The 70,579-nt window shown below is 48.2% G+C and overlaps 2 protein-coding genes across 4 annotated transcripts; one reads left to right on the top strand and one right to left on the bottom strand.

Annotated features, from left to right (window-relative positions):
- Positions 1 to 52,506: 52,506 nt before the first annotated feature.
- UNC5CL (unc-5 family C-terminal like) lies at positions 52,507 to 63,404 on the bottom strand. Its single transcript, XM_082664237.1, has 9 exons — positions 63,291 to 63,404; positions 58,789 to 59,234; positions 57,965 to 58,265; positions 56,969 to 57,231; positions 56,159 to 56,260; positions 55,831 to 55,898; positions 54,863 to 54,963; positions 54,598 to 54,711; positions 52,507 to 52,778 (listed from the first exon to the last, which is right to left on the bottom strand). The coding sequence occupies exons 2-9, from the start codon at positions 59,171 to 59,173 to the stop codon at positions 52,556 to 52,558; spliced, it is 1,557 nt and encodes a 518-aa protein (XP_082520363.1). The 5' UTR covers positions 59,174 to 59,234; positions 63,291 to 63,404; the 3' UTR covers positions 52,507 to 52,555.
- A 1,423-nt stretch (positions 63,405 to 64,827) lies between these two features.
- Positions 64,828 to 68,573, top strand: TSPO2 (translocator protein 2). Of its 3 annotated transcripts, none has more exons than XM_082664592.1 (4): positions 64,828 to 65,322; positions 66,737 to 66,929; positions 67,279 to 67,420; positions 67,659 to 68,573. In XM_082664592.1, exons 2-4 carry the CDS (start codon positions 66,757 to 66,759, stop codon positions 67,857 to 67,859), a joined length of 516 nt encoding a protein of 171 aa, XP_082520718.1. In that variant the 5' UTR covers positions 64,828 to 65,322; positions 66,737 to 66,756; the 3' UTR covers positions 67,860 to 68,573. The 3 variants fall into 3 exon arrangements, with proteins under 3 accessions (XP_082520718.1, XP_082520716.1, XP_082520717.1); XM_082664590.1 differs by having other exon boundaries at positions 64,830 to 65,336; XM_082664591.1 differs by lacking the exon at positions 64,828 to 65,322 and having other exon boundaries at positions 66,640 to 66,929.
- Positions 68,574 to 70,579: the final 2,006 nt, after the last annotated feature.

Raw genomic sequence — 70,579 nt, 5'->3', positions numbered from 1 at the left:
GGCATTACACTCTTATTCACGGTGGGAAATTGTTCCAACTGCAACTTTGCCATCAAATGAGCCACCTCCATGGGTTGACGCAGCTGGGGAATCTGAGCTATGTGGCCAGGTCCCTGCTGACCAAACCCTGCAATGACGGACCACAGGACCTGTCCCAAAGCTGTGGGGAAAGAGTCCCCACCATCCTGCCTGTGTAGACCCGGCCCCATCAGCACAATGTTTGCAGAAATAAGTAGTTACAGTTTCCCTGGGATTCATGCAGAGGACACCCGAGCTGGGAGAGAATTTCTTTTGCTGTTCAAGCTCCGTAAAAACTTGAAGAGTCATTTTATTTTTCAATCTGTGGGCAGGATGCCACCAAACCAGGAAGCATCATTGAAGGATTTTTTTTTCAGCGTTTTTGGGGGAATGGGGTGGGGTTTGGTGATGGTTTTTTTTCTCGCTGATGCTTTTTGGATAAACACATAAATCAGCATCATCTATATTTATTAGATAACGTGGCTTGTTCAATACGAAATTACCCCTGTTTTGCATGATTCCCCCCCACCTTGTGATTAATATAAATGACTTAAGTTAATTATGTTTCTCTTCACGGAAAAATGTATTTGTCAAAGTGCTGAAACATCAATAAAAAATAAGCAGTGTCATTTGAAGAAGGGCAGGATTGCAAACGAGCAGTCAGGGTGTGGGGAAGGGAACGAACTCGCTGTCTGGGGAGTGTCATTCTGATTGAGTGGGCACACTTTATATTTACTAATAGTGACATAAGCATTTTTCTTAGTTAAGCACTTGGGGGTCTGATGAGGTAGATTGATGTCATCATTATTAACAATAATGACACTTCAGATGTAGAGAAAATGGCTTTCTCCAGGTTCCCAATGAATCCTGCATGGATTAAGCCTCACCTCTCATTACCAGGGACAGCTAAAGCTGGGTATCTTACCAGCCAGCCCCCCAAAACTGGCCCAGCATGCGGACTTAGAGAGAGAGAGACAGGGAGGCAAATGCAGATGATTAAAATGAATGAGGGGGAGAGAAATGAAGAAAAGCAAACCATCAGGCTGGAGTCCCAGAGCAAGAAGGAAGCTTCAGCCCAACCATTTCATTGGGCCAGTGACCAGACTAAGGTCCAGAGAGGGAAAGGGACTTTGCCAAGGGCACACAGCATGTTAGTAGCAGATCTGAGACAGAGCCCAGGACCCTTGACACCCGGACTTTTGCCTTTTCCCTGCATTCTGCTGCTCCCTGCCCCACCTCCACCTCTACCTCCCCACCAGGGATCAAGGGCAATGGTGCCAGCAGATTGCTGGAGAGTCAGGACCGCAGGAAAATCTCTGGGTTACTGACTTTTTCTATAGTATTGGAAATGCCTCTATCCCACCCTGCCTACCTTGGTTTTGGTTTCCTGAAAGCAGATCCAGAGACCAGATCGTGGGTGCTAGAGGTCTATTTGAGAGGTGATCCCAAGACACCAGGTGAGGCAGAGGGGAAATGAGATGAGGAGGGGAAGAAAACCCACCGTGGCTGGGAGCAGGGGCTGCTAACGAGGGGGTTACTGCCGCAGGTACCTGCGCTCATAGCTCATACCCACCAGGAGACACTGTAGAGAATTATGCCGCCCAGTGCTGAAGAGGAAGGCAGAAAAATACGCATTCACTCACTCCCGGGGGCTTTCACCTCCAGCCCCGCCGGGTCACTCTGTACCCAGGCTGAGCGAGCTCCCATGGTACCTGAAAAACCCAGAGAAGTGGACAGGGCGTGTGAGAAGGGAGAGCCAGTGTGCACGGTCATGGTCTACCCCAAATGCAGGTGAAATGTGTCTAACCAAAACAGCACCGGCAGGAGATAGTAACATTTTCAAATTAAGGACACTTTGAACTTTCATGGGCCAGATAGTAACATTTTCAAATTAAGGACACTTTGAAGTTGCACGGCATTAACACATAGCACAGGCCGTTTGGACATCAGAAGTTTCAAAGTGGGGCTTCCCTGGTGGCTCAGTGGTTAAAAATCCACCTTCCAATGCAGGGGATACAGGTTTGAGCCCTGGTCCGGGAAGATCCCACATGCCGTGGAGCAACTAAGCCGGTGTACCACAACTACTGAGCCTGTGGTCTAGAGCCCGTGAGCCACAACTACTGAGCCTGTGTGCCACAACTACTGAAGTCCATGCGCCTAGAGCCTGTGCTCCGCAACAAGAGAAGCCACCGCAATGAGAAGCCCATGCACTGCAACGAAGAGTAGCCCCCGCTAGCCACAACTAGAGAAAGCCCGTGTGCAGCAACGAAGACCCAATGCAGCCAAAAGTAAATAAATAAATTGTTTAAAAAAGAAGGTTCAAAGAGAGCTCTTAAAAACTTGTTTGTTTTAAATAAATGAGTTGTGCATGTACACACGCACAGACACACACACACACATACAGACACACACACACACACACCTGAGAGCACTCGGCTCTCACACAGTCCTCTGCCTCTGGTGCTGACTCCTTTATCACCATCTGTCCTTTTCGGTGCCAGAAAGCCTTCGGATGCTGTTGCTGGGGCAACAGGAAATCTTGGGTACCTGCTGCATCGTTAGCCTGGCCCCAGCCTCCCCTCCTCCTGATTAACCCCAGCTGACAGAACATGCCCTTCTCCATCTTCCTCACCTTACTGGATTCCAACTCCCTTTTCACTTTCTAGTTCAGGTTACTTGCTGCCTGCCTCTGGCCATTTTCCAAGTGTGGGAACTCACTCTCCATCCAAATGCACTCCAAGCTCCCCACAGTGGGAGGGACCAGGTCTCTCATTTCTTGTGTCTGAGCCGCTTTCTTGTAGCTCTTCATTCCGTGGGTGAGCTCATCCAATCCCATGGGTTAAGTCCCACCTGTGTGAGGACAGTTCCCACATTTCCATCTGTAGCCAGAGCCTCTCTGCTGAGCTCTGTTATCACAGAGCCAGAGGCCTGGTTGGCTGACCACGTCTCTCTCAAGCTTCACATGGCCAGAATGCAGCTCTGGTCCTCCGTGTCCTGCTGTATCCCTCAGGTCTTAACTTAGGCATCACTTCCCCAGAATTTTATATATATTTTTATATATATTTTAAGTATCATATTTTATTTGTATAAAGGAGGGGTCCTTTTATATCTACATCAAGGAGTAGTATATATATACTCTCTTTTATAAACACCCCAGATTTTCCTTCACAAACCTTGTCACCCATCATCAGGGTATCTTTTCCATATGGATATTTCATTAACAGTTACATGTCTTGTTGGAATTTAAGTCCCACGGGGCCTAGATCAGCCCCATTTGCTCACCACTGTCTCCTGAATGCTCAGCACTGGGCCCTGTATACAGTAGACCCTCAGTAAATATTTGCTAAGGGCAGGAATGGCTTCCCCCCAACCCCATCCTGGTGCGGGATCTGTCTGTGCGTACACTCGGCGTACAATGTACGGCAAGGGGGCTGCATGGTGACGAAAGCTTGAACACTTTCTTCGTGTCAGGTTCTGAGTTAAGCCCTTTTCTCACATTACATCGTCTAATTCTTGCTACCACCTGGGAAGGTAGGTTTTATTGCTGCTCCTATTGAAAATTTGACCGGAGGGAAGCCACTTGTCCGAGATCACACACACATCCTGGGCCGGGGGGTGGGGGGCGGCGGGGAGGGAGGGCAGAATGCTAACCAGCCCCTCACTTCACAAAGGACACCCAGGGTGCTAATACTGAGGGACTCTCAACAAAAGGCCCCTGGCCTGCTGTCAGAAAACCTGAGGTGAGTCTCAGCCCTGTGTTGCATACGTAGCTTTGGACCTTAAGCCACCTCCAGATTCCTCCAAGCCTCAGCTCCCTCGTTCTTGTCATTCTACTTCCACAACCAGGTGTGAGATGCTACAGGTAAAAGCCCCTGGAACTGCTTAAAGAAGAACAATTCTACAAACAGGGGCCGATGGCTGCTGCCCTGGGCTGCCTCATCTGAACTTGAACTACCTCCCTACCTTCTGGCAGAATCAGATAGTAGAGGCTGCAGACCGAATGGAGACACAGAGGTATTTTGTTTGACTTGCAGAGCGCTTACAACACGTTTTCCATTTGTTGTGTGAACATTACGAGGTTCCATCTAAGAGTCCAGATGTCTACCTTCTCTGGAAAAATCGGAAGCTCCTGCCATGTTGGTCCCACGGTTCTGTGCAGTATCCGCTGGCATCAGTTGGCTGGAGCTGCCATACTCTCCAGGGTGCCAACCCTGCGAGGCTGGGAGCCAGGCGTCAGGTGTTGCCTTTGTTCTTCCAACAGTGAGGACACGTGTTTCTGTGTCGGTGTCTGTATCAGCACCAGGAACACCAAGCCTGGACCACAGGACAGCACAGTATGAGATCATATGAGTGAGTGCAGTTCTTGGTGGAAGAGAAGGATAATTGCAGGGGTTTAATAGGCTATGTGTGTTTCAAAACAATACAGGCCAAATAAGGGTCAGCAAAAATACAACCCCTCCCCCAGCACTACCCTTTATGTTACCTCTCCGGCCCTTAGGAGATTTTGTGTTTCAAATGCCTGCTTTGGTTAAACAAGGAGTTTTCTGACCAAAAGTATGCACTTAGTCTACAATACTCTGCCACGGCCTCTTCTCTCTCAACTGATCTATGTGTTCAAGACCTTGCCGAGTGACTACTAGTGGATGGTCCCAAGACCCTAAACATCTTGACAGAAAGCATCAGATCAATGAACCAGACCCAAGGTGTTCTGTACCCTCCCGTTTCTCAGCTACAGGAGACTCCCCGAAAGAAACTGAGAGATGACAACTAGTAATAGATAATAATTCTGCCAGACTCCTGGGTTGCAGTTATCAGTTTGCAAAGCACTCTCATTCACTCAACATTTACTTGATAAATATATGTTAAAGCTCTGTTACAACCAGGCGCAGAGGTAGGCACCGCAGTCATGATGTTATACCAGGTAGTTGAGATCCTGCCCTGAGAAATCTTCCAGTCTGGCAAAGAAACATTTTTAGAACCAACATTTCCATAGCATTTTACCATGAACCAGTTGCTGTTCTAGGTGCTTTACCTAGAGTAACTCATTTACTCTTCAGAGTAGTTCTATGAGGTAAGTACTGCTTTTGTCCCTATTTCACAGATGTGGAAACTGAGGCTACAGAACTTAAGTACCTTGTTCAAGGTTAGTGATGGAGCCAGCTGTCTGATTCACAGCAGCACGTTGGTAGAGGTAGCCCTTTGTGACCATAGATTGGGAAGCTGAAACCCTCACTAGTGGAGATTCCCAAGGCCAAGACCGCAAGGCTGGATCACCCCACCCCACAGCCCTGGACACTCCTCCCCCTCCACTGCAAAACTCAGAGACACCTATTCATAGGAGAAGAAATCACCACACTGGTTGGTCTGGTCTGAGAATGCCAGGGCTGTGCTAGCAGGATTTGTAGGTCCCGAGGCAATTTGCATCTCCTGTTGGAAGTTTTCCTCATCAAAGCAGCAGAAATCAGTGCAATAAATATAGTTAGAATGAAGTGGCCTTCTCACACTCCCCGCGTTTTCCTAAGGAAGAGAATCGTGAGAGACGCATATTGGCTCCCGCTCTCTCACATCCTTCCCACCTCGCCCAGTCCTCCCACTGGGGATCTTCCTTGCTCCTGTCGACAGCATTTGAGATGTTGGGGGGCTTTTACTGGATGTTCTTTGTCACTGCATCTGTGAGGATTCAGCACAGCTAAGATTTAAGAGCCAGAAAGAGTTTAACTTCTTCCAAGCATCAAAAGGGAAAAAGTTCTGTCTCATAAGCAATTAGAGAAATGTAAAACAAAGCCGTGAGATTTTGGTTCTCATCCATATTAACTATGAGTTTGAAATATAATATTCAATGTTAGCAAGGATGTGGTAAGATAGATACAAATGCATACTTCTTGTTGGAATAAAAGCTGGTGCATCTGTGAAATGCAGTTGAACAATATGCTCTTTAGCCCAGCCGTTCCACCCTCATGCTTAGAACAGAGCCTCAGACAGGTGTTTATGGTATAAGGTTGTCCATTTAACGTTTTTTGTATGCGCCAAAAATGGAAACAACTTCCACATCCTTGAAGAGGGGAATTGTTACATAAATTATGGTATAGCCATAGGCTAGAATACATTTTTTTTTTTTTTTTTTTTTGCGGTACGCAGGCCTCTCACTGCTGTGGCCTCTCCCATTGCGGAGCACAGGCTCCGGACACGCAGGCTCAGCGGCCATGGCTCACGGGCCCAGCCGCTCCGCCGCATGTGGGATCCTCTCAGACCGGGGCACGAACCCGTGTCCCCTGCAACGGCAGGCGGACTCTCAACCACTGCGCCACCAGGGAAGCTCTAGAATACATTTTGAAATAGTTGACTGGTGTGGGAAAATGCTCACAATCTGTTACAATTAAAAATCAGAGTCCAACATCAAGATGTAGTTAGTTTCTAATTATATAGTCTTTACCAATTCATAGAAATATGGCTGGAAAGAAATACCACGAGTGCTGTCAGTAGTAGTTTCTAGACTAGGCTGGCCAGTAATGTATGTTTCCTTCTTTATTCTTTCCTAGAATTTCCAAATTTCCTCAAACGGTCACGGATTGGGTTTTTTTTTTTCTTTTTGCAGTATGATTATAAAAAAAGAAAGCAGTCAAAGACATTAAGTCACCCTGAATCCTGTTTATTACCAGCCAAGTTTTCAGAGCCTTGGTTTGTAAAATGAGGACAACTGTACCTAAACGGCTTCACAGAATTGCTGTGAAGATAAAATAAGAAAACATATGTGACATGCTTTGTAAATTGTAAAGCGCTGTACAAATGTTAGCTGTTGTTAACACAAAATTAACTCCAACAATGTAAGAGAAAAGAAATCCATAATAAGATACCTCGGGCTTTGACAGAGGAACGAGGAAAATACAAGAATGAGCTAAGAATGGAAAGAAGGAAAAGGCCACAGGAATCCTGAATAATGTTCACCAACATCTCTCGGGAAGCCCAGGGAAAAAGTTTAACAAGAAGCCAAAAAAAACCCTTACAAGGCAACCAAATGCTAACAGCACTGCTTGACTAGCAAGCCACATAAGATGTTCTTTCTGTCTTCATTAAAAAAAAAAAAAAAAGAAAACAGAGAAATGTTCCAATCAGGAGAATTGGGGAGCTCACTCATTGTGACAGGCAGGTGAAAATCAGAATTGACTCAGGTCACAATGTATTGGAAAAGTGTCTTGTAGGATCTCACTTAACTTCAAAAGTAAAAATAAGCACCCCAAGGGAGAAAACTGGAGAGAGGGAGAGGAGACTTAATTATCACAGGGCCAGGGCTGGATGCAGAAATGACAAGGACCCAGAGAAAGGACTCAAATTCTTTACCTTGTGAAGGAAGACACTTGGGGTCTGCCACTACCGGCCATTCTCTCCTGTTTGAAACACTCTCCTCTTCTAGTTTCTGAGCCCCTTGACATGTCCTGTAGCTCCTTCTCCGACTTTCCTTCCTCTTCCCGACCTCCACACAGCGCCTGCTCCAAGGGTCCTTTATTTCTCTCTGCTCTTTCCTACCCACACTTTCTCCCCATTCCCAGCTAACACCTACAGAGTTCCACCTCCACAGGGGGTCTTTCCTCAACTCTCACTCCATCTCTCCCACTGCCTCGTGGACACACCTCTGAGTAGAAGCCCTTCCTACTAAGATGGCCTAAAGCCAAATGCAACTTCTTAAAAACCAAACAAAAATTGTTTCAGTGGATCCTCATCTGCTGTTCCTGATAATATATCTGAATATATCTGCTAGAAACACTGGCTTCCTCTTGTGCTTCTTCCTCTCTTCCCAAACTAACTCATCATGTCTCAAATCCTACTGACACACCCTTTCATATTTTTCTTTTATCCAACCGTTCCCCTGCCCCCACCCAGTCCAGATCTTTATAGGCTACTCCAGCAGCCTCCTGACTGGTCTGGTCATCCTTGTATCTCCTCTCCCCAATCCCTTCTAAATGCCACTGTCAAAGAGAGCTTCCCAAGACCACACCCCCTCCTGACTTGGATTCTTCCAACTGAGGTTCTCAATGACTACCTTGTGTCTATTACATAAAGAACAAATGCTTTGCCTGACATTCAAAGCTCTTGAGCCCTCGCGAAGGGCTGGATGAACGGCTGGGCCAAGTCCAGTTGAACGGTTGGGCCAAGATGGTGGCCAAGATAGATTTCAAGCGTGAAGTTAGGTTACCAGTTGCCAACAGGTAACTGAGTGTGGGCAGGGTTTTCAATGGTCAAAAAAGGTCGAGACTGAGGAAGGAATGTAATTGCCAACATCTGAGCACAAGGGGCAACATCCCAAAGTGGGTCAAGACAACAGAATCATTCTAGAGATAGAAAGTAGTACCAAGAGGAGAAGCAAGAGACTGGGTCCCAGAAACAAGGACCACATGGGCAGAAGTGCTGGAGTTGGAGCCCAAAAGGCCCTTCGGCATGAGCTGTGAGAAGCGTGTTTGCTCCGAGCCCAAGAGGCTGATGCTGGGCAACATGACGCATCTGAAGCCAGCTTTGCTGGGCACTTGCTCCCCACGCAGTGCTTACTCTTCTCCATGCGTGTAAGGCAAGCTGCAGCCTCTAACAAAGGCAAGAGTGCAGCTCCTTGAAAATTAACCAAAATTAGTTCTTTTGGTATGTTCTCCTCTACATGAGCCCACCATTCCATGCTCACTGCCCTTCAAAACAACTATGTATCCCCATCTCTAGTCCTTTCCATCATTTCCCCAGCCTAGAATGTCCACGACCCAACCATGTTTAATTCTCATCCAACCTTTCTGGCACAGCTCAAGTCCCACGTCTACACCCAGTTCATGAGAAATGTCCTTCTTTCTGAATTCCATATAAAAAAGAAACCAGGGGAATAAAGGGTTTGTTGGATCTGGATCTGTGCTACTCCTTTGTCAGTGAAACTGCCTTAGGTTGTCAGTGACCTTTGAATGTTTTTGGCTTCCCTTCCGAGGCAGATGCTGTCAGCTGGCTAACTAACACCCATTTCCAACCTTGTCTACCTCCACCACAGAGGCCAGAAAGCGTAAACGTTCATGTTCCCAGCCTCTTTTAATGCTAGGATGCCCATGTGACCCTGTTGTAGCCAATGATAGATAATCTCAAGTCTTACACCATGGGGTTGGTGGGAGTGGGATAGGTAGGGGTAAGGGGTGCTTCTGAAAAGCATTTTTCCCAATAAAAGAGACAGGAAAATTTGGTATCCTACCTTTCCTTTCTGTTCTTGCCTCAAACATTGGCATGATGCTTGGGGCTGCAGCAGCAATTTTGTGACCATGAGGAAACAAGCACAAGGATGAGAAGCCAGTTGCTACAAATGGACCTATAGGGCCTGGTCCCTAAGCACATTGTTAAGCAGCTAAACCAACATCAACATTCACTCACCTTCAGACTACTTATTATAAAAAAAAATTTTTTAGGGGCTTCCCTGGTGGCACAGTGGTTGAGAGTCCACCTGCCATTGCAGGGGACGTGGGTTCGTGCCCCGGTCCGGGAAGATCCCACATGCCGCGGAGCAGCTGGGCCCGTGAACCATGGCCGCTGAGCCTAAGCGTCCGGAGCCTATGCTCCGCCACAGGAGAGGCCACAGCAGTGAGAGGCCCGCGTACCACAAAAAAAAAAAAAAAAAAAGAAAAAAAATTTAATCTTGCTTGTTTAATCTACTTTTAGTTAATTTTTCTGTTACTTGCATCTAAAAAGCATTCCTAACTCAAATCATCTTCCTTACCAGACTGAGAGCTTTCTAGTGGCAGGGACCATATCTTCTACATCTTTGCTTCCTCCAGCATGTAATATAGGGCGTAGCCTATAATCAACCTTAATAACCATCTGCTAGCAGTTGGGAAAGGACCGAGGGAGTTTTCTACCCCTCAAAGTGTCTATTGAAGCAGACAAGACATGGGATGAAATAGATGAAATAGTGGTAAACTAATGAGATGCTCTAGACCTAACTGAAAATTTTGATGTAAATAAATCCTGCCTACCAGATGGCATCCACCCAAGAGCTCTGAAGGATGTAATTGCAGAAATGTTGGCCAGAATGTGTGACCTATTAATATAAAAGGCCTCAGGTCCCAGAAGCCTGGAGGATGGTTAAAGTCCCTCCCACCTACAGAACTGCCTGCAGAGAAGCCTGAGAACCAGAGAGCAATGGGTCTGCATTCTATTCCAAACATGCTGATAGAATCTGTAAGCGAGATCACAGGACACCTATAGAACATGAACTTGGTGGAAAGCTGGCAGGGTTCTTCCTAAAGGAGACTCAGAAAAGGCTAATCTGCAAATTCTCTTTTCAAAGGGAGCAGTTAGAGAGGCCTGACGGGAGGGAGAAGGAGGGGACCAGTGGACAGGTCATATGTGGAATTCCAAAAAATCTGTGGTGTGGTTTTAAAACACAGGCTCATAAACATACATCTACTCTGGGATCGGTGAGACTGTGGCCTCAAAACTGGAGGTAAGATTAAATACGCACATGACTTAATAGAGACTTGCTGATGGTGGGCTCCCTCAGTAATGTCACTGAGAGCAACAGGAAGTGAACAGTTCGGGAACCATTTAGAAGAGGGAGTATTCACAGCAGCAGCCCTTCGTCTACATACGACCCCAGCCCAAAGCTCAGAAAACAGGGACAGGGTTGCCAGATAAAACACGGGACTGCCAGTTATATTTGCATTTCAGAGAGACAACAGACCGTTGTGTCGTATAAGTAGATCTCAAGTGTAAGTATGCCCCATGCGATAGTGGGGACATACTTACACTACAGAAGTATTCACTGTTCTCTGAAGTGGAACTGATACTGGGTGTTCTGGTTTTCTGTGGGTTTTGTTTGTTTGCTTTGATGTTTTTTGTGTATCTTTAATTTTGGTTTTTGCTAAGTCTTATAACCTTAGACGGGGAGATATGGAGGGAAGCTGGAAGAGCCATGTGAGAAGGCCGAGGGGCGGCAGAGAGGGAGAGGGACACTGGAGGAGGAGGAATCTCACCCAAATCTATGAGACAACGTGCCCTGGGTCCTCAAGACTTTGGCGGGGGGGGGCAGAGAGCAGGGAACAACAGTTAAGAGACAACAGTACAGCCTAGCAGCGAAAAGCACCAACTCTGGAACCAGACTGTCTAGGTTCCAATTCCTCGCTCTGGCATTTACCAGCCAGGTATTTTGGAGCAGTTGCTTAACCACCCTGTGCCTCAGTAACCTCGTCTGCAAACTAGCATGAAAAGAGAATCCACCTCGTATGTTACTGAGGATTAAATGGATGGACACACGTAAGGTGCCTAGAAGAGTGCCTGGCACCTACGAATGTCAGTTCCCATCTTGTGCAGCGGTGAGCCAGATGGGGTCCGCATGTTGGTGTTTACCTTTATCTAGTGGCTTCTCAAAGGCCAGGCTGGCCGGAGCCACGGGGTTTGCCACTTCTCTGTCAGTCGGTGTCCTGTTGGAGAGCCACATAGCACGCCTGGGGGCTGATTGCCTGGGGCGGAGGTGCGGGAATGTGGCATGTGGTCTCTTGGGGACAAGCATTCTCCCCAGCAGTCACACTTCTCCATCCCCAGCACCCCAGGTCCCCTCCCTCTGCCCCTGCCAGTAGCAACAAGAGGCTTCCTTCCCAACATCTGCATCCCCAAACCCAGCAGCCCACAGCTGGGTGTTTAATCAAGTCGGGCTCCAGGGCCAGCAGCCTCTGTGAAGTACTCTGCTGGGGCGGCACGGGCCTGCCCGGCCTCCCCGGTGTAGACCATGGCCTGACCTTGCTCTTTCCTGGCTCCAGGTTTCTGGCTTGCTGCTGACCACAGGGCAGCACATCCTTTGGCCCCTCCAGACACTGCCTGGCCTCCATGTCTGTCCTGGCTTGACCTTGAATGATTATGAGGTCCTCAACCTTCTGCTTGCCTGCCCAGTTCACCCTCTCCCGCCCACTGGACTCACCCAGAGTGGACTCTGTCTACCATTGAGCAAGAAGAAACTAGTCACTCCTCTGGGGTCAAAGAGGAAGCTCAGTACAGCTACTGAATAGACCCCACCTCCCTTTCTCTGCTTTCTAAGGTCTTTCCTTCTGCTCTCCAGAAGTGAGTACTGGCGTGGTGGCCTGTGGATAACACATTTAAAGTTTAAAAATAGACACATTTTAAGAATTCCGTCCAGGCCTGCTACCGGACAAGTAGCAGCTGAGGCCTGGGTGACTTCAGGAGGATCACAAGTCCATGGGCAGCAGAGTGATGAGCTAAGTAGATGATTCCAGGATGAGCATCTTGAGGGGAAAGTCTAATTTTAAAAGCAGGAAGATGAGAAATTGAAGCCCTCATACACTGCTGGTAGGATTGTCAAATGGTGCAGCCACTGTAGAAAACAATTTGGTGGTTCCTTAATAAGTTAAATATAGAATTAGCATATGACTCAGCAAGTCCACTCCCAGGTAGATACCCAAAGGAATTAAAGACAAGTTTTCAAACAAAAACCCGTACATGAATGTCTACAGCAGCTCTGTTCACAATAGTCAAAACATGGAAACCACCCAAATGTCATCAGCTGATGAATGGATAAGCAAAATGTGGTGTATCCACACAATGGAATATGATTTGGCCATAAAAAGAGAGGAAGTACTGATCTGTGTTACAACATGGATAAACCTTGAAAACATTGTGTGAAATGAAAGGAGCCAGACGCAAAAGGTCACATATTGTATGATTCCATTTAAATGAAATGTTTGGAATAGACAAATCTATAGAGACAGAAAGTAGATTAGTCACTGCCAGGGGCTAAGAGGATGGGGACATTGGTGAATGGCAACTAAGAGGTGTGAAGTTTCCCTCTGGGATAATGAAAATGTTCTAAAATTGATTATGGTGTTAATGCACAACTCTATGAATATACGAAAAGATATTGAACTGTACACTTTAAATGGTGAATTGTGTGGTATGTGAATTATATCTCAATAAAGCTCTTTTTTTAAAAAAGTTGGCAGATTGTCCAATATGGACTTCGAATCTTTGAGACCAGGCTAATAGAAAGAATCAAAAAATAATTCACTAAGGAAGAAGTGAATTCTATAATACCCCCATCCTCGTGCGTGTGGACTGCTAAAAAGGTGGGTTATGGACCCTTTTCTGTCTCCACTGCTAGGTTATCTCCTTCTCTCCACCCCTTGGTGTTACCGCTGCACCCCACACACATCTCTATTTCTCCTTTAATAAAACCAGATTATAACTGCTGGCCCACCTGGCTGCTCCCCTGCTAGATCGTGGGATCTCAGAGAGCTGAGACCATTCCCATTGGTTTTCCTATCCCCAGCGCTTGGCATCTAACTGATGCTCAATAAAGAACTGTTGAATTGATATACATTTTATAACTCCTGGTCCCGTTTATGTAAAGAGTTTACTATTGCCTAAGAAACTGGTAGCACTAATTGTCTGGGGGAGAAGAACCAGGTGGTTGGGGAAAGGGATGGCAGAGACATTTTTCACATGCCCTTTAGTACCTTTTTGTTTTTTGAATGTTACACATGCCAACACATCACCTATTCCTAACAGCTATAATTTGAAAAGAAATTAATTTGATTTTTAAACCTTGTTTTAAATTGCAACATCTTTTAGCAAAGACAGAATTCAAGCATTTGACAAAATGGAGAAGAGTAGAATATGACAGAGGTCTCAGGTGAGCAGGCTCAGGCAGCAAACCCCTTAGTGGGAGGTTCAGGGGAGGGGCTCAAAGCCCCTGGGAGAGAGTAGTGTGAGATTTCTGGTTCCCTTCCCATAACTCTAAGGAGGCCATCGTACCTCTTCATTTCCTCTTGGAAATGACATAAGGTCTCCCTGGGCACTGCCAGTCTCAGCCAGCAGACCACTGTCAGTCCCAGTGTCAGCAAAGGTTCACCAGGATCGTGTGGCGTTCACAGACTCACCATCACACCCTCCTGCCCACTTGGGAGACCCACCAGAGCTGCAGTGGCCGGAAACCAGGAGAGAAGACCTCACCACTGCGCCTATTATTACCCAACCAGTACAGGATGTGAGGTCCAGCCCTCATCGCCCCAGGGGACCTTGGGACAGAAGCAAACCTCATCTCCCATGCCCTCCCCACCTTCCCTTGTAGGTTTTGCCCCTCTCTCAGGCCCCCTCCCACACAAAGCTCCTGGACCCTCATGCTACACCCCCTTAGACCTGGGCAGTGACCCCTGTGGCTGTGAGAAATTAAGAAGCAATGAGACTCTGATATCCCGAAGGACCCCAGCCCTCACAGTGCGCCAGCACCTGGTCAAGGGATGCTTTGAAGGGGCCTGTCAATGTCCCAGCCTCCCTGCCTTCCCAATAAGTGCTCTTGAGGCGGGTGGGTGTCTCTGAATCATCCATCACCAGCACAGACCTGTGTTAAAAGACAAACTGATATGAAAACTTCAGAAATGTATTTGAGCAAAAATCGATTCAAATAGGGCAACGCCAAGCTGGAAGTAGTTAGAAGTACTCTGTTGGGGGAAGCTGGGGGAAAACTTAATTTAGAGAAAAGGTGGGAGAAAAGTAGGAAATTACTGATAGCCTAGAGCTTAAATCCTAGCTGGCTATTTGTGATTGGCTCTGCCTGGGTTTCAGTTTCATAACCCTAAGGTATTTACAGGCTTAGATTTTGGTTTGCTTATGTAGATGCCAGGGCATCGGAGCCACCTCAGTCTAAGGGCCTCCTTGTTTGATTAACAATTCCCCCCTTTTGGTCATCCTCTCGTACATGAAAGATTGACCAAAAATGTGGTATTTATGCCACTCTCGGTCACTATGAGAGTCAAATGCTCTCGTTTCATTGTGAAACTCATAGGTTATGATGTCAGACCTGTGGAAGAATTGCTTGCACTGTTTATCCCATTGTTCATCTTCTTTCTGTTTCTCCAAGTGCAGTGAGACCATCTGATGTGCTGCTGATGGCCACAAACGTGCATTTAGGATCTTTGAGAGAACACAGCACACCAGGGAGACTATAATGATGACTATTAGAAGGATAAAACCAAGAAACAGAAGTATACTCCTTAGCCAGGCCCCCATGAACCAAATCAGCTGGTATCAAAGAAATCGAAGGGTGCCCCTGATGAGGTAGCAACCTGTTTTAGCCAAGTAGCTTGTGTGTTAGTTTCTTGTATTTGAGTGTCTGCAATACCAAGGTGCTGATCCAGGTAGAGCAGGAAGTCTTTGCTATGGCAAGACTCTTCCTTGTTCAGCCAACAAGGAATCTAAAGCACTTCTGTGATCTACAGCCATCTTAGCAGGAGAGCTTAGGGACTTTTGTTGTGCAGCCGTGGCCTTAGCAGTAGATTCAGCAAAGGTTGCCAGAGTTAAGGATAAGTTTCCAGTCTTACGTTCATCTGTACTAACTCCAAGCCAGGGAAGAAGGGATGGTCCAAATGACACCCATCCAGAGATGTTATCATCTGCTGGTAAACTTCTTATTAATTGATAGTGTACATTCAAGGGATTGGACCAATGTTGAGTTTCTGAGGTAGTGTGAAGGGACAACGGAACAGTAAATACAGCAAGAGCACATTGTCCTTTCATCCTCTAGCTGTCAAGACAATGAGTTGCCCAAGCATAGGAACCATTGCCAAACCCTCCACATAGAAAGGAGTAGCCAGGAGGTGTACAGAGGGCTCCCTCATAAATATTACATTCATGGACCCATCCATTGGTATAGAATTCTTAGCATCATTCAATCCAAACTTAAATACTGTGTTGTTACATATTGAAAAACCACCTGAATATATGAGCCTGACAGCAAGCCTACGAATGGTCTGATTTGCACTGCCTGCTCTACAGTGTCTTTTATATATATATATTCAGTGGATCTCGTTTTCCCATCCCAGGGGTGGGTTAAATTGAGGCAAGGAACAGGGATATGAGGGTTTAGTATTTGAACTTTACAAAAGGAAACTATGGAACAATTTAGGCATACTAAATGGCATTTGGTATTCCAGTGAAACTGGAATTACTTATAGGGTGAACCATGAGGTCTCTCCATTCACATACTGACTTTGGTCTAGCATGACAAATCCAGCAGTTAAGTTTCCTGCAGCAGCTATTGTTTGTAAAATCCTAATTATAGCGTGGTCTTCCTATGCAGTAACAGAGAGAAAAAGCAGCTAGCAAATAGGCTAAAGAGGTAAAGATTTCATATTAGAGATGATCTCGATTCATCGTCTTGGGAGAACTGTTCACCTCTAGATGTTGCCTGCTTCTGGGGCGGAATCTCCCTGGTCAATCTTAACTTTAGATCTCCAGCAGGGATGCAATTCCAAGAATTTAGAGGAACCCTTTCAATTGGAAGATATGGACCCAAAGTTCAGGTCCCTAGAGTTTTGCTGCCTCCTGGGTAGTGAGGAGAACATGGTATGGTCCCTTCCAAAGAGATTTCAGGGATAGCCTTTCTTAAGTGTCGTTTCAGAAGACTCACTCTCCAGGTTCTAAGTTGTGGAAGGTTCGACCATCTGCAGGAGGGTCACAGAAAGATTCCTTTACCTGGTGGAAATACACTTTGGCATAATGCATTAAAGCTTTACAAAACTTTACAATGAGTACAGGAGACACATGTGACTCTATCATCAAAGGCATAGGTCTTCCTGTTACTATTTCATAAGGTGTTAATTTATGCGTTCTCATAAGTGTTGATCTACGCTTTCCCTTAAGTGGTGATCTGTCATCAAAACCAAAGGTAGAACTTTCGGCCTTGGCAGTCCAGTTGATTCTTTTAATTTAGATAGCTTTAGTTTTAAGTTACCATTTGTCCATTTGACTTTACCAGATGACTGAGGATGGTAAAGACAATGGTAATGCCATTGTGTCAGCAGCACCTTATTTAATTGCTTAATTATTTGTCCAGTGAAATGAGTTCCCTTATCACTGGAGATTTCTCTGGGGATGTCCCATAAAGGAAATATATTTTCTAAAAGTTCTTTAGCCATGACTGTGGCGTCAGTCTTTCCGCACGGGAAGGCTTCAATCCATCCTGAGAACACACAATTACAAGAACGTATCGGTAACCCATTGCAGGAGGAAACTGAATGAAATCTGTTTTTAAGTGTTCAAATGACCCAGTAGGTGGTGGGAATGCTCCATCTAACACCTTACTGGTCTTTCCAGGGTTATGGGCTTGACAAATCAGACATTGGTCATAAACCAATTCTGCAACCTTGAAGCAGTCACTGCACCAATACTTTTTCATAATTTGGATGATTTTATCTGTGCCGTGATGCACTGCAGAATATAGAGCTTTTAGTAGTCGCATTTTTAAGGACTCAGGAAGAAGCAGGTGGCTGTCTGGGCCTTCAGTGTCTCCATTTAATATTAAATTTCCACCCTCACTGGTCTCAATATTGTTGCTCCAGCTAGGCTGCCTGATTTTGTCTTTTATATAAAGGAGCATAAATAATTTGATTAGAATCAGTCTTATGGAATTCATTCAAGTTGCATATTGGAACAGTTTAAGTGCTGGCTGATTTAGCATGAAAGTCTGCTACAGCATCTCCCTGATGCTCGGGTTCTGTCTTTCTAGTATGAGCTTCCATTTTAATAATTGCAATTCAGTTAGGCAATAGAGTGGCAGAGGGCTATTCATTTATTTGTGGCCCATTTTTGATTTGGGTCCTGTCAGAAGTGAGGAGCCCTCTCTGTTTCCACAGCATACCAAAGTCATGGACCCACCCAAAGGCAGATCTGCTATCGGTATAAATGTTTACTGAGTTTGCTTTGGATAGCTGACAAGCCCAAGTGAGGGCATGTAGTTCCGCGGGTTGAGCAGTCTGAAACTGGGGCAGGAGTCCCCTTTCCAATAGTTCATATTGAGCTGTAACCTCACATCCTGTCTGATATTTCCCTTCTGCATTCCTAGCATCAACTAAGAGTATCACATCTGGGTTTTCTAATAGTGTCTCCTATAAGTCAATGCTGGGGGTCAATAGCCATGACACCACGTCTATAAAGTTACAGTGACCCGTACCATCATCAGGCTAGGGCAGCAGGGTTGAGCACGTTACAGCGCTTAAGATGAAGGTTAACTGGTGAAAGAAGGATCTCCTAAGATGTTGGTCTGTTTGCTGAAAAATGTTGGGTCTGACCAGAATTTAATGGACTCAACAGTATGAGGTACGTGTAAATATAAGTCATATCCTAATAACCAATTCAGCTGAGGCTTCCACCGGTTTAGCTGTTGCAGCTACTGCTTTCAAACAGTTTGGATGTGCTCTGGCTACTGGGTCTAACTGTAAGCTACACTAATAAGCAATAGGTCTATGCTGTCCTCCACGCTCCTCTGGTACAATTCCTAGAGCCTGGTTACCACGCATGTGGACAAATAAGGTGAAAGGCTGAGTGTATTTTGGGAGCCCTAGGGCTGGAGTTTGTTGCAGGGCAGCTGAAGGCTGGCCTATGATTATCTTCCCAGGGTAAAGGCTCTGGAATTGAGTTCCTTGTAAGTTCATACAGGGGAGTTACAATCAGAGAACAATTTGGAACTCACGATCTACAACGTCTTGCAAGTCCAAGATAACTCCTTAGTTGTTATCTAGTTGTAGGTCTGTGGAAGTTTTGGATTGTCTTTCTTCTTTCAGGTGAGAGGGAAATGCCTTCTGCAGTCAAATCATGTCCTAAGCATTCTTTTTTGAAAATTAAAGTGTTTCCTTGGAGGCCTTATGGCCTTTACAAGCTAATAGCTAGAATAGATAAGTCACATCTACTTCTGAGTCCTACCCTGTAGGGGAACATAGAAATAAGTCATCTACATATTGAATGAGTATAGAGTCCTTAGGGAACTGTAAGTTTGCCAAGTCTCGATGTAAAATCTGTGAAGAATAGGATGGGGCTTCAGTGAACCCTTGTGGCTTTGGAGCCAGGTATATTGTTGGTTTTTCCAAGTGCAAGTGAATAAATATTGATTCTCCTTGTCAACTGGAATACTAAAGAAAGCAAAGATCCCCCACTGTGAGTCCTTTTGAGTCTGTAGGTACATCAGATAACAAAGTAGTGGGATTTGGACCTACAGGGAAACTTGGTATCACAATTTTCTTTTTTTCTTTCTTTCTTTTTTTTTTGGGCAGCCTTTCGTGGCACGTGGGATCTTAGTTCCCCAGCCAGGGATGGAACCCAAACCCCCTGCAGTGGAAGCACAGCGTCTTAAACACTGGACCACCAGGGAAGTTCCAGTATCACAATTTTCTTAATTGCGCTTAGATCATGGACAAATCTACAACCTCATTCATTTGGTTTTATCATGGGTAAGATCAGAGTGTTATAGGGACTAGTGCATGGGATTATAAGTCCTTGCTTAATTAAGTCAACTAAGTCTTCTACAGTTGGTAGCTTCTGGAGAGTGGATTGGTAACTTCTAGTGTAGCTTATGGTCTTAGTGGATATTAAGGCAATTTAGGCTGGAGTTTGCAATGATCTATTTGGATTTTTATGCATTCAGCACTCATACTTTCCTACGTCAGATGAGGAAGAAGCCCATAGGCATTCAGGACCCTTGGAGAGATTAGGGCTTTCATGCATTAGAGCCTCAATTTCATCAAGTCCTGTTTGCTGAGAGCAGAGCAGCTCAGGTTCGGGAGGGTCAGGAAATTCTACTCCTGACCTGTTGACACAGTGGTTGAGAATCCTCCTGCCAATTCAGGGGACCCGGGTTCGAGCCCTGGTCTGGGAAGATCCCACATGCTGCAGAGCAGCTAAGCTCATGTACCACAACTACTGAGCCTGTGCTCTAGAGCCTGTGAGCCACAACTACTGAGCCCGTGTACTACAACTACTGAAGCCCGCGTGCCTAGAGCCCGTGCTCTGCAACAAGAGAAGCCACTGCAATAAGAAGCCCTCACACCGCAACGGAGTAGCCCCCGCTCGCTGCAACTAGAGAAAAAGCCCACGCGCAGCAACGAAGAACCAACACAGCCAAAAATAAATAAATAAATTTACTTATTACAAAAAAAATACAGGAAATTTAACTCAGATAATTTTCCCTCTGAGTTAAATTGTATATGACTCCTCAATTTAGAAAGCAAACCTCATCCTCACAGGTTTACTGGGGCAGGGTCACACAGAAGGAAAGTACAGTTTCCCCAAAATGGCCCTCGTGTCATCCTGACTGGTTTAGACACAGGTACACTCAAAATGCCGTTAGAAACCCGCCCCCCCCACTACAGAAACATTCTCTTTACTCTTAGGGATTTGCTATTTTATGAAAATGGGACTTAAAGTAGATAAATTGGCTCCAGTATTCACCAATACGGTACAGGATCCCCTATGGGTTGTTTTTTTGTTTGTTTGTTTGTTTTTGCGGTACGCGGGCCTCTCACTGTTGTGGCCTCTCCCGTTGCGGGGCACAGGCTCCGGACGCGCAGGCTCAGCGGCCATGGCTCACAGGCCCAGCCGCTCCGCGGCATGTGGGATCTTCCCGGACCAGGGCACGAACCTGTGTCCCCTGCATCGGCAGGCGGACTCTCAACCACTGTGCCACCAGGGAAGCCCCCCATGGTTTTTTTTTAAGTATTCTTTTTATATTTATTTATTTATTTATTTATTTATTCGTTCATTCATTCATTTATTTATTTTTGGCTGTGTTGGGTCTTCGTTGTGGTGCGCGGGCCTCTCGCTGCGGTGGCCTCTCTCATTGCAGAGCAGGGGCTCCAGGAACGCAGGCTCAGTAGTTGTGGCGCACGGGCTTAGTTACACCACGGCGTGTGGGATCCTCCCGGACCAGGGCCCGAACCCGCGTCCCCTGCATTGGCAGGCAGATTCTCAACCACTGCGCCACCAGGGAAGTCCCCCTATTATTTTTTATTGTAGTTTCCCTCTGCTCCTTTAGAGATATCATGAGGAGCAATTTACCAGAGGATCCCTGAGTCCCATCAATGCTTCTTATCATTTCAGTAATCAAATTTTTTAAGACTTCCCCCCAGAGACAAACAGTCTGGATTAGTAGGTGGAAGTCTATTAATGTTCCATTCAGCAGGAGGGGTTCCTTTTTTCCAGTGCCCTAGTTGTTTACAGTGAAGGCAGACATTTCGGGGTGCAGAATTCCTGATTGGAGGACCTCTGTGTTCTGGGTGGAAAAGCGTACCTAAAGGTCCTCCCAGCTCTTAGAGCTGCTATAACTGCAGAGCCATATGTTTGTTGGCTTTTGAATTTTATCTTGCTCCAAAGTTTTGTCAACATGCTCAGCGAGGGCTATTATTCAGCAAGAGGGGTGGCTTCCCAGCCCTGCTGTCACTTTATCAGGCTCCTTATTTTGGTCCAGAGGCCACTCATGAATAAGGACTTCAGGGCATTTTCTGTGCCGGCATCTAATAAAGAAAGCCTAGAATGTTTCACAAAAAGGGTTTCCGATCTCGTCTTACAGTCTGACTGGTTGGTCCTTTTTTTGTTTGCAAGATTGAAGGATAGACCAGTCAGTCTTTTGAGGAAATGCCTTATCAATACTTTCAAGTAGATGTTGGGCTACTTTTTCTAGTGCACTTTGGGCCATCCTTGGCAGAGCGATTATCATGTGGGTCTTTAATATCATTCCCTGGATCTTCCCATTTGGCTTCAGCCATCGGTGTACAGGCATCACCAGATCCTAACGCCGTATGAATACATTGGGAAAGATCCAGGAGCCCCGGATCACAAGCTCCAATTAGAATTCTAAATTCCTCATAAAATCTTTGAGGATTCTCTTTAGGGTTTGAAAAATATCAGATTGAACCGAAGATCAGCCTTTGACCATGGAGAAGAGATGGTTACATCTGACATTCCAGGCTCATCGAAGGGCCTCACTTTAAAAGCCATTTGTTTAACATCTGGCTCATCTTCAGCATGAAAGGCAGTGAGTAAAGGGGTTAGTAGATTCTGAATATTTTAGGGAGAGGAAAGGAAGGAGCAGTAGTCGGAGTGAAGTTGGTCTGTGTACATGTCTTTTTAGATTCACCATGGTAAGCTTTTCATTTGCCTTTTGTAAAGAATCTTTAAAGAGGCAATTTTTAATTCATTTGGTTTCTTAGAAGCTTTTGCATATCAATAAAAAATGCATCCCGGGCTTCCCTGGTGGCGCAGTGGTTGAGAGTCCGCCTGCCGATGCAGGGGACACGGGTTCGTGCCCCGGTCCGGGAAGATCCTACATGCCGCGGAGCGGCTGTGCCCGTGAGCCATGGCCGCTGAACCTGTGCGTCTGGAGCCTGTTGCTCCGCAACAGGAGAGGCCACAACAGTGAGAGGCCCCCATACCACAAAACAAAAAAAGGATCCCATTGTTTTGGGGAAATTCAGGATGGTTTTCTTTTCTAGAACACCTCATAAATAGATAAGCTTATCTAGGTTAAAAACTTCCCCACTGTGGCCACTGTAATTCAAGGTTATCTTTGGTGAAGGTGGGCAGGGGTAGAAGAAAGATAGAGAAAGAGGAAGAAAAAAATGGAAGGAGGGATGGAAGGTGGAGGGAATACAGAAGGTCCCTAGGTCCCAGGCATTTGCTCTCCACTTGAAGAGGCAGCAGCTCTATCTGGTCAGTGCCTTAGAGGTCAGAGGTCTGAGACTGACCCAGGCTGTGTAAACTCTCAACAGACTGATGAATAAGTCAGAACATCATTTCATTAGTTCCAGAGAAAACCATAACTTCTGAGAAAACCAGAACGTCGTGTCCACTGGTGGGAGGCCAACGTACAAGAGAAATGAATTATTCTCATCAGAAGGCTGCATGGTAAGCAAGGACTTCACGCCTAACAGCAGCGAGATGATCTTAATGGCTCGTGTCTGTGAGTTATGATTGCCTGATGCTCCCGGCATCTCTCGGGCCCGCCTGTCAAGCAGAGCGGATGTTTCTGTCAGCCAGACGGGCACCCTTGCTCTGAACCACGCTGGAAAAACACTGACAAATCACTGTTCCTTAGGGTCCTCTTCCTCGAGACAATGCACAGACCACCCCCCTTTTAGTTAACACATTTGTTTCCCAGACAAGGCACATTGTGATTGATTATATTTCACAATTGGTTAGGTTTCACAATCACAGATGCTAAACTCTATTATGCGTGGATTCTTCTTACTAGTTTTTCTCTCAGAGGACAACCAAGTTCTGAGAAAAAAAAAAAAAGAGAGAGGAAAAAAAAAAGAGAAAAAAAAAAAACACTACTCTGACCTATGGGTTGATTATACCTTATTCTCAGTCCTGTCACTGCTTTTGGCCCCCAAGTAAGCTGTGACTCCCCATCCCAGAAAAAGGTCTCATTTGTGTCCTCACAGTGTGAATATACTAGCCCTGGTTGGAAGTGGAGAGTAATGGGATGGGGTCGAAACCGTGCCCGGAGTGAACAGGCAGGTGCTGATTCCAGTGCAAAAGAATGAACTGTAATTTAAAATATATAAATGACTCCACTTAAGCAAGTCTGATTTCATCTCGGCTGCACATGAAGGCCATTGATCGTCTGCCTAGCTTAGAGATTTTCTATGTATAGGACAAGACCCCCTTACCAATGGCAGAATTTTCCGATACCACTGCTAAGAGTAATATTTAAATTTACTGAGCATCTTCTGTATTCTAGATGCCGTGTCAAGCTGCTGCATGCATGTATTTGTAATCCATTTCTGTGTAACAAATTACCCAAGGACTTAGCAACTTAAAACAAAACACATTTACAGTTTTAGCAACTTAAAACAAAACACATTTACATCTCACAGTTTCTGTGGGTCCAGGCACAGTTTCGCTGGGTCCACTAGCTCTCATAAGCCTGCAGTCTCATCTCAAGCCTCGACTGGATGGACCTACTGCCAAGCTCACTCACGTGGTTGTCATCAAGACTTTACTTCTTCTTGAGCTGTTGGATCCCGTTCCTCCTGGAGCTCTCACAGCTGGGATCCCCACAGTTCTTTACCATGTGGACCTCTCCATAAAACATCTCATAACATGGCAGCTTGTTTCATCAGAACAAGCAAGTGAGAGGGCAGGAGAGAGCCCTAGCATGATGGAAGTCACAGCCTTTTATAATCGAATCATGGAAGTGAGGTCCTATCACTTTGCCATATTCTGTTGGTTAGAATCATGTCACACGCTCGAAAGGAGGGGATACACAAAGGCGAACACCCAGAGGCAGGGATAATTGGGAGCTCTGTCAGAAGCACATGATCTCTTAAAGACATGGTCTCAATACATGATCTCCTATGGTAACCCTATGAGATAAATGCTATTGTTACTCTCTGCATTTCACAGATGGCAGAAGCTGAAACTCAGAAAGGTTAAGGAAGTTGTCCAAAGTTATACAGCTCATTGACGGTGGAAGCAGAATTCAAACACAAGCATATTTCTAGAACCATTCACTGGAATTCAGCAGGGTCAGGGAGGTTTCTGGAGTGAAGTGATTTGCTTATAGTGGTCCCAAGATCCTACCCTGCAAAAAGACCAGCCATTCTATCATTGGGTAAAGTTGGTTGCCTCTAATTTGAAGGGAACACAAATATTAGTGGCTAGACCATCTGAACCTTTCCCATTCTAGGCTTTTTACCCCAGGCTTGCTGCAGAGACAGCTCATGCTCTTTCACCCCAGCTTTGTCGGCACAAGGCAGCACCTCAGTTTTGGTCACCGCCTGGTTCCCTAGCCTGTCATTATAGCTTGTGATTGTTTATCAGTTTATTGTCCTTGGCAACCTGTCCAATGACCTGACTTAGCTCAATAATATTTCATAAACATTTATTAAACACTACTCTGTGCCAAGTATTGAGTGATGCAGAGAAAAATCAGACACTGTGCAATGCATATCCTCAAGAAGTTCACAGCATCTCTTGAACCTAGCGCTGCGCTGTTCAGGACAGTAGCTACTGGCCTCATAGAGCAACTGAGCACTTGAGTTGTGATTAGTCTAAAATAAGATGTGCTCTTACTATAAAATAACAGTGGGTTTCAAATGCTTATATGAAAAAAATAAAAATAGCTCATTAATAATTTGTATATTGATTAAATGTTAGAAGATATTTGGAGTATATTGAATTAAATAGAACATACTATTGAAATTAACTTCACTTCTTTTTACCTTTTTAACGTGGCCATAAGAAAATTAAAAATGGCATATGTGGCTCACTTTTGTGGCTTGTGTTCTGTTTCCATTGGGCAGTGCTGGTCTAGAGATAGCAAGTCAGGTGATAATAACTGCCACGCGTGTATCATGCTCTACGCATGGTCTACACTGGACACACATCATTTCATTCGATCCTCATAATAAACTCACGCAGTGGGTATCATTATCCCTTTTACAGCTAAGGCGGTGACCCACAGGACTGAAGCAACCTGCCCGAAGTCTCACGGTAAGTGAGTGAGCAAAGTCCCGGAGAGAGAGGAATACATATCTGTACCATTGGTGATGGGGGCTGTAAGGGCAGAACAGGACCAGGTGAGGGCGCCCAAGAGAAAGCACTCACTCCACCCTGGAAGGCCGAGGAGACCCTCCAGTTGGAGATGAGCTCTTAGGCTGAGTGAGCCTGGAATAAAGACATCCAAGTAACCAACAAGCAGAAGGGGCTTCCCGAGCACAGCAAGAGCAGGTGTGAAGTCGCAGAAGCATGAAACTGCATGGAGTGTTCAGGGAATGGCAGAGGAGGAGACGGCTTGAGCTCCGGGAGCAAGCAGGGGGAGATAAGTCAGGTGAGATAAACAGGAGCTTTGCAGGGAGAGAGGCCTGCACTCCATGCGCAAGAGTTTGGACTTCATCCTGTGGGTCGGCAGTCTCAACTCTGGCCACACACCGGAAGCGCGTTTTAAAGATAACCAGTGCTCTCCTGGGTCCGGAAGGAGAGTTCAAACAAGTGGTTCCCTGTTGCCTCTTAATCTCATCCCATTCTTCACCCTGCCTCTGACTTATACGTCCCTGTACTATCCCTGGGCAGTCTGCACACTCTTCCTGTTTCCTGGCCTACAAGGTTTTCTCCACCCCATTTGTTGTTTTTGCCCCTTTAGCCTTTAACCCATATTCCTCATCGGGCCTGGAATGCACTCTTCCAGCCCTCTCTACTCCTGGGGAAACCCTGTCCCTCCCTCAGGCCCATGTGAAATGACACGACTTTGGAGGAACTTTGGAGGATTCTCTCCCAGCTGGACAGATCCTGTGCCTCCTTTCAACCCCACAGGGGCTGGGAACCTCTCTTCCAGTTCTTATCTTTCTGGCCTTCTGTTACCGTTCTCCCAGGCTTGTCTGGTCCCTGCTACTAGAATAAAAGCTCACAAAAGCAGGGACCACCTGAGACTCCCTTTTGTCTCCCTTTCAGACCCGAGCACTGTTACTCTCTGTAACCATCATGATGGTTTTCCGCCCCCAAAATGTATTTGAACATCCCGGACTGCTTTTTCCAGGCCAAGGAAGATGAGCTGGCCCTGCTGTGAACTGCACCACCACCCAGCTATTCCATTTTGTTGCTATCTTAGATGCCAGAAGAAGAATGAGGTTTTCATGTCACTGGAACGGATGTCATTTGTTGAATCAGCCAAAGGGCAAATAGGCAACACACAACTGTACCGGGAGCACATGTTTGATTGGGAGTGTGCAAAATCCTGTAGTCCTTTGCAGAACCTCCAAAGCAGAGTTCTGAGGATGGATTTCAGCTTTGCCTGGATACCCTGGTCCATGGGGTAGTTAGGTTGGTGCCTGGATCAGGCTGGAGCTCTCGACCCTAACGGGCAGTACAAATATCATTTTCTATGTATTCACAACAATAAAGGGCTGAAATGCCCTGCTTTAGGGATGTCAAATTCCTAGACCCCTAAGGTCTAGTGTCTTGAGACTTTGATCCTATAAAGGCTTAGACTGTCCTAGGGATGAGCGCCTAATAAAGAGATTTGTAAACGAAATGAGAGAGGATAAAAAGGAGTCGAGATGGGAATGGGCTGGTTGAAAATTGGGATGAAAGGTTGTGCTGGATTGGGACTCGGTGGCATGGATGAGAGGGGATGAGCATGGAGGCAGGTCCAGCATGAATTGCACCGAGAACAGGGGGCGATGGGTTAGAGAGAGTGTGGATGGGATTCGTGTGTGCTAAGAACAGGGTGGATGGGGTAGGGAAGCCAGGCTCTTTCCAAAAGCCCATGTGGCTTCCTCGGTGTTTCCTTTCCTCCATCCTCCCAGCATCCATCTGTGGCCAAGCACAAATGAGCCTTATTCCAGGTCAATGTTTAAACAACATGACAAAATCAGTCCTGGCCGGTTGACTCTGTTTAAGGCCGTGTTTGTGACGGATCCAGCTCTGGGAAAGCCCATTTATCATGAAGAGTCAATGCTTCATGGCCTACTCTCTATTTTCTTTTTTTTTTTTTGCTTTATTCCCCAGCACTAAATATGACTCCAGGCTCCCTCTGCTTTGAAATGCCCAATGTCCTGTTATATTTCCACACACTGAGTTTGTCCCTGCTCTCTCAGCCTTCCTAGGCTGCAGGGAGCCACGTGGCTCTTTTTGTCAGTTCTTTTTTTGTTCCTGTTACCATGGGCCCTTCTGCCTTCCCATCTCCCTCTCTCAGCAGCTCAACGTCCTTTCCAATTTAAGCTGAAATCAGACTCCTTCTCCCCTGCCTTTGCTTCCCCACCTCCAGTGGCCTCTCTTGTCATTTATTATTTAACTCAATCACCTTATTATATATGCACAGGAGCCATTTCTGAATATGGCTGCTATGAAAAAAATTAGGCTCCAAACCGGAAGCAAACTCACCTCTTTTCTCAACCTTCCTCCTAATTCCACTGTCATTCTGCACCAGTCCCGGGCCAAGGCCCCGAGAGGGGGCAACCAGTGAGCATGGACCTGGCAGATAAACCTTCAAGCCCAGTCAACAACTACTCAGATTGGACACAATGGAAAATTTCCAGACGGCTACTTAACAGATATCCCTCAGTTTATGTGAGCAATGTCTTCCTGAAGGTGGTTATTTGAATGAAATTTCATACATCATTCCAAATATAACAAGGTAAGTGAAAAGCACACAGGATGATTGGCTCAGGGGCCCAGGTTCTATTCTTTAGTTCATGTCCATCATTATATTACTCCTGGACCTTTAGCCTCTCTAAACCTCAGTTTCCCTAGCTGTAAAACAAGGGAGTTAGACCAAGGTTCCTCAAGTTTCCATCAGTGTGAAAATTCTAACGATCCTGTCTACCCAGTGATTCACATGATTCAATTGGAGATCCATTCCTATCATTAAAATTCAGCTCACTCGAAATCAATAGATAACAAGGAGCACTTGCTCTGCTGCTGCTCCTCATGAGAAGGGACTTCAGATTCACCTGGAGAACCCCTCCCAGTGTATAGATGAAGAAGCCAGAGCACAGAGAGGAGAAGCAGCTAACCCAAGGTCACACAGCAAGTGAGGGGCAGAGTCAGACAAGAAGTTAGAAATCTTAGCTCCTTGTATGGTGATTTCAGCATGACTGCAAATATTTTGACCCTCTTTCCCTTGAGAGGTGGGTCTATGTCCCCTACTCTTCATCCGGGTGGGTCCTTGATGCATAGCGTGTTTGGAAGTGATGCTATGTGACTCCCAAGGCGAGGGCAAAAAAGGCCATGCAGTTTCTGCCTCGCCCTCAGAGACCATCTACTTGCTCTTAGAGCCCTGAGCCTCCAATCCAACAATCCTGAGAACTCCATGCTGAAGAGGCCACATGGAGACATTAGCCCCGTCCAGCCCAGCTGCCAGATGTATGAGTGAAGAAACTAGATTCGAAGTGGTCCAGCCCCCGCAGTTGAAGGTACCCCCCAACATTCAAGTCCTCACCCGAGGCTCCAGACACCATGGAGCAAAGAAGAGCCTCTGCCTGCGCTCTTCCGACTCCTGACCCACAGAATCCAAGAGCACGATGAAACGGCGGGATTTTATACCCTTAAGCTTTGGGGTGGTTTTTTTACAGAGCCATAGGCAACGCCAAGAGTCAGTCGGCCCTCACACCGGCTAATAACTGAGCTTGGGGCTTCCTGCCCCTGAGTGGCCAATGCCAGGAGTTTGGGAGTTCGGGACTCACAGCACCCTTGCTGCAGGTGGAGAGAGGTAGCCCCCGTCTCCTCACCCTCCCCACCCCCCATCCCGCCTGCAGTGCAGTCACTCGCGTGGGCTTTCACGCCACTCCCAGGCCAAGTTCTCTTCTGTCCGCCAGGAGTCCTTGTTTACATCGTGAATGTCAGACTGAGCACACTGGATGGTAAGTGGTTTATTGATGTCTCTTCACTAGACCGTGAGCGCTACAGGGCACGGCTGTGTTTTGTGCATTTCTCCAGCCAGCGCCTCACAAATACTGGGCACGAAATCGATGTGTGTGGAGTGAAACTGGAGAAGACCACGTGATCAGTCGCGCGAGGGACCTCCTCCACCTTGTCCTCCTCCAGGGAGGGCATGGTCGTTTCCTCTCCAGGCAGGCTCCCTCTGCTTCACATCAGCCCAGGAGCAGAAATGGGGAGATGCCTTGCACTGCAGCAGAGGATAAAGAGAACTCAGCCAGCTGGGACTGGGACCAGGGGAGACATTCCGGAGAGCCCGATGTGTGTTTCGTCAGTTGTCGCTTTAAGGAACGTACATGTCCTGAAACCCCGGTTAATTTTCTTGTTCAAACATTGGTTTAACATAGTTGGCTCTGGGAGAGATACTGTCCTTCAGCAGGTTCTGCTAGAAACTTTGCAACTCCAAGGTCTGATTCAGTGGCGAGCTGGAAAAGTTCCTGGTTGCTAAGAGACCAGAGAACAAATTACCAGCTCACAAAAGACCCAGCTAAGGCCGGTAAGACAAAACAAAACGAAGTAGGAAATAGACCTCCTCAAATCAAACATAAGGTAAATATACTGGCTGGGGAAATGTCTGATTGGAAAAGACAATTATAAATATTCTTCACGCTGAAATGTAACGAGGCACTGCTGGTTATGCTTTTTGTACTTTGTCACTTCAAGGAAACAGCAGGGGAGCCCCTTTCCAGTCCTGAAATTCTGAATCTTTGAGTCAGAGGGAAAAACAAACTCTCCCAGCTGATAAGGAGGCAAAGAAAAACATGAATAAGGCTGTCTTTTTCATGAGCTCTCCCCACTAGGTGGGTGAACGCGCTGCCTGTGGCCGTGGTCCAGAAACATCTCTGCAAGAAAACAAAACCTTCCCCCCGGGAGAGCTTTCTGGTCACTGCTGGTGAAGGGTCCCAGAGCCATGACACAGGCGGGTCCCAGAGCCATGACACAGGCTGGCCCCTCGGGAGTAGGACAGACACTTGAGGATTCAATCTGGGCATACAACCAGGGTGGGTGTTAGATGGGACTGGCCCAAAGAACAGTGACGAAACACCAAACGGGTCCCAGGTATTTCTTTCCTTAAGGTGCTTTGACAACTATGATTTTTAGTCATTGCTTTTCTGACCAGATGATTTAATAAAATATTAAAATTGTTGGTAATGATGATGAAGAGCAAAAAGCATGCTAATCTCTCTCAGGGAATCACGTCTATAGTGGAAATTCAGCTCCTCAGACAGAAAGACTTCCTAAGACTCCACTGCTCTGCTGGACAAATAGTAGGAAAATCCCATAAGTGGAAATTACCAACCTCTTGAGAGAGGAGTTTGAAAATCTTAGGTGATCTCAGAGGAGTCACAGTCATCTAGGCTTTGGAGCTCAGAGAAGACATAAAGTGGGCCAAAAAGGTAGGGGATCAGGGAGATAGAAATTAGGAGAAATTTCAGCCAGCCAGTAAATGTATGTCAGGGAGTTCTGGCGAGATATGGCTAATAGCTGTGTGACCAAACAGTTTCTACTTATCAATGCTTGTTGGACGACAAAAGGATTTCAGAATATGATGGATCCAACAAGCATGAAATAATCTTTAGGGAGAAAAAATACAATTCCCCACATGGCAGCCTCCTTCAGATCTTTTCTGACAATCTTTTTTGTCAGATTTCAAACAGCATGCAACTGCTGTTTTAGGCAGAATTGATAGCCTCCCATGAAAGACTGTATTATTTTCCCAAATACTCAGTGCCCCACCCCGTGGGAGAAATATACACCTCCACTCTGTTGTACATAGACGTGACCATATGACTTGTAGCCCAGGAAATGTGAACAGAAGTCCCATGTGTCAATTTTGGGTGTTTTAAGAGCTAGCATGTGGCCATCTGGCTTTGCTTTCCCCTGCTATCATGATGACCATTAATATTCTAGAAAGGGCCTTATCCAACAGCCATGTTCCCCAAGAGGAGAAAACATGGAACAGAGCTGCAACTGGATTGCAGTGGACATGTAGTACTGGTGAGAAAATAAGGCTTCATCGTAAGCCGCAGAGTTGTGGTTATTTGTGCTGTGATTCCAGCAAAACTTAGTCTATCTGACTAATGCGTCTCCCATGGGACTAAAATGTGGCAGAGTCTTCCTTACCCAGACTTTCTCACTACAGGGACGCAGTCTTACCAGGAGGAGAAAGTCATTGGGAATTCCCCAGTGGTCCAGTGGTTAAGACTCAGCTTTCATTGCCGAGGGCATGGGTTTGATGCCTAAGATCCCGCAAGCTGCGTGGTGTGGCCAAAAAAAAAAGTCATCACACTCCTGATAGCCCACTTAGAGTTCAGACACGGTAACCAGCTGATTCTCTTTTCTAGGGAGTCAGGGCTGGAGGCTCTGAGACCCTAATGCTTAGTGTGATTCAGAAACCACACTGTGCCCAGAAAACGGCACAGTGTCTGGAGCCAAGCGGGAAGAACATGAACTTCATGTCTCAAAATGCCACATTGGAGCAGGCTCGCTAGTTCCAGTTTAACCCAAAACTAAACGAAACAACAAAATTAGACCTTCTTGTTCATCTACCTTTAGGACTCTAGAGGTTCCTGATAAAAAAAAAAAAAAAAGTCTGGCTCCCAAAGACACAGGAAATAACAAAAGGTTTTATTGAAGAAACTTGGATTCTTCCCTGAAAGCCTCTTCATCCCTCCATAGCCCACAACATCCCACTCATCAGGGCTGCTCTCCTTGCCCAAGCTCTCTCTTCTTTCTCTTTCCCCAGAACTCCATCCTATGTCTCAAACCCCCAGCATCTATTTTCCCAGCTCGTTTCTTGTCATCCTCTTCCATATGATACTACATTCACCTTCTTCCCATCCTCCTCACCTATCCTCCCAATCAGCATGTGAGGTCGCAGGAACTGGGCTGGTCCAACATACATCCCCCCTTAGAGGCCACCAGACAGGATAAGCTCTGAACTCTTCTAGAATTTTGCTCCTAACAAACTTGGTAGGCACAGGAAAATGGGGAAACCCAGGTAGGAAATTTTCCTTAATAGCAGCAGAGAGGGAGTGATGAGAGACGCTTCCTGAGAAACTGTGGAAAGGCAGGGTCTGGAGCAATCCCTAACCCCGGGAGCAGCCGTGGCCACAGCTCTTTATCTGGTTCCTGTGGCCACTGGAGAGGGCTGTCCCGAGCCAGGGGTTGGCCTTGGCCTTGTTATGGTTATGCCATGGCAAGCAGGTCCTGGGTTCCCCCAGCCAAAGAGGAAGTTTGAACACTTAGTGGGGTGTTGAATGGGAATTTTCCCGCACTAGGAATTTCTGCTAACACCCCGGCGAGGAGTTAGCAGAAGGAAAAAGTGCTCCCACATCCGAAAGAGGAAGTGATCTGAACATACCTGAAGGGTTTATTCAAGGGTGCATCAGGCAGCCCTGTCACCTCCACCTCCAGCACCCCAAGAAAAGTTGAGGAGTGTAGGGAGAGTCCCCTGAACTAGGGGCATTTCTAAGAGTAGGGAGTCATCAGCCTAGCAGTGAGAAAGGCTGGGATGTTTCCCCATCCCTCCCCTCCCCACGAGGCTTCTGCCAGCCTTCAGGAGAGGAAAGGGGGTCCAGGAGAGCAGCTCGGATGCTGGGACGCCTTCAAAGCAGAGAGAGTGAGTCCAACACCGAAGTGGATGCTGGTTGAGCCACAGAAACCATTAGTCTGACGCAGTGTTCCCACTGGACAGGACTTGGGGAGCATCCTTGTCCTTGCCCTCCAGGCTCTGGAACGGGGAGGCTGGCAGCCACTTTGTGCCCAGAGAGCTATGAAGGGATTGGGGGGCGGGGGGGGCTGGCCAGAGTGGCCTGCGGTGGCAGAGATGCAGAGAGGAGATGGGGGCGGCTCTCCTCTGATCATTTGTTGTGACACCTGGACCACGTGGCCTCTGCAGAATGTATCCCTCCTCCGGGAGTGTGATGAGTCCTCCACCCAAAGGGGAAGCCCAGAAGGTGGGGAACAGGGTGGTAAAAAGCAGACTATCCTGCCTCTCCAAGGCAGGTCCCCAGCTCGGGCACGAGCTGAAGGATGGGGAGGGGAGAAGCCTTGAGTTGGGTGTGAGACTGAAGTTTTTATTTAGCCTGGGCTGAAACTTTCAATGCCTGAGAGAAAGTTGAAACAGCCAAAATAAGGCTAGTTATTATAACTGAAGGTGGCCAAAAAGTTGTAGCCTCTGCCTGAGACTATATCAAGGGCTGAGGAAGGGAACTGCAACAGAAAGCTTGAAAACAGGAGGTGGGGAAGAAAAACAAACAAACAAAAAATGAAGCCATTTCCTAATTGTACCTCATTGAGTCGAACTGGTAAAAAAAAACAAAAAAACAGGGCTTCCCTGGTGGCGTAGTGGTTGAGAGTCCGTCTGCCGATGCAGGGGAGGCAGGTTCGTGCCCCGGTCTGGGAAGATCCCACATGCCGCGGAGCGGCTGGGCCCGTGAGCCATGGCCGCTGAGCCTGCGCGTCCGGAGCCTGTGCTCTGCAACGGGAGAGGCCACAACAGTGAGAGGCCCACGTACCGCAAAAAAAAAAAAAAAAACCACCACCAGGAGGGGAAATGCACCTAAGAGAGAAATGTACACCTTGAGCAATTATTACTGAGGAGAACTGCCATAGGACATGCCATCCTCCATCCCTTTAAAGCATGCATTCTCAGGAACAGTAGAACACCCCCAAGAGGGTGAAAATTGGCTCTTAGAGGGGGAAACCAAAAAAACTTAGATATTTAAAAGTTTTATGATTCTCCAAAGGTCAGTTCTACCCAGCAAAAAGTTTTGAAACATTGAATTTGAGAGATAGACTGCATCCCACCCCAACTCAGAGTTGGCGCTTAGACATTTTTCTGACCCCGAGTAGAATTGCTTTCACTGAATTTGCTTTGATACCCTGGCTTTTTCAGGTCTTCATCCCCTGCTTCATAAGGTGTTCTTTTCGTAAGCACCCAGGGGAGAACTTTCTTTCAGGTTTCGTTATAAAGAAAAGCAGTGCTTCTACTGGATAAATGGTTTCTATGTCCTTTATGTATACTAAAAAATCTCAAATTAGATCAAGTTTCCCTGTTTGCTTCAGCCACAAGGGAGCTCAGGGGCCCTCTTGTAACATCTGCGGAACTGGGTGATACACATGTTTCGGATTTCATCTTAACTGTGCTGTTAGTATTTTTCTACTTTTAATTCTGCCTCAATTCTCTCAGCTATGTTTTAACTCTTTTCCACTTCACGAAATTTTATAATCCCCCTGAAATCCTTTGTGGAATAAGTGAGGTATAAATATAGAAAGAGGAATACTTTTTCCATCTTCTTCCAAAGTGTTTTCTCCACTCACTGGCATTTTTTTCTTAACTCAAGGTAGAACTGATGTATTTCAATAAGTTTTATTTTCATCCTAGTTTTCCAGGATGTCAAGATCCTCTTGCAAACTGATTCTGTGACCTGATGCATTTTCCAGCCCTCTCAGCTTTCCACAGCATCAAGAAGCACACCTTCTATGTTTTCGTCCAAGTCATTGATAACAAACAATGTTGAGTGGACAGAGCTAATGCAGATCCCTGTGGTATGCCACTAGAGTCACCTTTTTTCTTTGATGTGGTCGAATCCGTGGAGAGTCCATCACATTCCTGACATCTGTCCACTGGAATAGCCAAGAGACTTGATCAAATGCCTCTCTGGACTCCAAAGAATCTCTGCCCACAACATTCCTCAGACCTGTCACTCTTAATGCCTTCCCACGAAAGGAAAGAGATGGGTACTGAACGCCAGGAACTCAACTCTCCTGCAGCTGTGCTATTGCCACCTATGCCTTAGGAATTTGACATTGTATCCCAAAAGCGAGAAGCCTAGGCTGCCAGCAACACCAGTAAAGCAATGCCCCCCCCACCCAGAGCTTTGTATTTGTTTCTGAGTGGAAGTCTCGTGTAGGTTCTCCTGACTGGTGCAGCCTGAGTCGCATGCCTGGCCCCAGCTACAAGGGATGCTAGAATTCCCAGTTCTCTGGGTTCTGCCTTGGGAATTCCAGCAAGCATTAGAACAGTATTCGATAGGTGCCACCTGGTCAGACAACATGACAAATGTCCCTGGAGCCCAAATAGTGGAGCATGGCTGTCGTACAGAGCCCAGGCTCCACCCTGCAGATGTCAGGCTCTGCTCCAAGTTCCCAGGAGAGGGAAGCTGATTGGCTGAACCTGGCCGACCTTGGATGGGTGCTCTCCCCAGGCTCGGCTCGTCCAGCCAGGGCTGTGGGGTCAGGCAGTGTGTGAAGGCTGTCGGCGCCCCACCCACGTCCCCTCAGAACCCTTGTCCAGCTCCTGGCATGCAGCCACCTGAGTCAGCCAGCACCTGAGTCTCAGTCAGGGGCTGATCTCAAGCCGCCTCATGCCTGGGAATTTCCATCCTCCTGGGGCATCCCTTCATCACTAAGTGACAGTATGAGGAATAAACATACTGCTGCCTCCTTCCCAATAAAGACAACTCCAAAGTGAGACTTTCACTGTCCAAAGTTACCCTTGGGACTTGCTGTATACTGCCTTCTCTTCCCCGTCCCCTTCCCCACACCCTTACTGATTTTTCCTGGGGACACTTCCTGACACTTTTACACAAACCCTCATCTCAGGGTCTGCTTCTGGGGAACCCAGACTGAGACAGACAAACATGGCTGCCAGAGATCCACAGTGGTAAGTCAGGCATCACTAAAGAAGGAGGAGTGAGAAAACCTCAAAGCATCCACCTTCCCCCTGGTTTGACCCTTTCCAGACCATCTTGGTCCTGTTCTTTTTTTTTTTTTTGGTCCATGCTGCGCGGTTTGCAGGATCTTAGTTCCCAGCCAGGGATTGAACCTGCACCCTCGGCAGTGAAAGCACGGAGTCCTAACCACTGGACCGCCAGGGAATTCCCCCATCCTCGTCCTAAACGTGGGGATATAACCTCCAAATTTCTTCCCCAGCCCTGCCCTAGGCCAGGAGCAGAGCTGGAACTCAAAACCTACTCTCTTGAAGGCACACACATCTTCTCATAACCCTGAGGTGAGAACGTCCCAGCCCACGTGCTAAGACTTCCAGAATCCACTCTTTTCCACTTCTTGAATGTCAAGAGCACATATGCCCATCTCTTGTCTTTGAGCACAAATCTCCTCCTCTATAATTTATCAAAGATTAATGACAGGGGCTCTGAAATTGCTTGTCAAGTCCCTCCAGGACCGCAGGACATAATTCACCAGGCTCAGAGCCCCGAGTTCATCACAGCTGCTGTGCCCGGCTTTCCAGCCTCCTCACCTGTCCTTGATTTCAATCCCCTCTTTGCAATGCTTTTCCCACCCTTTCCGATTGGAAGACTTCTTTCCCCCCTGGAGAAAGAGGAGGTCAAATAGGAAGTCAGCAGCACAGCACTCACTTTGTCTTCACCCCCAAACATTACATCATTTTCTCTAAGCAACGCCTGCCCTTAATCTTTGCATGCTCAACAGAGATAAATAGGATTCTTCATAGAGTTCATAACTCTTAGCTCATTCAAGGCATCAGACTTCCCACCTTGGTTCTTACAGATGGGGATGCACTGCTGGATTCAGCCCTCCCCCTGTGTCATCAGGGGACCCTGTGGACCCTTTTCCACAAACCTAACCTCCATGGCCACTTCTGAATCCCAGGCCAACTGTGTTGGGACCCAGCCTGCTGCTTCTTTTGCTGACAGCTGTTCCTCCTTCTTTATTCCTTGTCATCTCCCTCCTTAAGAGCCTGACTAAAAAGTTCTCAGTCATCTTCCTTGGCCCATACTTCCAATCTTTTTGCTTTTATTCCTGAGGGCAGAGCTCATGACATTGCCCCCTTCCATCACTTTGAGAGGAGACCCATGTGACCTGCCCTCAGAAAGCACGCACTTCTTGCAAGGCTGGCCCCCAGGCAATTGTCTTTAGGGTCCTCTGAATGTTTGAGACTTTCTAGCCCGAGTGACCCCCTGGTTCCCAGCTTCTGCCTTATGAGTTCCCCCATTTCCTACTACCATTTTTCCTTCCATTTTTGTACTATTCTCTTTTAACCTAGACACTAAGAGATTCACCTAGTTCTTTAGCTAAAGTCCCCTTTTCCTCTTCAGCTGGATCATTGCTATTTTAAAACAACGATGCCAGGAAGAGTAAATGAGAATCTAACGAAAACAGTTATCTGCAGGAAGTGGGTAGAAATGCAGTGGAACTGGTAAGGATGAGATTTCACCACATTTACACTTCTTTATGTATTTTTGAGGTTTCAATTAGTTAAATGTTTTACATGTTTCAAAAATAAAATTAAAAATCAACAACTAACTCTATATTAAGTCATATAGGAACAAAACATAATTCAAGTAATTTTGGACACAGTATTCTGACTATACATCCTTAGTGGGATATATTCTAAAGTGAAAAAGACCTACACAGGAGCCTCAAACCTAGGCTGATTTGGTAGGTTTGTTGTTAGTAGTATTTCTGTGGTAGTAATTCTAAAATGACTTTGTGTGTATTTTAGAATAGAGAAAATTAGTAACTAAATATATTGATATTGCTGAGAAGCAGGTTCTCACTGTGAGAGAAAGGAAACATCAATATGGAATGCAGGAAGCGGAGGAAGAGCCCGTGGTGTTGGATTTGATTGGAAATATCAAAGTTAATTCAAGATTTGTTTTAGAAAAACAAGAGTATTTCCTAGCACTGAAAAGTCCCAGAAATAACAATACCCCCAACAATAATGAGCATACCAAGTCCCCAGATCTTGGTTTTTAAATACCATTCTCCATTAAAAGAAAGCAGACAGGGCTCTTTGGAGAAATGACTAATTCAATTCTGCAGCAGAGTACAAGGTGAGCCTAGAATATCAGGTTATACTAAAAATCAAGAGAGTGCTTAAATTCTAATTTAAGACATGTCACAGGAACACAGGAACCAATCTGAAAGGGGCTCCCATTGGCCAAATTTGGGACAATTTGAGCTTTAATATTTGTAATGAATGATGACACACTGAATTTTTTTTAAGTCCTTGAGTTCATGGTGATATTCAAAAGAGCGGAGAAACTCTACAGAAGAAAGTCTGTTAATGAAGTAGAAGGAATAATCAAATTAGGAAGATTACCATTCACCCTATCACAGTGTAGTAATCACTCTACTAGCGGTCATCAGTGTACTGTCTTACGACCGGGTAAGAGGTTGGTAGGCTATTCAGACAATCTAAGTACAAGTCCCTCAGATTAATTATTAATTAGAAAGGTACAATGGAGAAATATGATGGACACCACTTGACCAAAGGATCATCTAAGCATGACTAAGGGCAGGACCAACTGACATGAAGCGGCCCCCAATGTGCTACAGTGGGAAGCACACCCCATCCTTGCAGTGTTCTTACCCAAGTTTTCACCTGAATTCAATCAGAGGAAACAATCAGAGAAACCCATACTGAGGGACACTCCACAATAGAAGTTACGTGGATTCTTCAAAAATGTCAATGTCAAGAAGGACCAGAAAGTTGGAGGAAACTATTCTCTATTCAAGAATAATAAAAAAAAATCCACGATCCTTGCTTTGGCAGGAAAAGGCTATAGAGGACACTCTGGGGACAATAGGGGAAACATGAATATGGATGATATATTAAATAATGTTATATCAATATTACATTTCTTGGGTGTAATAGGGTATTGTGGTTTAGAGTATCTTTAGGAGACATGCTGAAGTATTTAAGAGGAAGTATTATGATGTCTACAACTTATACTCAACGATTCAGATTTTTTTCAGTACATATATAGGAAGTATATATGTATATAAAAATATATGTGCATATAAGTGAAAGGTACTAAGTGTTCATTGTACTCATCTTTCAACTTATCTACAGATTTGAAGTTTTTGAAAGTCACAAGTTGAAGTAGGGGTTGCCTGGGCCCCACCTCAAACCGTTTAAATCACAATCTAGTTCTGCAGAAGCTTTTACTGTGCGGCCATGGTTGAGGACCTGCTGACCTACATGATTCATGATGGCATCTTTCACCCCCACCATCTGCCCTCAGCCTCCAAGGACTCTAGAAATAAGGTCACAGGGGCATCTTAAGGACCTTAAAGGTCACAGGGGCATCTCAGTCTCCAGCTGGCCTCGGCAGCTCTGACTCAGAAGCTCAGTCGGAGGAGGAGAGAGTGAGGAAGTAGAACTTCCTTCAATTTTGTTGAAGTTTCCACTTAACACAGGAACCCTGACCACTTTTAGGTCCTTCTGGTTCCCTCTAGCAGGACGGCCTATCCCTTCTAGGGCCCCCTGCCCAGCACCTCTGCCCTCTGAGGCACAGGCTCACCCTGCCCTTCAGCTCTGCCTTCGAGAACCCCTAGGCCAGAGGCCGTGTCTTCCGACGCTATGCTCCCGTGGCCTCCAGCAAGAGCTTTGCCTCCTGGTTACAGCTTCTACCAACATCTGCCAGGTGGGCTCACTCACACTGCGTCTCCCACGGTCACCCTCAGTGGGAGAGATGAAAAAGCACATGATCTCAAAGAAAGGATTTCCCTTTGCCAAGAAAAGCCCAGAGGCAGAAGATCAAAGAAGAGAAGAGAGGAAGCGGGAAGGAAGACGGTCTTTCACAGAGAGCAGGGTCACACTCGCTCACACTGGGCCTTTCTAGGTGCAGGTGCTGCAGTCGTGCTGCACCCACTGTATCTCATGAAATCCACCCAACAGCCCAGCCTCGTGAGGCAGGTGCTACTGTTGTCCTCACTTTATGCCATGACATATGAGGCCCAGAAAGGTTGATTAACTTGTCCAGTATCACACAGCTTGAACCCTAGTAATCTGGGATCAAAGCCCACAGTCTTAACCACTGTGCTGTACCTTACTGCCTACATGGGGGCTCGAAGGAAAGGGAAGGGAAGCAAGAGCTAATATTTATCAAGTACCTACGAAGATGTTATCTTGTTGAATTCTTTCTGCAGCCCCATGAAGTAGATCTTATCTTCTCCTCTAGACGAAGCTCAGCAAATGGACTCTGAGATAAAGTGATTCTGTTCCGTCATGTTGTCCAAGGCTCAAAGGCACACCATCTGCATTGTGTTCTGTGTGAATGGCGCCCAGAGTCTGGTGAGACCCAGACCCCCCCCCCACAGAGTTATGCAATATAGGACCCGGAGTGACGTGCCCAGGGTTATACTGCCAGGACGTGATGGCCCCAGGATTTGAAACCGGAGACTCTCAGACCAGAGCCCCTTTCCACTGCACTGCCCTCCCGGGAAAGCCCTGCTGCCCCTCAGCCTCCAAGGAGGCCAGACATCTCCTGGCAAGAAACAGAGCCTCCCTTTGTGCAAGGAGAACAGTACGCGCCCCCCAGGGTGGTGTCAGCGCCCGAGCTCTTCTACACAGATCTCTGCTACAGAGGCAGAGGCTTCCTGAACTAACACCTGACTGTGTCAGTAGCCTCTCAGACAAGCTTCTCACAGTGGCAGCTGCTCAGTGTGATTTAAGAGGACAGAAAACACACACACACACACACACACACACACACACACACACAGAATCACAAAACGACCTCTCCCCAACCCACTGGCTCATCTCAGTACCTGAAATTCCCCAGGCTTAAGTCCAGTGGAGACCTATGCAGTTGTTATTATTTGTATCAATAGAAACATGGCCCCTCTGGGAAGCTGGGGGCTGGGACAAAGAAGAGATCAATTGTGCTGGAAAAGGGAGAGGGAGGTGGGAAGCTGAGTCTTGCCAGAGAAGAGGCAGCCTTGGGGAGGGTGGAGTGTCTCTTGAAAAGATGGAAACTAAGCATGGAAGAGGGGAAGATTCCGAAAGGTCATCCTCTGCTCTCCTGCGTTGTGCTTTGGGGCAGTGATTGAGAGTGAAATCAAACAACCAGGGCTCAAACCCCAGCGGTGTCATTGCTAACTATGTGGTCTTGGGAAACGTACTCAATCCCGTTTTCTCCATTCAGTTATCCTTAAAACAGGGATGATGACAGTACCATCTTGCAGTGTTATCTGGAGGCTTCAACGAGGTAATCCATGTAAGGTGTTTCGCACAGTTCCCAGCCCTGAATCAAGGCACAGTAAATGTTTAATATTATTATTAATATTTAAATTAAGCCTGTAGCCTACCTCCACCACCAGCGTCTCTAGCTGTGAGCTTCCTTTGGAGTTGGCCAAGGGTCTTAGGGTTCACTGATACTCTGGGTGTGAATCGCTTGTAAACTGCAACTGTAGAAAAATAAGAAGAAATTTCTATAAATTGATTGCGAAAAGGTCTCAAGATACATTGTCAAGTGAAAAAGAAAAGCGGAGTATGGAAGAATATGGGAAAAGTGAGAAAAAGTAATATACTCCCATATCTAGTTAACATGCTTAGAATAACTCTGGAAGAAAACTCAAGAAATGGTAATATTTTCTCTGTGGAAGCAAACCAAGGGTCCAAAAGACAAGACAGTCACTGAGTTCCCTTTTATACATTTTGAATTTTAAACTGTTAAAAATATATAGACTTTTGCTTAAGAGCACTGGACTTGGAGTCAGACAGACCTGCGTTCAGACAAACCCAAATCCACTGGTTGTGTGAGGTTGGGCAGGTCGCTTCAATCTCTGAGCCTTGGTTTCCCCATATGTAAAGCAAGGGTGAGAATAATACCTATATGGCAGGGTTATTGTTAGCACTCACTGAGAATGTGTTAAAAAAAAAAAACAGTGTGGAAGTGGCTACAACAAAGACGGTTTTCAATCATGTACGGTGAATCTGAATGTATTTCTTCCTGTGTGCCTAGGAGAGCATTGCAGGTGAGGTTAGGGACAGGAGACAGAATAAAAGGGATGTAAAAGTAGGGAGTGTCTCTCCTACAAGTAGTGGAGGATGGCAGGTCCCTTCACGCATGCATCCTGTTCCCTGTGCCATGGTTTGCAGTGGGCTGTTCCCAACACCTGTCATTGGATCTTCACTAAGGGTCCTGTGACATAAACAAGACAGAGACGCATAGCACCATTTCACAGATGTCACTTTCCAAGGAAGCTGCGTGAGGAGTTTCACGTTATTAATCAAACAGACATGGAGGGAGAGGCAGCCTGTCAAAGTGGAGAGTGCATCGGTTCTGGGGAGAAAACAGAACAAGCTCTGGCTGGTCATTGAATCATGCTGAGCCTCAGTTTCTGCATCCACAGAATGGAGATCATCCCCATACCTACTTTGCAGGATGTTAAATGAATTAGAACTTTAAGCACCATGACAAGGACGTAGTAGGGGTTCAATCAATGGAAGCTACCATTATTTGTGTGGGATTATTATTTGGGAGGTTAGTGTTCATGGGCGCCTGATATGTGCCTGAAGAACTCAAAGAATCTTTGCCTTCAAAGAGCTCACATCCTAATGAGAGTGAGAGAGAGAGAGAGAGAGATATCCATATGGGTATAGTAATCTCTCTCCAGCCAAGTTCCCCTTAAATAAAATCCTGGTTTGCATATGTGTATTTCTATATGTGATGTCTCATAAATACAATGTAAGTTGCTCCCATTGGCCGTGATTTAAAAATCAGGAGGTGAGGGTAAGGATGGGGGAAAAGGTAGTAAGGCAGATGCAAAGCAGAGGAGAGGTTTTGCAAAGATACATGGAAAGATAAAGGAAGATGGGGGAGAGTCAAACAGGGCTTCTGAGGAGCTTCCCTTATGAGGCATCTGTGAGGAGGGGGTAGAGTGGGATGTGTGACAGTGAGGCTGATGCCAGGGACCCTGGCATAGGGTTGTCACAGGCAAGAGTCTTAAGGAGAGGATTTGAGAAGTGTAGCCCCAGTGGGCTGAATATGTCACGTGTAGCTTCAATTTTTTTTTTTTTTTTTTTGTCTTATGAACTAAATTATTCTAGAAGCTGAGTCAACAGCCCTGCGTCATAAAGTCAAAAGACATTGACACCGGGATACTGATAATAGAAGAACATATACATGTGCTCTGCTGGGAATGATCTCATTTCATCTTTAAGACGATCCAGAGAGCAGGTACTATTTTTATCATCCCCATTCTACAGATGGGAAAACAGGCTCAGGAAGATTGAGTTACCACCCCTGCCCGAGGTCGCACAGCTGCCCAGTGGAGAAGCCAGGATTCGAAATCACGTCTGTCTGTTGACAAAACTCCTGCTGTTCCTCACTGCATTGTAGGTTTTTAACACACCTGTTGCTGCTATGAAGCAAAAGGTATTTAGATGTGGCGGTGGTGGTCTAGGAATGTATACATGTGATAAACTAACATAGAATTATGCCCAAAGACATACCCAAAACATGCGTACTTGCAAAAACTGGTGAAATCTGGGTAAGGTCTGTTATCTAATACATCTGTGGGTTGTACTGTGCCAATGTTAGTTTTCTAATTTTAATGATGCCCGATAATTAGTAACATGCCACCATTGGGGGGAGTGGGTGATGACTTTATTGGAGTTTTCTGGACTCTTTATGCAACTTCTGATAAGTCTATAATTTGTTAAAAGTGAAAGTCTAAAAACATGTATACATATATAGAAACATCCTCTTGAAGATATAGGGCCAGGGTGGGGGTGGGGAAATTCTAAATAGCTCCTAGCAAGTAAAAAAGAGCCCAAGAATATTAAGAGTGCAGTACTGGCCCTCATTCTAAACACAAGTATAAAACATGATAGCTTCCCCTTTACATAGCAGACTCTTTCATTTTAGGGTAATTTTATTTTAGGGTAACCCAAGTTTTCCAGTCTTACCTGTCTACCCAGGGACTCACAATTACATATGTTGCCCATGTTTCACTAGTTTTTGCCCCTACTTACTATTACAGAGCTTCTACTCCAAGCCAAATGTCACCCGGGAATCTCTGGAGGTTCTCCCACGAGCCCACTAGTCTTCCACTGTCTTCTGCTTCTCACTCCCATCTCATCTGCAGCTGTGCCTCATTGGGGCCCCTCTAGCAGGCATAGAGGTCACCAGGGCCTGGGTTCAAGAAGCTACCTCCTGGGCTTCCCTGGTGGCACAGTGGTTGAGAGTCTGCCTGCCGGTGCAGGGGACACGGGTTCGTGCCCCGGTCCGGGAAGATCCCACATGTCGTGGAGCGGCTGGGTCCGTGAGCCATGGCCGCTGAGCCTGCGTGTCCAGAGCCTGTGCTCCGCAACGGGAGAGGTCTCAACAGTGAGAGGCCCGTGTACCGCAAAAAAAAAAAAAAAAAAAAAAAGTAGCTACCTCCTGATATCAGCAAACCCAGCTAAGTTCACTGGACTCCCCTTGCCTGAAGCCTCTCAATGTTCCACGTGGTATGAAGGAAGATGCCACTCCAGGCCACATTTGGTCACCTGGGCACTAGCGCAGGGCAGCCAGTCCAACAAAACCCTTGTGAAAACCACTCCTGAATTCTCCACTCAGAGATTCAGAGATGAATGCAAAGTTCTGAAACTCAAATAGCGTCATAGGCAGAGCTAACATTTACTATGTTCCGGGCCCCATGCCAAGCATTTCATGTGGGTAAACACATCTAATTCTGACAGATAGGTAGGCTGCTGTAACAAAGAGATCCAACAATAACCCAGTGGCTTAAAAAAGTTAGAAGTTTATTTCTCTTTCACGTAACATCTGAGGGAGTCTTCCTGGTCAGCGGGATGTTCTACTTCAGTCAGAGATTCAGTGACCCTGGCCCTTTCCGACTTGTTTCTCTGCCATCCCTCAAGACATGGTCATCCTCCCAGTGGAAGCTGGTTCATTGCCAGGTCTGTCTGCAGCCAGTAGGGAGGAGAAAGGGGGCATGGAAGAGGCATGCTGATTGCCCCAAGGACCCGGGCCTGGGAGTCTCATGCCCCACCCCACTCACATTCTGCTGGTGAGAACTTTGTCACCCAGCCTCACCTAATTGCAGGGAGGCTGGGAAGTGTGTGCCCAGGGCAATTCTTTTACAGTGAAGAAGAGGGAGACGTGTTCTGAGAGACAGCTGTCAGCCTCCACTCAGTTACGCTCAGAGATGCTTATATGGATAAATGTTCACTCTAGGTAACAGCTATCCAATCTGACAAACTAATTCTAGCCATCGAGGTAGAGCTGCGTCCCCTTCAGATAAAATGTGTGTTTGCATGTTTTACTAACAGGGATCTAATGCAGGTGCAAGACTTAACCCAGAAGTATAGCTCTAACGGGGGTGGGGATTTGGGCAGACCTTTCTGAGCAGCATTATAATCCAGGCTTTAGCATGAGGAGGCTTGGGTTTGAGTCCAGGGCCTTCACTTAGGAAAAATCACTAAACCCCTCAGCCTTCAGTTCTCTGTAGAAGACAATCCAGGAAGACAATGGGCGTCACATGGCCTCTTAAGCTGAGAGTTGCTGTCACATGTCTGGGATTATTTTTGGTCTGAGGGGACCTGTGCATTCTACCACCAAAGCTGCCTGTGGAAACCCTGTCCAGGGTCTGGGCTTCAGATGAGTAGATTTCCAAAGGTGAGCCTGGAGGAGCACGGCAAGAACACCTCTGCCTCTGTGTGTGGGTGTGGGCGTGCGTGTGTGTTTGTGCAGGCGCGCATGTGCGCTGCTTCAGCCAGCTGGACAGCTAGTCGTTTATCCACATGGATGACTTGATTTTTGATTGAGTTAACAAGTACTTATTGAACACAGTTTCCTGAAAGCCTGCAGTAAATTGGATGCTATACAGGAACCCTATAAATTTTTACAACGCCGCATTCTTCAAATATTGGAATAGTACAAAAGATAACTGAGGAGGAAGGGGAAGAAAGAGCAAACACTAGAGAAGGGAGAGGCTTCTTGTTCCAAGCGTCAGTGAGTGTGTTCACAGTGAGACGAACCAATCCACTGTGCAAGTCACTAAAATATATAATCTATCTAGATGAAGCTGATACTCGTTACAGCAGCTCACGTTTGGTGAGGGCTTACTGAGTGCCAGGCACAAAGCTGAGTGTTTTCTATATGCTATCTCATTTAACCCTGAAAACCCTGCACACTGGCGCTATTACTGTGGCACTGCTGTTAGTCCCATTTCACAGATGAGAAAATGGAATCAGATGGATGTTAATCAACTCACTCCAGGTCACACAGCTAGTAAACAGCAGAGTCAGGCCACATTTCCAGTCTTCCAAGACTTGGCCTCAAGGGAATGGAACCACATTATGCTTTGATAAAAATCGAATAACATTAAAAGTTCATTAAGGGAGAGAAACAAAGGCTGAAGTAAAAAAGGTCACCTGGTCTTCTCCCCAGGATGGAATGTACCTTCTGACCATATCTGACCAGCTTGGCCCAGAAAGAAGAGGGTAGTCATCGGCAGAAAGGACAGCACAGACACACAAAGAAGGAGAGTTTCCAGAAATTGAAACTTCCCAAGGGCTCAGGTTGTGTGCACTGAAAGCGGTCCGCTTCTGCCACCTAGCCACAGATGGCCTCCTCAGCCAGAGCTCAAGAGCCCCAACTTTGGGGAAGCCCCGTGGATGGGCACAAGCAAGATGTGAAGGTTTTCCTGATAGATCTCCAAGATGACCAATGCCACTGGGTCCCCTTCTCTGTCACACACTCTCCTTATGTTTTTCTGGGATTCCCAGGGGCAGGATGGCCAGCTCCTCCCTGGACCAAGTGTTAGACTCTTCCCCATTCCCATCTCTACTCTCTACCCAACTAAGGAATTTTCTACAATCCCATCTTCACCCACTTCAGCATTTCATAAATATTATTCTAATTTTTGGAGTGCATCTTTCCTAGTTTATTTGGAAAACACATCCATTCCCACCTGAGGGTTGATAGCTAGTATGAAGCATATTCCTGTCCTCAGGCTAATGTCTATATGACATGACACTAACCAGCTAGTACGGATGATAGCTTTTTGCTGGCCAGGAGCCATAACATCTCTACCAATAAGAAACTAGCATAGATTAGAACAAAGCCAGTGCCAGAAAGATCACCTGAAGATAAGGAAATAAATGAGGGATTCTAAGCACATAATAAATAGTCAAAAATGTGCTGAGTAGATGCATAAACATACCTGTGTACGGCTTTAAAAAGGGTGAATAAGGATGACAGTTCTCATAAAAGAATATTCCCAGGCTTTTGAATTTCAAAGACCCATAAATTTATTTGTTTTGTTTTTTAACTTGGGAAGAGCAAAATAAACATAGGATCACTACCTTCTTATTTTGACAAGTAAGGGCATTTTAATAAAACTATCATCTCCATTACTATTCTTTCATAAGCTAATAGGCCCTTTTACACCAGCAAAGAAGAAAGGGTATGATCACAGAACAAAGGACAGTTTTTCCAGAGAAAGACTCATGGGCACATTGGATAGGGGTCTTAGCTGTACATGATAGATTCTCCCTCGAGCTGGTTTAAGCAGAAAGCAATATATTATGGAGTCTAGATAGTTCACAGAATCATTGGAAGGGCTAAAGGAATAGACTCTAAGTAGGTCTTCCAGTATTGAGTCCCCAAACCACACCACAGAACCACGCCACCGAGAAAGCTGCCACGTCAGGAAGGTGTAGCCACAGCTGCTGGTTCCTGGACCGCTTCCGTCCACTCCTCAAAACAGGCACCAGCCTCTTGCCCTGTTCAACTCCCCCCATTATTCAATGCCAAGTCAGAGTCCGACCTGAGTTCAGCTGACTGGAAGAACCTAAACACATCTAGGTCCCCATCTGCCAGAGAGTCTGGGAAATGTAGGTTTAGTTTTCAGCCTCTGCAGTACAGGAAGGCGAGTGGGGCTGGAGAAGGCAATGAGTAAATCAGTTCACTACTGCTGGTGAACTCTTGCTGTGTGCTCATGAAACGTGTCCAAGTCTGATCCTGGATTGTGCAGGGATCGGAGGGCTGTGTGCAGTTGTGCTTTATTGAGAAGATTCTGCAAGTCAGGGAATAGGGCTGACACCTGCTGAGGGCATTTTGCTCCCTGGAACCACAGCATTAACCACACCTTAGCTATGGTGGACATCTATCATATTCACAGCTGTCCATCACCTTTTGAGTAGTTTTTTCCATATTTGGGGATATCTGCAGGTAATGAGTCCCATCTTCCCAGTATTAAAGTCAGAATTCAAATTTCCAGACTCCCTTGCAGCTAGGATTCACCATGTGATCTGGGCTCTGACTCTCTGATGTTCTCCCCCTCCACTTGAGGTTTGATTCAGAAATGGGTAGTATGAAAATGTGGGCAGTGCCTGGAGCTTCCATTTCGGCCGACATGGATGACAGCAGAGGCCTCAGCTTTCAGAGGTGGTGGTGAGGTCTGGTTCCCAACTCAGAAGTGGCAGAGGTGGTGGCAGGAGGGTCTGCAGTAAAGTTGAGGTCCTGCTCTCCAGAGCCTGGTAGCAGCAGCCACAGTAATACCAGTTTCCCCCCCTGGGATGATGCTACCACACAGTTTAGGGCATCATTCTGGAAACTTTACCTCAGTCCTTTTTCTCAGCCCTCCAAATGATTCTTTATTCTTCAGGGTAAGATCTCCTGTCTGTAATCCCCAGCAAGAGTGGATTCTGTTGTCAGCAACTGAGAATCCACCTGATGTGCTGGGTGAGCCAGGAACACCTGACTCTAAATCCATGCCTCAGTACCACGCTGCCATCTGAGCCATTTCTGCAGCACAGAATGTCTGCCTGGGCCTCATCCCCTATTTCCTTCTTAAGTCAGGTGCAGAGAGGGATGGAAGGCAAGTGCTCTTCTCTGACTCCCACCATCCCAGGAGCTTCTAACAGAACAAGAATGCTCTTCTTCATTGAAGTTTTATAACCAACACTTTGTGCAGGGCAGGTGTTCAGTAAATGTTTGATGAATGAATAGGCGAGTATACTATAAAATTATACCCAACTGGGTCCATAATCCAGACTTGCACTGTCTATCACGGTACCCACTAGCCAGACATGCTTACTGACCACTTAAAATGTGGCTAGTGCCACTGAGGGACTGAATTTTTATTTTATTTCAATTCATTTAAATTTTTTAATTCATACCTCATTTCATTTTTGGAAAACTTTCAGCTTGCTTAATTTGTGTTTGTAAATGTACTTTTTCAGCTATAAATTTTACGAAGGCTAAGTACAGATCAAATATCTCCAATGAAAATTTAGCACATTTTTGATACAAATCGAGATGTGCTGTAATTGTAAAATACACACCAGATTCCAAACACTTTATGAAAAAAGAATGTAAACTATGCTATTAATAAGTTTTACATTGGTTACATGTGGAAATTCTAATATTCTGGATATATTAGGTTAAGCAAAATATATCATAACCTGACTTCACCTGTTTCTTTTTTTGATGTGACTACTAGAAACTGTAGGCTTCACTATGTGGCTTTCACTGTATTCTGATGGACAGCTTGGATCTGACATTGGCATGAATGTCAGTCGCAGGCAGATGAGGTCCCAAGGACATGTGTTACCTCTGGGCACTGGAGCCTCTAACCTTGCAGACCTGGACACAACCTTTACTGTTCATTCTCCTCCCGGCTCTAAACACAACAGGTGGAAGTTTAGGCATGGGCTTCTGCAACATGCATAAGAGAAGTCACAAATTTGGTGTCTTTAGGGACCAGGGAGGTAACCTACTGGGGAAAGGGCTGGAGGTAAGGCCACAAGCAGTGACCAATTGCTCTATTTAAAGGCAATACACAAAGAAAACTCCCCAAGTGGATCATCTGTGTGCCATCTCTGCACAGGCCCATAAGACCAAAAGAGGCCCTTGGAGAGCCTTGAACATGGTCCCTTCATCCCAAAGTAGAGACTGAAGCCAGAAGGGAAAAGCCAGGCTAATTAGCACTACAGTCAGGGCTGCCCACTAAGTGTCCCAATGCCCCCGGAACACGCCATCTCTTGGCTTTAGGTGCTGGCAAATGTGTGCCAATCAGGTTTGATTTGAGAAAGGAAAGAACCACCTTACAGGCATCAGGGAGCTTGCCACCTACCTCAAGATATCCAAGACTTCCTTTCCCTGCACTGTGAGCCCATTCTGACGGATTAAGGTGGGGGGCAGAAGGTAGTCCCTCCCATCCTAGAACCCCCCTTCCTCCATGGCTTTTTTTGGCCGCGTTGGGTCTTCGCTGCTGCATGCGGGCTTTCTCTAGTTGCAGCGAGCAGGGGCTACTCTTCGTTGCGGTGTGCAGTTTTCTCACTGCGGTGGCTTCTCTTGTTGCAGAGCACGGGCTCTAGGCGCACGGGCTTCAGAAGTTGTGGCATGCGGGCTCAGTAGTTGTGGCGCACAGGCTAGTTGCTCCGCGGCATGTGGGATCTTCCCAGACCGGGGATCGAACTCATGTCCCCTATGTGGGCAGGCAGATTCTTAACCACTGCACCACCAGGGAAGGCCCTCCTTCATGGCTTTTATTTACAATTCCAAAAGACTTGAAACTCTTAAAGTGATTTGTTCCAGGGTAGGGAGTAACACAAAATAAAGATGACTCTCGCTGGCATGGAAAGCAAGGAAGAGACAATAGGAGAAAAGGGGAAAACTGTACCAGACTCCAGGGGAGAACGATGCTCTTAGTAGTTCAATCTTGAGCCAAATGAAGAGGGAGAAGGCCAAGGTACCAGCCTGGAGGGACTGGCAGCCCCCGATGCGGTGGGAGGACTAACAGAGAATGGATGGGGTTAGGGGAAGAGGGGAGGGTGAGAGGGCCCCACACCGAAGGCTTGCTTCTAACAGAAAGGGAAGAGAACCTCCCTGATTTACCACGCTGGAAGCACAATCTACAAAATGCTTCTCTCCAGCCGGCCCCCATCGGTACAATTTTACCACATAAAACCATTCATACCCACATTCAAATGTATCCGTCTGAGCAAAATACAGCTAGTAACAAAGAAAGGCAGTTTTCATATTTTATTATACAATGTTGTCCATCATAGAAAAAGCTTTAATATTTTTAATTAAATACAGAAGAAATTGTTAGTGTTGCCAGAGAGATCATTTGTCTGCCCTTGAAAAAATTAACAACACCTGTTTGCAAACAAAAGGCTTGCTTAAATTGAGTCAAATCCTTTGTTCTCTTTTCAGGACCCAGCCTACTGATTTATCTTCTATACAGTGTCTAACAGGCAGTAGGTGCTGAATAAAGAGTTGACTGAATGGGATGTTCTTTAATCCCTATCCTCTATTTCCTGACCCTAAAGTGGATCTTGACTCATGGGGTAAAATCCCCGCCCATCCATGCCTAGGGGAGACCGGTGCCTTTCAATAGCCTTTGATACTTAACCGTGGTTTAGAGACACTTACCTGAGGGAAATGACTGAGGATTTCAGAGAGAGAAAGAAACACACAAGGGCAGGTACAGCAAGTAGGTAGAGACAAAAAGATGCTAAGACAAAAAGATGCTAAGACATCTCATCTAAAAGAGAGACAGATTCAGGGATGGAGCCACTGCAGGGGCTAGCGACAGCAAAATGAAGTCAGAGAGACTTAAAACTCACACAGTTCAAGATAAAGAGATTAAAAGGTTAGACAACAATAATAATCTTGAAGTTTCTTTTCAGCTTTGATGTTTTATGACAGAGATAATGGCACAGAGAGAGGAAGACAAGGCAAGGATGGGAGGATAAAGAGACAAAGGAAGTCAAAGGAGACAGGTGGACAGCCAGCTATGACTGTCCATCTTTAGATCTGGCCTTGAACCCCTGTCCTGCTCTCACCTCACACCCAGCACGCTGGGCTCCTTGATGACTCAGCACCCCACGCTCACCGGGCTCCTACTGTAAGTCCAGTCACATCCCCGCCTTCCCCCACCTTAAGATCTCACTCTCTGTAAATCATTTCTCCTACATCCTCCATGATGGTTTCTCACTGCTCCAGCCCGTACTCAGCTCCCTCCCTTCCTAACTCCTAATGCAGGTGTAATTCATACCACATCCACATCCCCTAACCACAGGGCACGTGCTGCTGGTTTAGCGTTTGTCCTCAGCTCCTACGAGGGCATCTTGGTTCCCACAGGAGAACTGTGGTTTCCACAAGGCTCCAAACCCGACCTCATATATTCCAGGAGTCCCCATGATACCCAGTCCAGTGCCAGGTATCACTAAGTGCTCAGTGAATACTTGTGGACTAACCAGTCCCCAAGGAGTGCCAACAGGGCAGCCTAACAGTCCACTGGTCTATTAAATAGCTTCCCGGAGGCTGGCCACGCTGGGGCCATCTCCTGGGCTCCTGCGCCCCCTGCCGGCCAGGAAGGGATCTGCACGCAGGATGACGCGGGTCGAAAGGGTGGTCCTGACCCGAGGAGGCGTCTGGACTCGCGGTGGCCCCAGGCACCGTCCAAGGGTCCTGATGAGGTCGGTGGGCACAGCCAGGAACTGCAGCTGTTTTCTTCCTAGGTGTAGGGGTACATCCCGGTAGACAGAGCTCCACCCTGCCCCATAGCGGGGCTCTCAGAGCTTCTCATCCAGCTCCAGGCCCTGGTTCTCCTGGGCGACCCAGCAGACCCGGGGTGGGCTGCCGCTCTGCGTCCCCTTCAGGTAGTTCTGGATGACGGAGGCGCAGTCCAGCCGCTCCATGGTGGTCATGAGGTAGTGCAGCTCCTGTAGGCTGCCGTTCTGCTCCTCAAACAGCTCCAGGATGGCTGCCGCGGGGCTGCGCTGGCAGGACAGGAACCTGGCCGAGAGCGTGCGGGGAGGAGGTGAGGGGGAGGAGGGGCTCTGCAGGGAGATCCACCCCCTCCCCCAGCTCTGGTCCTCATCCTGCTCTTAAATGCCTTCCAGGACACTCTGGGATGGTGGGAGGGCCCAGGACTTGAAATCGGAGATAGCCCTGGCTCAAAGCCTACTCCCCTCTAGGCCTCAGTTTGCTCTTCTTACACGAGGGCTTGGGTGAGAGAGAGGACCTCTAAGCTCGCTTCCAGCTCTGATGTTCTGTGTTTGCCTTCTCAACCCCCCACCCCCCGCCCAAACACACTCTCCCCTTCCCCCCATCCCAGGCCCCATCCTGCCCACCACTAAGGAAACAGTTGCTCCCAGGCAGGACCCTCCCCTGCTCAAAAACCTTCCAGTCTCTTTCACCTACTAACCAAGCCCCCTCCCCTGACTTTCTGGCTTACCCACCACTTGGCCTTGCCCTGTTTTTTCTGACCTCTTCTCTCTGCTCCCATCGCGCAGCTTCCTTCTCACCTTAAACACACCAGACCCACCACCTCCTCTGCTCCTCCCCCAAAACAAGAAGGTGGATCCCCTACTTCCCCAGCACCTGTTTCTGAAGCCCTCCTTCCCACTTCCCAGGTGGAGGAGACCATTCTGCATCCCTCAGTTCAGATTTCTGGTCATAGCTCCCACAAGTCTTTATTATTCTTTTTTATTTAATTGAGATATATAGTTGACCCTTGAACAACACCACTTTGAACTATGTGGGTCCACTTATATGTAGAGTTTTTCAACAGTAAATACTACACTGCTACATGGTCCCTGGTTGGTTGAATCTGTGGAGGCACAACCGTGGATATGGAGGGCCGACTATAAGTTATACTACGATTTTCGACTGCATGGAGGGTCACACCTCTAACTCCCACATTGTTCAGGGGTCAACTGTAATTGACATAAGTCTTCATTATTCTTGCTTCAGCCATTTCGTGTCTCTGTTTTCAACTTGCTATGCAATATGGGATACATACAGTAAGGTCAAAGGAGCACTTGCCTTGATTTTTTTTAAGCTCTCTGTATCCCTTACTAGAGGGTGACCTCCTTGGTTCTGGGACCATGTCTCATTCATCCTGTGTCCCAATGCTTAGCATAGTTTTTCCAGGACTTAGAAGGTGATTTTAAAGTCTACCCTATTTTCCAGATCCAGCTCTAGTCCCATCTCCTGGGCGAAGTCTTCCCTGACCACCCGTCATCCTCCGGGCGCTGAGGCTTAGCTCAGAATTGGTTTACTGATCTCTCTTGAGACCATGGCTGCGCTGTCCCCACTAGTGCCAGGCACTCAGCTACATGCTTTATACACATTATCCTATAGTCCGCCGTTCTGCCCCTCAGGGCACAGCATGTCAAGCACTCAGTATGTACCAATGACTTACATGTCAACCGATCCATTTTTGAATATTTATTGAACCAATATTTATGTATTGAACACCAGCCATGAGCCAGGCATCATTCTAGGTACCAAGAACAGTGATAAAATAGAAAGATGTCCAAAGCCTTCCTGTGGAGTCCCTTTCACTTCCCCTGCTCCTCTCCCCTGGCCTCTTCCTCTCTCACCTGCCGTTTCCTCTCCTCTTTGTAGCCATGAGAACGAGGACTGCTCGGCCCAAACCAATGAGATCATTGTCACTGAAATCAACCCTGTTCTGAGAAATAGGGTGGGGAGTAGCCGCTCCCTGACTTTGAAGTCACTCTTGTGAATGGTCCAGTCTCCAAGGGGTCCTGAGAACACCCATCCCAGTCCACCCTCCCCCACCCACCTGTGCACACCTCATCCCTCTTACCGGATTTTCATACCACAGAGCCCCAGGTGGGAGGCCAGTCGTCGCCAGTCATTGCCAGTGATGCTGTTTGGCTCCAACAACATCTGCAGCCGCTCGAAGAGCTCTGGGGGCAGCCTGAGGCAGGGGGAAAGGGTGGCCTTGGAGGCGAGGATCAAGAGACCCAGCCTGGTTCCACAGACACCTCAATGCCATGCTTGCCCTGCAAGCCCAGGGGCAGGAATCCCAAACATGCCCCGGGCAGCAGCTCAAGCAACCACCACCTCACCTGTTGCATGGGGGTGGCTGGGTCACAGCTGGTGGCGCTGTCCAGGATTCTTCCTCCGATGCCTGGAATCTGAGGATTTCCATGTACTTGGTCTCCAAGCCCTGAGCCAACAGAGGGGCAGGGAACACACTTAGGGATCATGGGACACCCCTCTGAACAAGAAGCTGGGGCACCCATCTCCATGCCTCGTGTCTCTCCTTCAGCCTGTCACCGGAGACACTTAACCAGGAGACACAGTCCCACCCCAATCAACACCCTCTACCCTCTGCTTCCCCAACCTCACAGCCTTCAGCCTTAAGTTTGCTCAGAGCTCTTTGGGACCTGGGACATGAAGACCAAACAAGGTACATCCTAAGACACCAGGAGAAGTCCTGGGTGGGGTCAAGGGCAGGGGAGGTCATCTAATAATAAAGACACTGAACTTGGGCATACATGCCCCCTTCCTCCATTCCTCCTCTCCTTGGTTCCTCCTCCCCAAGTGATACCCCTAAGGGTATCTGCCTACTCTCCAGTAAGATGCCACATGGTTCCCCAAAGACTCTCCAATCCTGATTTCTTCATGTCTTCCCTCGGGAGAGTGGGAGCTCTGACTCCCATCCCACCTACTCAAGGCCCCCTTCCTGGGTCACTCTCCACCTGAAGATACACAGCACCATCTCTCAGATGTAGACAATCTGTCCAGAAAGAAACCACTTCTCTTTGATGCCCAAGTTCCTCCAGGTTGGAAGAAAGGGTTCATGTAGGGTTTGGTTCTTTTACCCGCCTGCTAGATTCATCCAGGGATAGACAGGAGAGTCAAAGACGGAGGGTAACTTGGAGGCCAGGCAGTCCCTGCCCCTGGAAGAATGCCCTCCTCACCTGCTTGGTTATGTGATTAGAGCCATACTTCCTAGGCCCCAGACCCTCGCCCACTTTGCCCAGGACTCCCCCAGGGCCTGCCCTTCCTCTGCCCCTCAGCTCCAACTCACATCCTGGAAGGTGTGCATGGTGACAATGATCTCATTGGTCAGTGCTGAGCAGTCCTTGTTCTCATTGGCTACAAAGAGGAGACGTAGCAGGTGAGAGAGGAAAAGGCCCAGGAGAAGACAGCAGGAGAGCAAAAGGGACTCCAATGTCAGGCTGTGGAAGTCTGAAGCAGCTGCGTAGCCCCCCATCTTCCTCTCTGCAGAGATCTGCTGCGGCCCCTAACCTTTAGAGAGGGTCTGCAGGCATGGCCGAATGAGGAGCTGTAGGGCTCCAGGGTGACCAGGAGGGGAGAGGAGAGGGCAGGAGGTAGACACGGGGCTCCTGGGCTACCTGCTTTTCTCCGGAAGCAGAAGGAGCGGAAGGGGCACTTTCCATGCCAGATGTGCAGATGGGGAACCAGCTGGCAACTGCTGTCGTCCACGTTCTCCCAACCTGGGGAGGGGGCAGAGAGACAGAGGGCCTCAAGAGGGGAGACTTCCACAAGGGCTTAAGGAGGTCACCCTGTGGCAGGCACTGTGCAGGGCGCTGAGGGGAGGGATGGGGAGGGAGCAAAGGCAGGAGGGTGACTCAAGTGGATGGGAGACCCCAGAGCCTGGGTGGGGACCCTGGGAGCTGTCCTACTTCTACCGGCACACAGACTCCTCCCCCCACCTCTCCACCCTCCCCTTCACCCCCCTCCCTCCCATCCATTAGCCCAGATGCAGCCACGCATGCGCCCCTGTCCGACACCCCACAAACACCCTTAGCCACCCTGTCAATTCCCGCAGCCGACCCACAAACGAACGAGGGAAGAGAAGACTGGGCCTCCCCCTCCGACACCAGCCCCATCCAGGTGGGACAAGAGAAGCCCCTCGCTCTCTCCCTGCCCCTGCTAGTGCAACGCCTCTCCTCTCACCACCCACCTGACTCGGCTGGCCTCCCACGGAAGGACCGGGGCTCCGTGGGCAGCAGAGGGAGGAAGTGGGAAAGCCGGGGTCTCCAAGAGGCAGCAGCAAGAGCCAGAGGGCCCCCTTGAAGCTGCTGCCTGCCCAGGAATCTCAAAAAGAAACTCAACGCCCCAGGTTTCCACCACAGGGGAGGCGCAGACCCTTCCCTCCAACGGGCTCCCCGACGCGCCATGCCTGGCCCTGTCCCCCTCACCCTCGGAGATGTATTTGAGTTTCAGGTACTGGTCCCCTCGGGCCCCGGTGAAGTCGAAGAGCTGGCAGGGCCCACGCAGGCGCCCGCCGTGCGGCTGCTCATTGGTCACAGCCCACCGCAGGGCACAGGGCGTGTTGTTGAGGAAGTAGACGCGCAGCTGCAGGTGAGACTGCCCGGCGGCCAGCGGCGAGCAGAACACGGCCAGCTGCAGCCATTTCCGGGCTTCCCGGTGCACAGCTGCCTCCAGCACACAGGTGTAGAGGCTGCGGGGAGAGACGGTGGCAGGGACCGTGCACAGTGGGGCAAGGGAGGCTGGGAGACCAGCCCACCTTCCCCCGGGCTCCCACCGCACCAGGGGCCTCTGTGTGGGCTCCCAGGTGAGGAGAACATTCCAGGGCATGTAGGGAAGAACTGGGGCGGAGGGGTGAGCTAGGGGGAAGGAACGTGAGTCATGGCACAGCGACTGTCACTGGGTCCGGAGAAGAGCCAGCGTGGGAAAGAAGGACGCTGGGCTCAGGGCCACCCTGCATCGCCCTGCTCTGGTCAGTGGGTGGCAAGGAGACTGGGAGGCAGAGGGACCTAAGACCCTAGAGAGACATAGCTAAGGACAGGCGTGCCATAGGCTAGAGTCTCAGAGAACTGGAGGGGCAAAGTGCCCTAGACAGCTTGGGGACAGTCCTGAACTGGGGCACAGGGAAGAGACAGACAATTTTAGAGACAGAGGTGGAGATGGGACAGGCCCCATCTAGACACAGGACCAGGGTTGGGCCAGACCTAGACAGGCAGAGGGACCACGGTGGGACACACGGTCCTGGATGGGGTTGGAGCAAGATAAGCTGCCACAGGCACCAGGACAGAGGGACTGGGGAAGGACAGGGGGACACGGGGTTTGCAGGCCTTCTTGAACAGATAAAGGGGCAATCCCCTACTGAGAGGTGAGGGTCAGGCAGACAGAGAAAGGGGGCAGGAAGTACAGGCTGACGGGCTGGTGCCTACCTGAAGTGGGAGAGGTGGATGCGACATTCATCCCGGGAGATGTGGTCTCCCGGCCGCCCCAGCGGCTTCCAGGCCTTGGCATCCAGCAGGGTCGTGTTGCTGCTGTAGGTACAGGCCTGACTGGGCTGCTGGGCACAGTGCTTGAAGGTGAGGGTGCAGGGCTTCAGGAAGGAGGCCCCATGGGGACCACACGCCACCACGGGGCTCACCAGCCCCTGGGCTCGGGACAGCGACGGGGCGTCTGACAGATCCCACACCAGGATCAGTGCCACCCGCTCCTGGCGGCCCACAGACACAGCACCTGGGGAGGGGGAGAGCTGAGATGGGCCCAGCAGGCAGGCACAGCCCTGCGGCAGAGGAGGCCAGGCCAGAGTGGGAGGGGAGGTGGGGCGGGAGCCCAGGAGCGGGCGTGCAGCAGGGCACGTGGAGAGGCAGTGCGGAAGGAGAACAAGGTGACTGTGACTGACTTGGGACGTGACCCTGAGCAAGTCGCCCCCTCCTCCAAGGGCTGCCGCCAGCTCACTCAGGGCCTTGTGTGAATTTGCAAAAGGTGCTCTTCCTCCAGACATTTTACTTCCCTTTATGGGAGAATCGTCATAACACACTGTTCACTAAAACAAGGCCCTTTACCTCCACCTGCCACAAAACTGTCATAAAAAATATGTAATGTATCCATCTTCGGAGTCAAAAACGTCATACTAAACATAGAAGCAATTTTCAAAATTATGAAGATGTCTCTGAATGGTGCTCCCTTGGAGTTGGTGCCCTTGTCCAATGGGCAATGTGAACAACTGTACACTAAGAAGGAAGCCGGGTGCCGTTACCTGGCGGGATGAGCAGGGAAATGCCCGTATCCTGGAGCATCAGGCAGCCACCGCGGTGGTCCACCTCTCGAGCCGAAAACACCAACAGCTTGTGCATCAGCTGTCGGATGACAGTCTGGCCTTGGGTGGGTGTGTGCAGTTCCTGGTAGAAGGCGGCCATCTCCTGCAGCGAGGCCGGGGGTGCCTCCCCGGAGGACTCACTTTCAGGTAGGGGAGTGGGATGGGACGCTGGCTCCTCTTGGCTTTCCAGCTTCCAGCAGGCGCCCAACAGCCGGCGGGGGCAGCGCCATTGAAGGCACTGGGCCAGAAGGACAGCACTTGCCACTGGAACCCCCACCAGCAGTAGGAACTGGGCGAGTTGGAAGGAACCCTCATAGGAGCACATCCGCCTGGTCACTTGATGCTGCCAGTTCCCCTGCACCCCTGTGCCAGCCGAGGCCAAGGGCCTGGGGGAAAAGGAGGTCAGTGTCAGGTAAGCCTTTTCAAGGTCGTGGAGGCTAAAACTTGACTTTTAAGCGGCTGCAATGAGGGATCAAATTGTCTTCATCCCAGTGCACCCATGCACCTCGGTCAGATCAATTTCTTTAACAGAAATTAAAGAAATTAATTTCTTTAGTAATTTCTCTCCCTCTCTCCCTTCCTTAAGAAAGTGCCAGGCTCCCCATGACCTAGTACATCAAATTTCTCTCTCATGAGACAGAAAGAGCTTGGGTTTGGAGTTAGAGAATGTGGGTTCAAATGTCACCTTGGTCACTGCCTGAGTGAGCTTGTCCTATTGTTTAATGTGCTTCAGTTTCCTCATCTGTCAAAACAGCTCCCTTGATCTACATGGGCTGACATAGGAAAATCTTAAAGTAGAAAAGCAAGTCACAAAGAGCAAGAAATCCTCTGATCTCATTAATGTAAACAACAAGACTATATACAGCTGTAGCTACCTATTTATGGGTGTATAGATGTCAATGATAGAGAAAGGTCTGGAGCAGTGCTCTGTAATAAAACTATAACGTGAGCCACAGATGTGGCTTTCTTTTTAAACTTTCTAGGGGCCACATTAAAAAAGTAAAAAGAGGAGCTTCCCTGGTGGCTCAGTGGTTGAGAGTCCGCCTGCCGATGCAGGGGACATGGGTTCGTGCCCCGGTCTGGGAAGATCCCACATGCCGCAGAGCGGCTGGGCCCGTGAGCCATGGCCGCTGAGCCTGCGCGTCCGGAGCCTGTGCTCCGCGGGAGAGGCCGCAACAGTGAGAGGCCCACGTACCGCAAAAAAAAAAAAAAAAAAGTAAAAAGAAACAGGAGAAATTCATTTTGATAATATATTTTATGTTACCCAATATATTCAAAATATTATCATGTCAACAGGTAATCAATATAAAATTACTGGAATATTTCACATTCTGTTTTCTTACTAAGTCTTCGAAATCCATGTGTACTTTACACTCACAGCACATCGCAATTGGGATTCTCTTTACTTCAAGGACTCAGTAGCCACGTGTACTAGTGATTCCTGCCTTGGACGTGCAGGTCCGGGAGGACACATCCCAAACTATTGCCATTGGTCATTACTGAAAAATGAAAAATTAGGGGACTGGAAGGTGTGAAAGAGGACATTCTATTTTCTTAAACTCTTTTTTCTGTACTCTTTGAATCCCCCCACCAAGCGTGTCTGTATATTAACTTTGTAATTCTTTTTAAAAACGAATAAAAGTGAAAAAAAAAAAAAACCCCAGCCTCTCAGAGTGATGGTGAAGATGGCATGAGATCATGTGGAAATCATTCTGTAGATGATAAAACCCTGTCCAAATATGTTTGTTTATTTATGCCCCTCCTTTTGCCAGAAAAGTTGGAGCGTAGTTCACAGGGATATGTAAAATACAAGAGTAACAAAAGTTAAAAGTGGAAGCAAAAAGAGAAAGAAAACCAAAGGTGGGGGCCTCCAGTGAGGCTCACCCAGTTCCCAGCATCACACTGGGGCCTTCCAGCAACTTTCCCGTGAAGATGTCAGCTCTTCCTCAGGCCCTCTGGGATCCACTGCCTCCCCCTCCTACTTTCCCTCTTCCTCCCTTAATTTCCAATATCCCCACCCTCGGGCAAGACCAGGCTCCTCACAGCTCATTAATTCTAGCCTCTGGCCTTTGGTCCTGCTGTTCTCTGTTTCATGCTCTCCTCACCTGCCTCATCTACCTGCCTGGACCCCTCCTGCTCGGGAGTAACTGCCACCCACCGTCCCGGCCCCCATTCACCAGGCCGTGACAGTCTCGCCCTCTGAAATCTCTCACTGCTGCCTCCCACCATACTAAGTAACTCTTTTTTTTTTTTTTTTTTTTTTGCGGTACGAGGGCCTCTCACTGTTGTGGCCTCTCCCGTTGCGGAGCGCAGGCTCCGGACACACAGGCTCAGCGGCCATGGCTCACGGGCCCAGCCGCTCCGCGGCATGTGGGATCTTCCCGGACCGGGGCACGAACCCGTGTCCCCTGCATCGGCAGGCGGACTCTCAACCACTGCACCACCAGGGAAGCCCCTAAGTAACTCTTGACCATATGCTGTCACGTGTGGCTTTCCCACTCAAATGAACGATTTCTGAGCACCAGCTGTGGACCAGGAACTGTGGGAAGTTCAGTCCTGCCAACAATGATGTCTTATTCGGCTCTCACGGAGCTTCTGAGGGCATGGGGTTCATTTACTCCGAGGCTGAGTTCTGTGAGACACCATATCCTCCTTCAAAGTCCCCAGGGTTCCCATGGTTGATTCACTAGGATCTGCACTAGTGAATCATCCCTTCACTTATGCCACCCACCAGGAGCTGAGGCTTTGCCCCACACCCCTTGGTCCTTCCTTGCCCAACTTCTTCCTTCCTTCTCAGGACCCATGAAACCTAAGCCCCCTTCCCATCTCCCCTGCCAATCCCCAACAGGGGTCACAGCTCCTCTGTATCATCAGGATGGAGCACTGAGGCGGGATCTGTTTCCCCCATGTCCTCATTGAAAATGTAGATGAGAAGGGAAGGCGTGGCATTGCTCCCTTGGCCTTAGCATGCAACCCTGCAGACCGTGCCCCTGGCTGGGGACACAAGTGAAGTAAGTGAGCCGGTGACGCCTGAATCTGGTGGGGAGGGGGGTCGGAGCCGCAGACTTCCCTTTACGTCCCATCCAATCCTTTCGGTCCTTCCATAGTAAAGACAATTGGAATTATAACTGTAGTAATAATAGCTAACGTTCACGGAGATTTGCTGAGCCAGTGTGTTAAAGCGCTCTGCGTGGCCTAGCTCATTTGATCCTCACAGCAACTTTATGAGCTAGCTTTTATTTTTATCTCCATTTCCCAGATAAGGAAACCAAGTTTTCTCCCCCAGGGAGGACAGAGGGTAGATTATTAAGCTGCAACTGAAAGCAGAAGGGAAGAATGAGCAAAGATGACAAGAGCTTCCAGAAACACTCCCTTTCTCTCCCTGCCCCTTCTTTTTCCCCAGGGTCTCTTCATTTCCACTTCTAGAGGAAATGAAGTTGGAAGAGAAAGAAACAAAAATAAATACAAGGAAAAATAAACATAAGGAACTAAAGGCACATCCTTGGTGCTACAACGAGTGATGCTTCCCCCCACCCCCTGCCCACCAAGGCACCAGCTGCAGGGGACGGGCTACCTATTGGGAAAGAAAGGAGGGGCTTGCCCTATTTCTACAGCAACAACCTTTCCAGGGCTTCCAAAGACCAGAGTCCAAATCCCCTCCACCCCATTGGGTGGCCAGAAGAGTTCCCTTGCCCAACCTTCCAATCTGGAGGGCCTCTCACAGGGGCCCATTCATTACCTAGCCAGAAGCAGGTTAACTCCTCCCCCAGCTCAGCCCCCTTCTCCCAGGCTGACAGCTCTCCAGGCTGCGTTGGCCCTCACTCCATTCTCCCCTTTGCCCCAGGAAGGGGAAGGGTCCCAAATCTATTAGCACAGCAACTAGGTAAATGCCAACGGAAGCCTCCCAACCCCATGGCTGACCCTTTATTACCCAGGCCTCTGGTTTGTCTTGCCCCAGACCCTTGATCATGCTGGGTAGCACTTCCCCAAGATGAGGGTCTTTTAGGATGCTGCCATCACTTGTCCCTAGGGAGTTGCCTCCTCCAGCACAAGGATCCAGGCTCCTGCTGCAAAGCTCTGCTCATATCCTTTAAGGAAACTCTCAACCCTTCTCCCACGTCACTGGTTCTTATTGTGTCTACTCCTTGAAAGATCTCCAGTTACTGAAGTACATAAAAGGTACCAGGATGCATGCGTCCAAACCTAAGTCATGGGCAGCATTCATGAGCATAGTTTATATTTCCATAGTGCCTCCCCTTGGTCCTCACACCCACTGGGCAGTGGCCGTCTCCCAAGCCCCTTCCACCTCTCCTCCTCCAGCACAGGGTCTCCACACTCCGCCAGGCCCAGTTCAGCTGGGCCTGGCTCCTCCCCTGAGCTCCAGGTGGCCCCATCGCAACACTCACCCCACCCCCAGCTGCCCCAGAGGGTGTTCACATTACCGTGTAGGTGCTCCCAGAGGCTGCCGGCTTGTCCAGGAACAGTAGTTCCTTCTCTGAGAAACAGAGAGGTCAGCCAGACCCCGTCGCCAAGCCAGCAGGCAAGTGCAGGTGGGCGGGGAGTCCAGGCAGGAGTGACCTGGCACTTCCGTTTCCCGGCAAAGTCCTGCCTCTCAGCTGCCCTAAGGAGGGGTGGGGAGTCTGTCCCTGTCTATTGGCAAAGTCCAGCCAAGGTGAGGGAGGATCGCAGGAGTCAGTGGACTAGGTCTAGGACTAGGTCTAGGACTAGGTCTAGGACTAGTAGTCTAGGTCTGGAAGGGAGGGGACAGAGGGAGACAACCTGGGTACAGGTGAGACCTCTCTAGAGTGCCCTCTGCTGGTCAGTGGCTGTCCCCCACCAGAGACTTAAAACGGAACAAGGTAAGAGGAACGCTAACCAGGGCTCCTCAAACTGTAACGTGCACGAACCGCCTGAGCGACCTTGTTAGAATGCAGGTTCTGATCCCGTTGGTCTGGGGCGGGGCCTAAGGTTCTACATCTTAGAAGCCCCCAGGTGATGCCATCGCGGCCTGTCCGGGGGGCTTAGACAATACCTAGTTCTACATCCTTCCTGCACAGATATGACCCACAGCTGCTGGCGGCACTGGGGCACAGCCATATCTGCTCCCTACCCGGTGCCCTTTCCACTGCCCACAGGGATGCTGCCACTTGGGGGAGAGTTGAACTTCAGGCCGTTTGCCAGCCTGGTCCTTCCTTTGACACTCTGCCCCTGGAATGAAAGCTCCCTGTGCAGAAGGATGTTTTTTCAGCCATTTGCTCTGTATCCTTAGCTCTCAGTACAGCCCGATCCAAAGTAGGTGTTCAATAAAGACTCGAATGAATGAATGGGCCAGCTGAGAGAAAAGGGGAGGCATTTTGAATCCAGACTGCCAACACTGAAACCAGTGACCCACCTGCTGGCTGTGCAATCATAGGCTAGTTTCTCAACCCCTCTGAGCCTCACTCCCCTTGTCTATCAAATGCACATAATAATATTTACTTTGCGAGGGATAATGATGGTCATTACTGAGCTAATAAATACAAAGTGCACACCGCGAAATGGTTACTCAGCAAGTGGTAACTTGTCCCTGTGCTCTGGCCTCCTGCAGCGGAGGTCACTCCTCCAGGCCCGAAGTGATCATCTACCATGGAAAATAAGTAACTGCTGCTGCTTTCGTCTTAGTTAATGATTCTCTAGCCTCTTGTCCCGGACTGCACCCCCTTCCCCTGGGCTGCCTTCCCCAGGAGGAGGGGATAAACACCTCCCAGGGGTGCCCAGGTCTGCAACGTGGAAAGATGGGACAAAGGAGTGGTGGAGAGCAGCCAGCCTGGGGAGAGGACCTCATGTCTAAAGGACAAGCAAGGAAGAGGTGCTCAGAACTTTGACAGGAATGAAGAGCAGACGTGTTGGACTTTGCTGGACAAAGCTCTGTCTGAGTCACACAGGAGGTTGGCTGCCTTTTCCCCTGAGTCATGAGGTTCTAGGGGTTTGTGAAACAACTGTCAAGCTCAGCTCCAAGCCAACTAGCAGACAATAGCTAGGGGCTGTGTCCATGTCTCATGAGATCATTTCTGAAGCTGGTGCTTGCCTCACTGGGGACAGCCCCAGTTACAGCCCCAGTTCCGGGGAAATCTGAGGGTCCCCACCACCGCCACGGACACAAAGCTGGTTCATGGGATGCAGTGACTACAGGCATGAGTAGCCTGGCAGCCTGCGGCTCAGCCGTCACAAGAGGTCCGGGTCTCACAGCACCGACACCTCAACAGTTCTATCAAGGGGACTTCTCCAGAGGCCGGGTCTAGCAGACCAGGGCCTGCCCTGCTGAGACGAACGCTTCCGGGCCATGCAGGCAGCAGCCTGGACTCCCCAGCCAGTGTCACCACCCTTGTCACTGGAGAAGGGCAGGCCAGCTAGGAGCCCCCCTCCACCCTCCTCCCATCCCCAAGCCTCCTCTGCCCTCCACACATCTTACATCCCCGGCACTCCGTCTGCGAGGTATGCTGCCTGAGGTAAGGAGAACACAGGCCTGGGAATAAATAAAGGGGCGCCAGGAGTGGGGAGGACAGGAAAAAGGGAAGGGGGGTCGGGGGGACCTCCAACACTGGGTAGAAAAGTAGAAAACACAGACATAGAGACACAGGAAGGCAGAAGGTGAAGAAATGGACGGTGAAAAGCAGAGAAAGAGAAATAGAAAGACGCAGAGGCAGACAGGGTGGTTCTCCCTGTCTCCAGAACCTCCAGGACATGTTCATGGACCCTTGACAGGAAAGGATGGAGTAGGCACTCACTCCGGACACTGAGAATAACCACATTTTTTTTCCTTCTAATCCCGTCAATCATGGGGTGGAGGCTGAAATATCACGGGCGAATGAGAAGCATGGTATTGGGTGGGGGCCTTGGTTGGAGGAGGGTCTGTGCATCATCCCACATGCAAAGGACATGCAAAGCTACATGCAAATGAGTATGGCAGTGTTTTAATCAAAGACCAAGCGGTGGTTTCCTTGAGAAGTCAGGCCACAAAAAAATCTGGGTGGTTGTGTTTGTGGCCCCGACCCTCTGGAAGCAGAGGGATGGAGGGGGAACCTCCCCCAGCTCCTGAGGGGAAGATGAGAACTTTGGAGAAAGGAATCTACAGTGTCACTCGGCTGAGTTTGCATTTGGGCGGGAGCTCGGGCAGGGTGGGCCCCTGGGGTTTGCTGGTCTGGTATAGCGAGATAAGCCCGGGGCAGTTGGGCAGGCCAGTTCTGGACTAGAAAAGACTCCCAAGGATCTCTGGCTCCTGCCTTCCAAATGTGGTTCTTCCAGGTTGGTTATGTCAGCTTGGTTGAGTTCAGTCTGAGACACTGTCCCCATCGAGGGACTGCTATGTACCTGGCCAAGTGCCACCCACTGAGAGAGGCAGAAAAGACGGGCCTACCTGGACCTGAGATCAGGAGCCAGACACACGCTGGGGGAGAGGAGTCCTTCACTGAGTAGCAGTTATCAATACTAGACAGTACACTCTCAGTGCCAAATAAGCAGTGTGGAGAAAGGAAGTCCATGGAGGGTGGAAAAGGGGGAAGGCAGTGTGGGCTCAGAGGAGGAGGGTGTTTGCTCACCCAGTGGGGCTTCTATGAAACATAAAGAGAAAGACACACAGGCAGACAGGGTGGTTCTCCCTGTCTCCAGCACCTCCAGGACATGTTCATGGACACTTGACAGGAAAGGATGGTGTAGGCAGTCACTCCGGACACTGAGAATAACCACATTTTTTTTCCCTTCTAATCCTGTCAATCATAGGGAGGAGGCCCAGGACAGGCCTATGAGGGGCCCAGGCCAGGGAAGAGTGGCAGGTAGGAGGAGACAGACGGGCAGACACGGGGAAAGGACTAGGAGAAGGCCACCGTCAGTGTGTTCTCTCCCTCCCCAGGCTGTACCTCCTCAAGGAGAATGTGGCCTCAAGGGGCCGCCTTTGTGGCCCTGCCCCTCCTGGGGCCCACCCTGGTCTGGCTGCTCACCCATCGTTGGATGTCTGGTTGGTGTGACAGCCTGAGAAAGCTGCCCTGTTGCCCATCCCACAGAGTCTTGTTGCTGGTGTGGACAGCCATCTACTCTATCACGGGGTGAGTGTCTGTTTCTCATGCCCTGGGGTGGGAACAAGTCTCCTATCCCTGAACTGCTGCCGTACACTGACCTCTAAAGGGATGCTACCTCATCTTGCCTCTTCTGGGGTGTCCCCTCTGTGCCTGCCTCGGGTTCCAACCCCTCCCTCTTCCTCTACCCTCTCCCAGTATCCCCATCCCTTCCCCCACCTCTCCACCCCCGGCCCTCAAATGATGCCTAGACCCACTTACCCCGATTTCAGCCCATAAGGATTCCCTCTTGGTAACCAAAAAGCCCTAAGCCAGAGGGCTTTCTCCTTTTACCACAGAACACCCTCCTCTGAGCGTTTCTGCCACCATCTCTTCACAGATATGCCTCCTACCTTGTGTGGAAGGACCTGGGAGGGGGCTTTGGGCGACCCCTGGCCCTGCCCCTCGGCCTCTATGCTGTGCAGCTCGCCATCAGCTGGACTGTCCTGATTCTCTTGTTCACAGCCCACACCCCCGGTCTGGTAAGGCGCCAGTGCTCAGCAGTGGAATAGGGTAGGGGAAGATGAGGCCACCAGGCCCCAGAAGCTGATAGCACAGCAGGTCAATCAGGTGTGGGCAGGTAACGGTTGGGCAGACTTCTCTGAGCTTCCGTGGCATGCACAGAGCGCTGGGAACTTGGCTCGCTAGGTCCAGGGTGCTGCAGAAAGGTCGAGGGCCGGTTCCCAGGGCAGCCTGCCTGACCGCCCTGCCCCTGCCCAGGCCCTGCTGCACCTGCTGCTGCTCTTCGGGCTGGTGGTGAGCACGGCACTGATCTGGCACCCCATCAACAAGCTGGCTTCCCTGCTCCTGCTGCCCTACCTGGCCTGGCTCACCGTGGTTTCTTCCATCACCTATCGCCTGTGGAGGGACAGCCTTTGTCCAGAACACCAGCCCCAGCCCACATGGGAGAAGAGTGACTGAGGCAGGGGAGAGGAGAGAGGGCCAGGGTGGGGATAGAGGAGACCTCAGGCAGGGCTGTGGAGCTAGGGTGGGGACGGGGGAGGGGGGAGGGGGGAGGGCTTGATGAGTTCCTGAAGGTGACTCGCTCCAATGTGGCCACTGTCCTGGGTCCCCTGGTGCCACTTTCCGTTAGGATTCAGAGACATGGGAAAGGAGGGAAACTTATTTCACACTTAATATAAAATAATAAATTCTGTATTAATAAGAATTAATTTAGTAGTATCAATAAGTAAAATCCTAACTATCTTTGAGGGTATGATGTAAAATGTATACTTGAGTGTATGAGGTCCAGGGCTGCAGGGTGGGAATAGACGTGTCTGTACATCTGTGTGCATGTGCACATGTGAATGAAGGTGTGAGCGCACGTGTGGGAAGAGTGGGCACACCATTTCCGCTCACATGCCCTCACATACCTGACCCCAAAATTTAGGACTCGGATTTTTTTTAACAGATTTTTTTTTTGGTCACACTGCAAGGCTTGTGGGATCTTAGTTCCCCAACCAGGGATCGAACCCTAGGCCCCTGGCACAGAAAGTGGCAAGTCCTAACCACTAGACCTCCAGGGAATTCCCAGGACTTAAATTTTTAATTACCTGAAAAGTAAAGTGTTTTTGAAAAGTTACAGAAAATCAAAACCAAAAAGTAGATAAAGTAAAAAGGATACCAATTATACTTGTCAAGCTATATATTATATTGATTATATATTTTGTATTATGTATCATATATAAATATAAATATATATTATGTATCACATATAAAATATTATATAGTCTACAGTATATTAATTTTATTTAATTAATTTATTTTAATTACTATATTATATTAATTTCACTAATAACAGTATCATAGTATATATTATGGTTCTATGATATATTATACATTATATTTGTCGTATTAAGACCTTCTGTCATTATCTCTGATAAGATTATAGATCTTTTTTATTTTTGTTTTCATATACTCATACTATTAGTTTTTTACATCAATTAATTATTATCGTAATAAGAAAAAATGTTGAAAAAGGAGAGATGTAAGCCTCGGTGCTGGCTGGTGAATTCAGAAGGAGCTTCTTGTCCAGGCTTCTCTCTTACTTCTCTTTCTAAACTTTCTTATTGGCTTTTTTTATTTTCCTCGCTTCCCTCCTCTGTTTTCCTCTCCTCTTGTCTGAAAGCCCTGATGGTGGCAAGAAGTGACTGCCCCGGGGCTGGCTCCCCAAATCTTAAACAAGGCCAGCTGGAAGACCCAGGCGCCTTGCGGAAGGAGCTTTTAAAAATACCAACCAGACTCTCTAGGGAGGGGCTTGGGCATCAGTGTTTTTAAAACTGCCAGGAACCCCTCATGTGCAACCCACTTGAGAAACACTGCTGAGGGCGTCCCAGAGCCATCTGGGAGCTTATTAAAAATGCGTATTCCTCGGGCCTCACCCAAGACCTAGGAATCAGAACTTCGGGGGTGGGCTCCAGGCATCTTTAGATTTAACAAGCTCCCAGCACTTCAGTGAGCTGCTCGCTGAAATCTCAGAGCTCCAGGCATGGATGGTCTTTCAGGGCCTTTTTTGCTTTGACAACCTTTGGTTCTGTGAGCTGAGTTCTGGGTCTGGAACCAAGGACCACACAGCGGGAACAGACAGAGGACATCATCATTTGAGAAGGAGACTGGCTGTTCCTGGAGCTCACCAAGCGAGGACAAGCGAGAAGGAATCTGCAATCTCCCCGCCTCCACTAAGACACCACTAAGGGTGTGTTCTGCCCAACTGGGCACATCGGTCCCCGGCGTTCCTGGAGGGCACACACAGTGTCCCACCCACCTCTGTGTCCCCAGCTCCAGAGCAGCACAGAGAAGGTGTTCATACATCTATGTTGATTGGTTGATTGAATAAATGAACACATGATCCCATTAAAAGACAATGCTGGCCAGCACCCCACCAACACCTACACCCCACTCTGGACCAATTGAAAAAGCCTCTCTCTTGGGGGAGGGAAAGGCATTAATAGTTGTTGAAATTTCTCAGGTGGTTCTAATGTGCGGGCAGATTGAGAACAGCTGCCGTGGGGCGTTGCTTCTCAAAGGGCGGCCCAGTGATCTCCTGGGGCCCTTGTTGATGGCCTGGACTCCAGCCTGGCTCCAGACTCACGGAATCAGATCAACTTGAGGAATGCGGACCATAAGGTACGGTGGTTTGCAGTTCCAGCCTTGGAGACAGACCAACTTGGGCTCGGATATTGACCCTGTCAGTAACTGGTAACTGGGTACAACTTACTTCACTGTGCTTCATCTTCCTCATCTGTAAAATGGGGACCTCAGAGAATTTGGGGTAAGAGTAAATGTGTCTGGCACAGAGGAGGTGCTCAATAAATGTTAGCTGTCCTAGGAGGGGACCCCGGGAGGCCACCTGTTTAATGAGCACCCATGGTTCTGATTCACACTGCAATGGGGACCCACCCTGCTCTGAGACCCCGGAAGTACTTCCCAGACTTCCTAAGGGCCGGGAGAGTAAGTGACTTTCCCGGCAGGTCTGTGGGCCAGCCTGACCAGTGTTACACACACAAAATGATGGGCTCTTTTTCTTACACATTCACGTGGATTTTGACTTCCCCTCAATCAGATTTTTTAAAGCTTTCAGTTAAATTGATAACTCCATTGATCCAGGTAACTGTTTTAAATTTATAAATGTAATCTATAAA

Source organism: Grampus griseus (genome assembly GCF_964374135.1).
Source record: "Grampus griseus genome assembly, chromosome: 10".
In the NCBI taxonomy this organism is placed as follows: domain Eukaryota; kingdom Metazoa; phylum Chordata; class Mammalia; order Artiodactyla; family Delphinidae; genus Grampus; species Grampus griseus.
This window is presented reverse-complemented; position numbering and strand designations above follow the sequence as displayed.

Excerpts from the sequence above, each read along its gene's own strand:
- TSPO2 (XM_082664592.1), top strand. The coding sequence starts at position 66,757 with ATGTGGCCTCAAGGGGCCGCCTTTGTGGCCCTGCCCCTCCTGGGGCCC. Across the intron at positions 66,930-67,278 it reads GCCATCTACTCTATCACGGG|ATATGCCTCCTACCTTGTGT; the intron begins GTGAGTGTCTGT and ends ATCTCTTCACAG. Across the intron at positions 67,421-67,658 it reads CAGCCCACACCCCCGGTCTG|GCCCTGCTGCACCTGCTGCT; the intron begins GTAAGGCGCCAG and ends GCCCCTGCCCAG.
- UNC5CL (XM_082664237.1), bottom strand. The coding sequence starts at position 59,173 with ATGTGCTCCTATGAGGGTTCCTTCCAACTCGCCCAGTTCCTACTGCTG. Across the intron at positions 57,232-57,964 it reads ATCCACCTCTCCCACTTCAG|CCTCTACACCTGTGTGCTGG; the intron begins GTAGGCACCAGC and ends CTCTCCCCGCAG. Across the intron at positions 54,712-54,862 it reads CAGCCACCCCCATGCAACAG|GCTGCCCCCAGAGCTCTTCG; the intron begins GTGAGGTGGTGG and ends CCCCTGCCTCAG.